The sequence below is a fragment of the Panulirus ornatus genome, chromosome 7, assembly GCF_036320965.1.
Source record: "Panulirus ornatus isolate Po-2019 chromosome 7, ASM3632096v1, whole genome shotgun sequence".
Classification (NCBI taxonomy): domain Eukaryota; kingdom Metazoa; phylum Arthropoda; class Malacostraca; order Decapoda; family Palinuridae; genus Panulirus; species Panulirus ornatus.
In genome coordinates this window covers 51,612,073-51,684,161 of record NC_092230.1, presented here as the reverse complement: position 1 = coordinate 51,684,161, position 72,089 = coordinate 51,612,073, and the positions used below count along the sequence as shown (strand labels likewise).

The 72,089-nt window shown below is 41.1% G+C and overlaps 2 protein-coding genes across 3 annotated transcripts in view; both read right to left on the bottom strand.

Moving 5' to 3' along the window:
- Positions 1–37,148: 37,148 nt before the first annotated feature.
- Positions 37,149–54,780, bottom strand: SmD2 (small ribonucleoprotein particle protein SmD2). The gene is made up of 3 exons (XM_071663817.1): positions 54,624–54,780; positions 48,100–48,257; positions 37,149–37,527 (listed from the first exon to the last, which is right to left on the bottom strand). The coding sequence occupies exons 1-3, from the start codon at positions 54,714–54,716 to the stop codon at positions 37,446–37,448; spliced, it is 333 nt and encodes a 110-aa protein (XP_071519918.1). The 5' UTR covers positions 54,717–54,780; the 3' UTR covers positions 37,149–37,445.
- A 1,398-nt stretch (positions 54,781–56,178) lies between these two features.
- Positions 56,179–72,089, bottom strand: part of LOC139749644 (uncharacterized) — a 16,125-nt gene continuing 214 nt past the window's right edge. Inside the window, exons 1-2 of one of the 2 annotated variants that reach the window (XM_071663816.1) lie at positions 69,847–72,089; positions 56,179–58,626 (exon numbers count right to left, since the gene is read on the bottom strand). The exon at positions 69,847–72,089 is cut by the window's right edge and continues 56 nt beyond it. In XM_071663816.1, coding sequence (XP_071519917.1) covers positions 70,281–71,837 — 1,557 coding nt within the window. In that variant the 5' untranslated portion in view covers positions 71,838–72,089 and the 3' untranslated portion in view covers positions 56,179–58,626; positions 69,847–70,280. The remainder of the gene's footprint in view (positions 58,627–69,846) is intronic. The other variant, XR_011713009.1, reaches the window with a different exon arrangement.

The following is a 72,089-nucleotide window of genomic DNA, read 5'->3' as shown; positions in this document are numbered from 1 at the left end:
ACAGTAGGGTTGAGGGTCAATTCAATTGGGAGGTGAGTTTGAATGGAGAAAAACTGGAGGAAGTGAAGTGTTTTAGATATCTGGGATTGGATCTGGCAGCGGATGGAAACATGGAAGCGGAAGTGGATCATAGGGTGGGGGAGGGGGCGAAAATTCTGGGAGCCTTGAAGAATGTGTGGAAGTCGAGAACATTATCTCGGAAAGCAAAAATGGGTATGTTTGAAGGAATAGTGGTTCCAACAATGTTGTATGGTTGCGAGGCGTGGACTATGGATAGAGTTGTGCGCAGGAGGATGGATGTGCTGGAAATGAGATGTTTGAGGACAATGTGTGGTGTGAGGTGGTTTGATCGAGTAAGTAACGTAAGGGTAAGAGAGATGTGTGGAAATAAAAGAGCGTGGTTGAGAGAGCAGAAGAGGGTGTTTTGAAATGGTTTGGTCACATGGAGAGAATGAGTGAGGAAAGATTGACCAAGAGGATATATGTGTCGGAGGTGGAGGGAACGAGGAGAAGAGGGAGACCAAATTGGAAGTGGAAAGATGGAGTGAAAAAGATTTTGTGTGATCGGGGCCTGAACATGCAAGAGGGTGAAAGGAGGGCAAAGAATAGAGTGAATTGGAGCGATGTGGTATACCGGGGTTGACGTGCTGTCAGTGGGTTGAATCAAGGCATGTGTATGGGGGTGGGTTGGGCCATTTCTTTCGTCTGTTTCCTTGCGCTACCTCGCAAACGCGGGAGACAGCGACAAAGCAAAAAAAAAGAAAAAAAAATGTACGGGCGCATACCACACACACCGAGCCAACCAGCCAGCATGCCACCTCCTCACTCTCGCTTTCGATGACGCTCGGCCGACCCACCTCCCTCCCTTCCTTACACACGTTGGTGGTGGTGGTGAACATCAGTGAACCATTGTCGATCGTCCCACATTGCATCCGTGGAATCTGACATCACTCACTAGATTGGCGGTTGTTTTAATAACATTGTCGTACGTGAGCGAGGGAGCAGGCCGGTGGCGGCGGAGGAGGAGGAGGAGGGCGGCAAACCCCCAACCCCCCACCCAAGCGCCTCCCTTTCCCCCACCGCCCGCGCGCTCTCACATTCCGTACCACACACACCCAGCCAGCCTCCTCCTACGCCGGCATTGAAAGTGAGGGCGAGAGGGAGGTCCAGTTACGGTGGCGAAATACACAACTCATCTTAATCCATTTGTCTAGTATGCAGGGGCTTTTGCCATCGATTGGCGTGACAAATCCCCTAACCTTTTTCCGGGTTAAACCTTAGTGGATCGCAGTGATGAGACTGCTCTGCCTCTCACGGCACCCAGGCTGATACGCAAGTCGTATGCAAACAGTTCGGTACAGCACATCAGGTTTTGGTTGATCCGTATTTGGGATGGGATAAAGTAGCAACTGTAGCTCTCAACTCTACCCAATTTCCTCCCTTTGCTGCTGCTGGGGCATTGGTGTACAACACTAAGACCTACGATTCGCACGCGCACGGTCAAGCGACATAATGCATGTACTAGCCGAGGCAGAAGCTCTGGTCTAATCATCACCGTCTAATCATCATCATAATTGCCTGGAGCGGGTGCCACCACAACATCCCGCACCTTTTTAAAACAAGGAGAAAATCCCATCTTGTGGAATTCTCAGGAAATGTGCTGCATTGAAGCGTCGGGGGAAGGTAGGCAACTCTCACAATAGGAAAAAGCCATAAACGGCAAGGCGTCGTCACCCCCGTGCCGCAGCGGGGGCCATGACGGTTCCATACGGAGAAGAATGTCTTCGAAAAGACAGACCAAGGATATCATTAGACTGGGTCTAATGGAATTGAAGAAGGATACTACTAATGCAGCTGCCGCTGATGTTGTTGCTGCGGCGGCGGCATTGGGGTCGAACACTAATACTACGATTCGCACGCGCATGGCCGAGCGACAGGATGCATGTACTTGCCGAGGCAGAAACTTAGACGACGGTACAGGGAGACCTAACAAACCAACAACAAAAAGGAGAATCAAGCTCCTACGACCAAGGAACTCCACAGGCATTCGTACAAGTATGACAAGACTCATGGTTTTCGTGCCTAACCTATGCTAACCCAACCGCCCAAGGCGCATCCCACACACAAACCGAGCCAGCCAGCCAGCCACCTCCTCCTCACTCTCGCTTTCGATGACGCGCGGCCGACCATCCCTTGCTCACACACGGTGATGGTGGTGAACATCAGTGAACCATTATCGATTGACAAGGAAATGTACAAGTCGATGGCATGTACATTTACTTACGTTTTATGTATGTTATCGACTTGTACATTCACTTACGTTTTATCTTTATGTCATCGACTTGTACAAGTTGATGGGTAATAAATAAAAGGCAAATGTACGATTTGCTGGCATATGAATGAAACGTAAGTAAATGTATAAGTCGATGGCATATATATAAAACGTAAGTATATGTACAAGTCGATGGCATACATATAAAACATAAGTAATTGTACAAGTCGATATATATAGAGTAACGTATCCCAACACCTTAAACCCTAAAAAATTCATAACGTGTTTCTTATCCCTAACAAGTTCCCCATTTTCTGCAATGACAAATTTTTACCATTTTCTGTGATTATCATGTCAAGCCTAACGTAGCCTAACCTGTCGATGGCATATAAATAAAACGTAAATAAATGTACAAGTCGATGACATATAAACAAAACGTAATGTTCGAGTCGCTGGCAAATAAATAAAACATAATTAATTGTGTAAGTCGATTGCATATAAATAAAACGTAAGTATATATACAAGTCGATGGCATATATATAAAAGATATTTTTTTTTTTTTTTGCTTTGTCGCTGTCTCCCGCGTTTGCGAGGTAGCGCAAGGAAACAGACGAAAGAAATGGCCCAACCCACCCCCATACACATGTATATACATACGTCCACACACGCAAATATACATACCTACACAGCTTTCCATGGTTTACCCCAGACGCTTCACATGCCCTGATTCAATCCACTGACAGCACATCAACCCCGGTATACCACATCGCTCCAATTCACTCTATTCCTTGCCCTCCTTTCACCCTCCTGCATGTTCAGGCCCCGATCACACAAAATCTTTTTCACTCCATCTTTCCACCTCCAATTTGGTCTCCCTCTTCTCCTCGTTCCCTCCACCTCCGACATATATATCCTCTTGGTCAATCTTTCCTCACTCATTCTCTCCATGTGCCCAAACCATTTCAAAACACCCTCTTCTGCTCTCTCAACCACGCTCTTTTTATTTCCACACATCTCTCTTACCCTTACGTTACTTACTCGATCAAACCACCTCACACCACACATTGTCCTCAAACATCTTATTTCCAGCACATCCATCCTCCTGCGCACAACTCTATCCATAGCCCACGCCTCGCAACCATACAAAATTGTTGGAACCACTATTCCTTCAAGCATACCCATTTTTGCTTTCCGAGATAATGTTCTCGACTTCCACACATTCTTCAAGGCTCCCAGAATTTTCGCCCCCTCCCCCACCCTATGATCCACTTCCGCTTCCATGGTTCCATCCGCTGCCAGATCCACTCCCAGATATCTAAAACACTTCACTTCCTCCAGTTTTTCTCCATTCAAACTCACCTCCCAATTGACTTGACCCTCAACCCTACTGTACCTAATAACCTTGCTCTTATTCACATTTACTCTTAACTTTCTTCTTTCACACACTTTACCAAACTCAGTCACCAGCTTCTGCAGTTTCTCACACGAATCAGCCACCAGCGCTGTATCATCAGCGAACAACAACTGACTCACTTCCCAAGCTCTCTCATCCCCAACAGACTTCATACTTGCCCCTCTTTCCAAAACTCTTGCATTCACCTCCCTAACAACCCCATCCATAAACAAATTAAACAACCATGGAGACATCACACACCCTGCCGTATCCCAACTTCTTACACCTAAAAAATCCAATATGTGTTTGTAGAAAATGGTAAAATTTTTAGGGGTAACAAAGACCAATTTTTACCATTTTCTATTATTATCATTTCAAGCTTAACGTAACCTAAAATATGGTTGGCATATAAATAAAATGTAAGTAAATATACGAGTCGCTGGCATAAAAATGAAACGTAAGTAAATATATAATCTAATGGCATATAAATAAAACGTAAATAAATGTACAAGTCGATCGCTTATAAGTCAAACGTAAACAATGTACAAGTGAATGGTATATAAATAAAACGAAAGTAAATGTACAAGTCTATATATATAGAGTAACGTATTCCAACTTCTTAAACCACCCAAAAATTCATAACGTGTTTGTAGAAAATGGTAAACTTTTTCTGGCGTAACAATGACTAATTTTTACCATTTTCTGTGATTAACGTAACCTAACACGTCAATGGCACGTAAATTAAACTTAAGTAAATGTACATTTTCTTACGTTTTATTTATATGCCAGCGACTCGTACAAGTCGATGGCTCATAGATAGAAAGCAAGTTAATATACAATTCGATGGCATATAAATAAACCTTAAGTACATGTATAAGTTGATGGCATATAAATATAACGTAAGTAAATGTAGAAGACGATAGCTTATAAATAGATAGTAAGTAAATGCACATGTCGATGGCATATAAATAAAACGAAAGTAAATGTACAAGTCGATGTCATATAAAACGTAAGTAAATGTAGAGTCGCTGGCATATAAATGAAACGTACGTAAATATACAAGTCGATGGCATACAAATAAAACGAAAGTAAATTTACGAATCGATGGCATATAAATAAAACGTAAGTATATGTACGAGTCGCTGGAATATAAACAAAAGGTAAGAAAATGTACATATACTTACGTTTTATTTATATGCCATCGAGTTATACAAGTCAATGGCTTATATATGAAATGTAAGTAAATGTACGAGTCGATGGCATATAAATAAAACGTAAGTAAATGTACAAGGCAATGTATGTAGAGTAACGTATCCCAACTTCTTAAACCCTAAAGAATTCCTAACATTTGTTTCTTACCCCTAAAAATTTTACCATTTTCTACAATGACTAATTTTTACCATTTTCTGTGATTATCATTTCAAGCCTAACGTAACCTAACCTGTCGATGGCATATAAATAAAATGTAAGTAAAATTACAATTCGTTGTCATATAAATAAATCGTAAGTAAATGTACAGGTCGATGGCTGATAAATAGATTTTAAGTAAATGTACATGTCGACGGTATGTTAATAAAATGTAAGTAAATGTAAAAGTCGATATATATATATATATATATATATATATATATATATAGAGAGAGAGAGAGAGAGAGAGAGAGAGAGAGAGAGAGAGAGAGAGAAACGTATCCAAACTTCTTAAACACTAAAAAATTCCTAACATGTGTTTGTTAACCCTTAAAAGTTTACCATTGTATACACTGAATAACTTACCATTGTTTCTTATCACTAAAAATTTTAGCATTTTTAACAAATACTATTTTCTACCATTTTCTGTGATTATCAATTCAAACATAACGTAACCTAACCTGTCGATGGCATGTAAATAAAACGTATGTACAAGACATATGTATAGAGTAACGTTTTCCAACTTCTTAAACACTAGATAATTCATAACGTGTTTGTAGAAAATGGTAAACTTTTTAGGTGTAACAATGAATAATTTCTACCAGTTTATGTGATTATTATTTCAAGCCTAACATATCCTGACCTGTCGATGGCAAATAAATCAAACATAAGTAAATGTGCAAGTCGATGGTATAAAAATAAAACGTAAGTGAATGTATAATTCGATGGCATATAAAAAAAACCTAAGTAAATTAACAAGACGATTGTTTATAGATAAAACGTAAGTAAACGTACAAGTCGATGGCAAATAAATCAAACGTAAATAAATGTAAAAGTCAATATATATATATATATATATATATATATATATATAGAGAGAGAGAGAGAGAGAGAGAGAGAGAGAGAGAGAGAGAGAGAGAGAGAGAGAGAGAGAGAGAGAAACGTATCCCAACTTTTTAAACCCTAAAAAATTCATAACATGTATCTGTTACCCCTAAAATGTTTACCATTTTCTACAAGGACTAAGTTTACCATTTTCTATGATTATCATTTCAAGCCTTACGTAACCTAACCTGTCGATGACATATAAGTAGAACGTAAGTAGATGTACAAGTCGATGACGTATATAAAACATATGTATATGTAAAAGTCGATGGCATATAAGTAGAACTTAAGTAAATGTACAAGTCGAAATATATAGAGTAACGTATCCCAAACATAGCACATGACATCAAAACCCTCGAGTTATTGTCAAGTTCTATCAGAGACACTGGGCGTGTATTTTGCAACCGTATCGCCAAATCCCTTACCTTATAAGAACACTCAAATCGTTGCACGGTAATTACAAAGTAGACCCAGTCACTTTTACCCAGATCAAATCATACACTTACTGGTAACTATTACGTTCAACGACGTCTAATTTCTCCTAAAATCCCTTTAAGTTGCCCCAGGTACCTCGGACATTAGTTTTCAATTTCTGACATTCCTGATAACACTATTAAATGTATTACCGCGCTCTTCACACCACAAGACAACTAAAGGCAAGCTAAAGAAGTTTGTCGCACCCAGACTTAAGGTAAAAAAGTTCTTCGCAGCCAGACATTTTAATTAAAGAGTTGAACATATGACGTTGGACATCACAGGAGCTTTTCACCAGGAGTCGTTCAAAGTGGTGGAACCATCTGATGAGTTGTCAATGCTTATTGCCAAAGCAAAGAAGGCTCACTTTATTGAAGACTTGAAATCATTCTTGTAGAGTCATGCAAATATTGTGCTTAGCGGCGCAGAGCCACAAAAAGTTACCCAAGATTTCACTTTTTGGTAACACATTGAAGCGTTGCGTTGATGAACTTTTAGACATTACAAAACGAATAATGATACAGATAATCCCACTGTTTTGGAACACAGTACGATGAAACCACTGATGCTGATCAAAGCTTTCAACTGCTTGTTTATCCTCGATTAGAGGATGGAGTTGCGAAATACGAAATGATTTTCTCGAAAGCAGTAGAGACCACATGAAAAGCTTCCGGTATCAATGAAAGTCTTTTTTTCAAGAGAATTACATTTCATGGGAAACGATTGTCGGAGTCTCCAATGACTGTGCACTAACGATGCTTATGTCTCGCTCGGATTCATAGAATTGTTCAAAGAAATGAATGGATCCGTAACTGGGACTTTTGCATCATCAACAGAGGAGCACTTGCTGCCAAGACTCTATAGAAAACATAAGTAATTCAACTTCCTAGATGACCTACACAATTTGTTGAATTTGGCAATAAAAGTTGTTTATTTTGTAAAGAGCTCTTTATATTCTTTGCATCTCTGCACAGATGTTGGACCTCATCACAAAGCTCTCCCGTTTCCACATGGATGTCATCTGACCTTCAAAATGATATATGCAGGGTCGGCTCTATGAACGCAAGAGAGAGAGCAATTCTTTTCAATAAAACCATAAACAAGTAGAACTGTAAGACGCATTTACAGGAGAAAAGTTTTAGTTTTCACGAGCGTACCTTGTGCACATTTCTGGGTATCAACAACCTCAATCTACAGCTACAAGTTAGAAACGCAATTACCATAGCGTATTATGCAATCAAAAGTTTCAAGGAGATAACGGCTTCGGAAACATCTGGACCTTTTCATAGTCTCAAGAAACTCCAAACAAATTTCAATGACTTCCTCACGCTTCAAACAAAAATGCATATAGGTTTTTTTTTAAATCCATTTTACTGAGCAAAGAAGTTACGATTTTAGGTTTTTTTTTTTTTTTTCCTTACAACACACAACAACCTACCAACGTTAAAGACTCCTGAACTTGTTGCTTCCCTTCCCAACAACCACTCACTCCCCACTAAAAATCTTACCAATCATCCTGACATCCCCGCTTCCCTAAGCTCTATCACAAATCCAACGTCCCTGGCCACCACCAGCACTACTGCAAAGCTTTCCTCAATTTCCCTAAAATTCTACATTTTTTACCACGACTCCCATCACCTCCCAGACCATCACTTATTCCAGGTTCCCACATATCAATTCCTCTCCTCCTTCCTCCCCCACACTGAACCTGGTCTTCCTGGAGGACCTCCAGAATCAGACCGTTAACTCATACGATAACTTCTCCATCAATACACTTTCCAACATTGAAATTCAATACCTCGACGAAGACACTTCCCCGTCAAACCCTACACCGTCCTCGACCCATGACCAGACAACTCGTCAAAAATAATCACGATCGAATGAAATTGGGTTATCTAGGCAAACTTAAATCATTTGATTTTTTCCAAAAATAAAATACCTAAAATATTGCAATCCAACGTGTTCGGCTACTACAATAACCACCGCCTGACCGCTACTCTCCTTGAACACGTAAAAGCAGACCAGACATTGTCTTCAGCAGTGGGGCAGCAATTACCTTCAATTTCTATCTCCCAGGTCTCTATGGGGTTCCGATTACATTCCCTTCTACCTTCAACTCTCATCTAATAACCTCATTATCATTACAAGAAGTCCCATTGGGACACTTTCAGAAACTCACTAATCACACATACGCGAAAAATTGCCATTATCAATCCGTCACATTCACAGACACAGAGATAGGGCACATACATCAGCAAATCATATGCAGCTGTCAACAGTCTCCAAATCACACTCTCCCCAAGATACTACTCCTTCCCTGCTACCAAAACCAAGTCTTCTCTGGTGCTACCGTCGATGATTTGACCAAAACTGACACCGATTAGGCCTAACACACTGGGATCTCACTACCCTAAGCAGCCACATAATGAACAACCTCAGAGCAACCACATAATGAACAGCCTTAGACAGAGCCTAAGAATTCAGTTATCACCACAGCAGAGAAAAAAAAACACAATCTCAAGACTTGTAGAAGCAAATCCATTAATTCAAAAGTACACCCAAAACAGACGTCAACAGGCTAAAAAATAGCACTTAACATCAAAACCTTCAAGACTCTCAACATCTTTTAGAAACACTGGAAGGGTATTTATCAACCACATCCCCAACACTCAGATCGTTGCACAGCACATACAAAGTAGACCCAGCCACTTTGACCCAGTCAAGTCATACACTTATCCTTCCTCACAGAAGACCACTTATTCCCAACTATTACGTTTAACGATGTCAAATTTCTCCTACTTAAAAATCCCTTTAACTAGCCCAGGTTGTCTCGAGCATTGGTTATCAATTCCTCACACATATTCCTGACAACAATATCAAAGTCATTACCGCGAAATTCAAACCACAAAGCAACCAAAGGCCAGCTAAAGAAGTTCTTTGGAGCCAGACAGAATTGAAACATGACTGTGGACACCACGGGAGCTTTTCACCAGGAATCGTTCAAAGTGGTGGAAGCATCTTACGAGTTGTCACTGCTTATTGCCAAAGCAAAGGCGGCTCACTATTGAAGAGATTAATGAAATCATGCTAGAGACCTACAAATATTGTGCTTGGCGCAGATCCACAAAAAGTTATCCAAGATGTCACTTTCTGGTAACACTGAAGCGTCGCGTTGATGAACTTCTAGATGACAAAGTACAAATTATACAAATGAGAATCCCAGCGCTTTGGAACAGTACAACAAAACCACTGATGCTGACCAAAGCTTTCAACTGCTTGTTTATCCTACATTAGAGGATGAAGGAGTTGTGAAAGAATCTTTCTCTGGAAAGCACTGGAGACCACGTGAAAAGCTTCTAGTATCTTTGAAAGTTCCCCAAGAAAATTATCTTCCATGGGAAACGTATGTAGGAGTGTCCAATGACTGTGCCCTAACAATGCTTGTCTCTCGTTGGGGATTCATAGAATTGGTCAAAGAAAAGAATGGAGCCATAACTGGGACTCTTGCCTCATCCACAGATGAGCACTTGCTGGTAAAACCCTTTAAGAAAACATGTAATTCATCTTTCAAGATGACCTACGCAATTCATTGAATTGGTTAATAGAAGTTGATTATTTTGTGAAGATCTTTATATTCTGGCCTCTTTGCAGCTCTCTGCACAGAGTTAGTTGCTGATCATAAAATTCTCCTGCTTCCACATGGAAGCCCGCTGGCCTTGAAAAGGAATAGTGTCGAGTCGGCTCTATGAACGTGGCAAATATGAAGAGCAACTCTTCCCAATAAAGCCAGAAACAAGATCTGTATGACGCATTTACAAGCGAAAAGATTTAGTTTTCACTAGCGTACCTTGTACATATTTCCCGGACCATCAACAAACTCGATTTACAATTACAAGAAAGGCAATCATTGTGCATTATGATGTAATCAGAGGTCTCAAGGAGGAGAAAACTCGGTTTTGGAAACGGCAGAACATTTTCATAGTCTCATCTCAAGGAACTCCATACTGACAGGAAAGATCATGATCAGTATGGTCTGGACACAAAGAAAAAATCTATCCCATCTGGATTCCGTTGCCGAGGAATCTATGCGCCATTTTCCATATCTTTGTGTTGGAAATTGGCGTGGTATCCATTTAACATTGATGTGGGCTAGTTAACGAATCCTGTGCAAGAAGCAGCCATCGAATTTATGCGCGACGCGAGTGCAAATGATAAGTTTGAAACCATGAGTATGGAAGAGCTCTGGGTCAAATAACTCCCAGTCTACCCAAAACTTGGCGAGGGAGCACTTCGTTTCAGGATTTTCTCTTCTATTTATCTCTGCCAAGTTGGCTTTTCAACTCTCATTGTACTGGACACAAAACAGCGTAATCTAACGAATCCTAGAAAACTACTTGCGTAGTGCTCTTTTATCCCGGAAACCTACAGTTTCTGAAAGAATGGCAGCAGCATCCACCTCGCTGAATGCACAAGATTCAAATCATCCTTTAATTCCAGTATGGTAATAGTTGAATATTAGATTCGACAGTTTTAATTCGTTTGCATATGATTTGTTTGTTCTAATGGGTTTACAAGATTTAACGTGTTTTTGGTTTCTATGATATTGGGTGTAATTTGGCTTTGGCTCACCTAAGTGTTGGCCAAAATGAATACTTATACACTTGATACATGTTATGTTTTGACATTATTTCTATCTAATTTGTCTTCATCCATGCTCACGAGATACAAGGCTACATAAATGACGAACTAGCTGATCCTCAATACTAAAACACAACACAAAATGTCAAATTCTTCAAAAGAAATGGGGGGGGGGGGGTTTGAGCGAGCATTTCGTGAAAGCCAACAGGCGAGAGTCATGTAAGCTTGAGAAACACTGATCCAAGTGTATCAGACGATAAAACTAAACTTATCCAAGAAAAAAAAATCGCCAAGGAAACCTGCAACGAAAACTTCGTTCATTTACTGTAACAACTGCCCGGCAGCGATGACCGAACTCTGAAAATCTTCACTATTTGTTAATGGACCGAATACATAAACGCCTATCGGTAGAGCATTAGGAGAAAATAATATTTATCAGAGTCAGTCATGCAAACCAACAATACAGAACTTACTAACACTTATGCCTATTACGTCCTGCTTTGTAAATCTAACTTCTGAAATGCAGATATGTTAAGGATGAGCAGAGATAATGCACTAATTCAAGTTACGATGAACAAGGAACATTATGATCCGAGTTACCCAACGTGAACTTGCCGTAGCCCGGGAGGATGGTACCACCTGCTACATTACTACGCAATCCTCCACTATATATAAGAGTCAAGTGGCAGATTACCTCTAGGACGACTACTAGTATCATCCTAATACCCAAACAACCAACTACCCTTCATATCTACGAGATGTTATGCTAAACCTTTTGAGAGTATGGTCCTCTGTCGTCATTTAGAGAACGAGAGATCCATTCTACAATGAACCTTTAACCATCCAAGACACCATAAAAATTAATGTAAACACTAGATAATAGTAAAAACTGTTACATCTAGCTGGATATCATGGCGGCTATATAAACAATATACCATCACAAGGACTTTTCCGAGGTTAGTTAAAAGAAAAAAGATATGACAGAAAGGAAAATAACTACTATAATGTAAACCATCGGGTGGATGTCCTATCTATGGTAAACCCGCAGTCGGATATCTGGCAGTCTTTGTATCACAGTCACGACGAGTTACCGATTCAATCAATTCCTCCTCCATGTTGCATCATTCACAATAAGTTTGTTAGTGGTTCCTTCGTTATGGGTAGGAAATTGTTACAATAGGTTTGGTTAGGTTTGATAATCGTTAATATTCTTACTAACGGTAATCTTTAGGTAACGCTTGGCTAACGTTAGACTTCGTAACGTTGACTAAATTGTGTTTGGTCTTGTTATGGGTCGTTAGACTTCGTAATGTTAAGTTAGGCTGGGATTGATTACGTTTCGAGTTACGTTAGGTTAAGGTAGGACGGTGGTGTGTCAGTTTATATATTTGTAATCCAGTATTCCCCTCTTTCTAAAGCCCAACCACCCCACCCACTGTGTGGAACTCAAAGGTCTTGTACACTTTTTATTTTACGTCATTTCCGTATTTAAACAAGACGAACTGCTCCGGATTATAATACTGCGTTGTTTCTCCCAGAAATAACGATGACAATAATAGTTAAAAAAAAAAAATAGCATAAACGAAGTTCCTACATACAATTTCAACAAGACATCAAAAATGAAAAATAAAGAAACAACGCGACTCAAATACTTAATACGTCCTGCGCTTTATGACAACTGAAGCAGCCCTGTGGCGCTTCCCTCATGCAGTGTTGTGGCAGCGAGGAGGTAATGGAACAGCAAAGCAGGATTTTGTTACTGTACATGAAAACCGATGTGTTGTGTTCAATGATTTGCTATATCTTATCGCGCTTACTGTTACTTTCACTTTCAGAACGAAAAAGGCTTCCAAGCTCTTATATCAATGGACAGGACAATTTCTGCTGTGTAAATGGAGTTTTTACGCCTAAATCACAAACAAGACAAATATCACACCAAGTGAAAATCTTCTAATTGTATTTTGGTGTGAAGATGGGAGACCAAGATGGGCATCGCACGTTGTTAGGTTACATTATCTGTGAATAACCATGAATATAATGCGTTCATGGATAACTGCATTATTTTTCTTTGGTCGTTACATAAATCTATATATTAGAAAATGGTAACGTTTCCAGTCAACTTATGCACTGCGTAAAATAATGACGTCCTACATGACTTTGAAAGCCAGATCTGAATGCAGCAAGTCTGGATCGATCAGAAATTTTTTAGAAAAAAATTAGCGTAAATACCCAAATGACCAAACAACCAGCTACAGAAAGACTAGTGGAGGAAATCAACACCGAAACACTAAAATCAAGTAAAAATATAATCAAATAAAAACTCCATGGATAAGCGGAAAAAAATAAACGTTTCCCAGAATACATCAAGGATCTCACCTGGACGTGGGCGAAATTCTAGCATGATGAATCAACAGAAATGTTCGAGTATTACGGACGACCCTCACACGAAAATATTATACACAAAACATACCTGAAAAATGAGAGAAAAATATATCAGAATTAAGAAAAATATATAATTTCTTGTTTAGTTGTATTGTAAAGGTTCAAGAAAAACCTGTGAAACTTTATAAGGAAACTAAGTTATCATAATGGCGTTAATGTTAACCTACTTGCTGAAATAGGCATCTTCAAAATTATGAAACTAGATAATCCCATACACATATAACCCTTAAATACCTTTTGGATGTGGTGGTACAAAGACACGGGTAACATTCCATTATACGACCGAACGTTAACAATTCTTACTTAAAAACCGTATCATATTCGTCCAACTCCGAGTGGCACGTATGAACGATCATTATAGTAATATTCCTCACACCATATAAACTCAGAACTTATCTAAATATTTACCACAGTGTACATGACATTTACGTAGATAGTTCGAGCCCAACGTGTCCACACATCACTGACCTGCTACATCCTGCGACGAACACGAGTCCTGGTAGTGGCAGATGTAATACCAGCACAAACATTACTCTCACTTAGGCTGTTGTCTGTACATATTCTCTGCACACTTCTACACGATCAGGTGTTTCACACAGCATCCCAGTTTGAATATACTTCTCGACAAACACAGATATCAACACACACCGCGACCCGCTCGTCCAGCTGACGTTAACCCTACTTCTATCTGGAGCACCGGCAGCGGTGGTGGCATTATGGGAGACTTCAGCTGCACCAATCATCGGCCACAATGCTTTGTTTTAGATTTTCTGGGCGACAACGACTGCTCTTAACTACCTCTTATCGTCAAGGTACAATTACACGGTAGTAGGTCAAACTTTTCTTTTTATTCATAAATGAGATAAACTAAAGAGCACAATTAACAAACGACAGTTCTCCAGGACTCAGGTAAATAAGACAATCTTCCATCAGTACAATATTGGTGACGCCTGAACTAGCCCGCCCACCGACTGGTGCTTCGATACGGAGGATGAACCAATACCAAGACCTTACAATAACGTATCTCTTATTTGTACACTTCATTATTGGCGAATCCATATGTATTATTACAGCATCACATGCAGTTGTGAAATTAAGAGAAACTGAACTTTGTTGTTTTTACGAGGTTATATATTCCTTGTAGTAGTATATTCTGACGTTAGCCATTTTTTTTTTTTTTTTTTTTTGCCAATGTCCAGCTGTGAAACCCGGCCTGACAGTGTCGGGTTCGCACCGTCAACATTCCAACAACGACGAGTCATTAACCCAGGTGCAATCCGTGCTTCGGGTTCACTGCTGGACCCAGCTAATAATTTTGCTTAAGGTTTATCCAAGATGCCATTATGAACCTTACTTCAGGTTCACTAATGAACCTTGCAGCGAACTTTACTTCAGGTTCACCCAAGATCCCACCATGAACCTTTAGATTCACTAAAGAAGCTTGCTTCGAACTTTGTTTTAGGTTCACCCTAGATCGTGCCATGAACCTCGTTTCAGATGCACTGAATAATAACAAAGAATTTCTAAGTAAAGTCAAGACTCATGAGCCCTGTATCTGATCCTCATAGTTCCTCATATTCCCTGTCCTTAAGAAAGGACCAGACACCTGGACCATGACAGATCACAAGCAGCAGAGACGATACCCCTCAAGGTGATGCTCAGACAACAAGGAGCGACATAACTACGAACACAGTAATGACAAGTAATCACGTTACCAAGGTTACTGAGAGGAATGGAAAGCTGGTGTGGTGTGGGCACTATGAACAGACATACCGCACTCTACTACCACACTCAGCACTGACATGGAGAGTGTCCAGGGGAATATCTATCAGAAGTAACCGAAAAAGATAAGAGAGCGAGACACATTCGCATGGGAAACTGCAGAAGTTGGTGTCAGAGTTTGGGAGAGTGTATGAAAGGAGAAACGTGAGAGTAAATGTGGATAAAAGCATGGTTATTCAGGTTTAGCAGTACAAAGAGACAGGTTACCTGAAGTGCGAGTTTCAATTGGAAAAAAAGAAGAAAGTGGGGTGTTTTAGATACCTGGGACAGCGAATGGAACCTTGGAGGTGGAGATGAGTCACAAGGTGGGTGAGTGGGTGAATGTTCTGGGAACACCGAGCAAAGTGTGGAAAGCGAAGCGACCTTTGGAAAGGTGAAAATGGGTATCCTTGAAGGTATAGTAGCTCCCAATGCCTAAAAGCAGATGATAGGAAAGCTATAAAGGACCTTTAATGCTAACTGGAACCTCAGAGTACGATATTGCTGCGTAATGAATGTAGGTGGCGTTGGCGTTCGTCTGCACGTATACAAAGTACACGTTTCAGAAATACAGTTTTGCCATGACCATAACTCGTCTTTCATAATTCTACTCTGTAACCCGAAAAAATAACTTTATAACTTGTGAAACACCATCATGTACATACATATATACATTTCATTCAGGATATATACCAATGAACTGATCCGCAAAAAGGGACGACAGTTGTATATTTTTCAAAAATAATCAGACGAAATAGCTTTTTCTCATGTACACCTCAATCTGAAAGCAAGAAAACATGGTCGGAAGTTCTCACTGCTGTGTTGTGAGCAGAATATCCACACACACACACACACACACACACACACACTCAATATATGAAAGAAAACGATCGGTTAGCGCTATTGTTTGCTCTTAACGTACGCTTATTGACCAATAACCCAGGAGTAACAATCTAGTATAGGCCTAACCGGTAGCTGTGAATATGTGATACCATGGGAATTTTCGTTTATTCGTATTTGTTAACCTCTTAATTGGGAAGAATTCCCGATTGCGGTAATTGTTTCTGCAGGTGATTCGTGTGGCAGTATGCTGTCTGTGCCTTATATTATGAATGCGAGAGCAGAAAAGTTGCACAGAAGCTACAGGGTCTGCAGTCATCATTTTTTATCAAAGAAATTACGTGACTGGACAGACATCCTCCAAACTGAAACACGACGCTTCCTGGTTTGTTGGGCGTTCAGTAAGTGCATGCTTTTGAATTCTACAGTGTAGGTCTATGCCTGCAGTGCTTACTGTAATGCTATATCAAACATCAAAGCCAATCTTTATTATCCATAATTCATGTGGTATGCAGGTGGTTATTGAAATCCTATTTATGTAGTGGTGATTGGTAAGGTCTGTGTGCTTAACATGCTGTTAATTGCAGTACAATGTGTGTGTGTGACTTGTTGATTTCATTATTCATGATATATCAAATAATTGGGAAAAATTTGGAGAGAAATGAAATTAGGAGAAGACAGAGAAAAATATCCAATACAGAGATTGCGGATGAGGGACAAGTAATCATAATCATATGACTGATCAACAACATACAGGATAATACACGCAGAAAAGACAGTAGTGATCAAAATATGTTACATAACAAGGTTAAAAAAATGCATAAACTGCTCAGATAAATGATAAAGCAGACTGGAAGAAAAGCAAATAAGTTAGATTTCCAATACGTCAACTGAATGATGGGAACTATAAAAGCCTGTACTCCTGTCATTGACCATATATATACTGGGAGAAGATATCAAGGAGAAACTTGGCACCTACCTAACACCAGGATAAGTGAAACAATATACTGCCGTTAATATGTATTAATGATTAATACTTGTTGCCCAAGAAGAATAAGGATATGCGTAACGACCATAGTGGGCAGGAGAGGTGGCCACACGTTGCCAATACGTACTTTGGTTATCCATTTTTCTATTGGTTGCACCAGTCACTTTCCTATCATCGTTTGTATAGTCATTGGTAGCGCCAACGATGCTGCATGCGAACACACGAAAGAGGGTGGATGTTTGGAAATGAAATGTTTCAGGACAACTTGTGGTGTGAGAAGCGTTGATACGGTAAGAAAGAGGTGTGGTACTAGAGGAGTGTGGTTGAGAGTGCTGAAGAGGGTGTGCTGAAAGACTTTGGATATGTAGAGAGAATAAGCGAGGAAAGGTTGACATACAGGATATATGAGGCAAAAGTGGAGAGGACAAGAGAAGGGAGATCAAAGTGATGATGTAAGGTTGGAGCGAAAAAAGATTTTGAGTGAGCGGAGCCAGAATATGGAGGATGGTGAAAAGGCGTTCACAGGATAGTGCATGGGAAATATGTGGTATACAAGTGACGACGTGGTGTCCATGGACTGAACTAAGGCATATGAAGCAGGAGGAGAAACCGCGTAAAGGTCTGTGGGGCGTGGCTGTGGACATGGGGCCATGGTTTCGGTGCATTACGCACGAAAGTTTAAAGATGTATGTGAGGGAATGAGGTCTTTTCTTCATCATTCCTGGCACAATCTCCCTATCGCGGAGCACCAGTAAACAAGTCTGAAAGATAAGCAAGAGAGAGAAATATAACAGACACAGAAAAGGCACCAGTCTTTCAAAACTTTCCTGGTGTCAGGTTTAAAACGGAGACGAGCATGTCGTAACTACACGAGTACCACCAGTGTGTGCACAGGCTACACTTATTGCAGTGAGTGAGTACGGTTATTCAAGTGAAGTTACAAGTCTGTCTATTTAAAGAACACTAATATCTTATTTCTTATTTAACACAAAGGAGTGGGAAGTGTTTATGTGCAGCTCATGACAATTTTTGGACAAGTTCACCAATGGCCATCAGAATTATACATAAAAAGTTTCATTTTAATCTATAAATAACTGTAAGAGGAACTGACTACACCAAACAGATAGATACTGCGCAACGTAATATAGCTGGAAAGAGTATCATGGAAGTTTCTGCAAGTCCTTTCTAATGCCACTATAACTTCACATGCATGTTTGATATACATATGATGCACTTAACAAAATTTCAGCTGAACCCTAGTAAGAATACCTGTGTGGGAAGGCGGGTACACATAACAGGTACCGTACTTACTAACACGGGTAAACGCGTAAATAAAATCATTATATATCTCCGTTTATGATTTCCATGTCACAAATCAGTATAGTTTCATTTTATTCAACTGACAATCGTAATCGTAAGCGAGAGCGTTGATTATACAAATTATAACACCCTCACTCGGGAGGAACACAGACAGACAGGTGTAATAAAGCAATGTACCCTCTAATTACTTCGTAGCGGGCGCATGATAACATGAGAAAACAATCATCCACCAGTACTGAATAATAAGCCAGTCAGATGAGCTTGACGTGCTTACCACAACGTCACAGTGGCCCAGGGCGCGACCAACACACCAACCAGTATCTCTGGGAGACGTACGAGATTAATCATGTTCTCAGATACAAGAGTTTGTGTGTTATTTAATACAAGAATGATGGCGTCCCCTTGATTAACGATAGTGTCTGAGAGAAAGTCGCCAAAGTGAATATCTCCTGGAAAGCTAGGATGTTTCCTGAGTTTCATACCAGAAAAAAAAAATTACATCAGGATAATTTTTCAGCACGTTACGATTTGAAAGGGGACAAACCTGCATAAACAATATTGGAGGAAAACTATTGACTGAAAATATAAAGCTAGTAAACGGAACCATGCAGAATAAATGCCAGGACAATAATAAAATCCCGAATTAAGCACATCTCTCCCAATTTGTTAATGTGTCTATGTCGAATTAAGTAGACCAGCGAGGTGACTATTACAGATTACATCACAGCCTTGCGCGTCGGCATGACTGTCTTGGGAATAAAATATGAGGCGGGTATATAATTACCAAAGGAAAATAACAAAGGACCTCATCTCAATCTCAGTAGGACCGGCGTTATTCATGCCAGTGAGATGCATCACCCTAGGGGAATGGAGACGTAATCGCTCCCACAGTTTTGCATCCTTCAGTAATGTTTTGATGCAAGACATGAAAATTATCGTACTTTTGTAAAGTGCTTCAAAACATATAAAATGATGCGAGTATGCTTCGAATTACGCCTAATATACCATTAATACGTGTTTCTGGTGCCACACGGATTTTCAACGCTCGCAAACACATCTGTATACATTAATACATGCATGCATATTGACAGGTAAACAAACACAAATATCATTCACAGTAAAAAAAAAAAAAAAAACACTGATAAACAAGAACACAAATACAGGCACACAAATATGAACGCAATCTGATAAACATACTACCTAAAAACTCACATACACATGACATTATATTTGAGATCACAAACCCAAAAATACGTCCAAGATATCTGAAGAATTAGTACCTTAATAAGAGGATGATTACACCGTGGCTCCTTACCCTGGACATGGTCGTCTTCACAAGCCTTCAGCACGACCAGCCAATACCTCGGCATTGCCACCCTGGCCTGCAATTTATAGGTCACTTGCTCTCGAAATAATTTCGTGTATCTACCACAAAACTAAGTCACTTATACTCTCTAACACTTGATATAACTCATGTACACACACACACACACACACACACACACACACACATATATATATATCATCATTTTGCTTTGTCGCTGTCTCCCGCGTTTGCGAGGTAGCGCAAGGAAACAGACGAAAGAAATGGCCCAACCCACCCCCATACACATGTATATACATACATGTCCACACACGCAAATATACATACCTATACATCTCAATGTACACATATATATACACACACAGACACATACATATATACCCATGCACACAATTCACACTGTCTGCCTTTATTCATTCCCATCGCCACCTCGCCACACATAGAATAACATCCCCATCCCCCCTCATGTGTGCGAGGTAGCGCTAGGAAAAGACAACAAAGGCCACATTCGTTCACACTCAGTCTCTAACTGTCATGCAATAATGCCCGAAACAACAGCTCCCTTTCCACATCCAGGCCCCACACAACTTTCCATGGTTTACTCCAGACGCTTCACATACCCTGATTCAATCCATTGACAGCACGTCGACCCCGGTACACCACATCGATCCAATTCACTCTATTCCTTGCCCGCATTTCACCCTCCTGCATGTTCAGGCCCCGATCACTCAAAATCTTTTTCACTCCATCTTTCCACCTCCAATTTGGTCTCCCACTTCTCGTTCCCTCCACCTCCGACACATATATCCTCTTGGTCAATCTTTCCTCACTCATTCTCTCCATGTGCCCAAACCATTTCAAAACACCCTCTTCCGCTCTCTCGACCACGCTCTTTTTATTTCCACACCTCTCTCTTACCCTTACATTACTTAATCGATCAAACCACCTCACACCACACATTGTCCTCAAACATCTCATTTCCAGCACATCCACCCTCCTCCTCACAACTCTATCCATAGCCCACGCCTCGCAACCATACAACATTGTTGGAACCACTATTCCTTCAAACATACCCATTTTTGCTTTCCGAGATAATGTTCTCGACTTCCACACATTCTTCAAGGCTCCCAGGATTTTCGCCCCCTCCCCCACCCTATGATCCACTTCCGCTTCCATGGTTCCATCCGCTGCCAGATCCACTCCCAGATATCTAAAACACTTTACTTCCTCCAGTTTTTCTCTATTCAAACTTACCTCCCAATTGACTTGACCCTCAACCCTACTGTACCTAATAACCTTGCTCTTATTCACATTTACTCTTAACTTTCTTCTTTCACACACTTTACCAATCTCAGTCACCAGCTTCTGCAGTTTCTCACATGAATCAGCCACCAGCGTTGTATCATCAGCGAACAACAACTGACTCACTTCCCAAGCTCTCTCATCCTCAACAGACTTCATACTTGCCCCTCTTTCCAAAACTCTTGCATTTACCTCCCTAACAACCCCATCCATAAACAAATTAAACAACCATGGAACCATCACACACCCCTTCCGCAAACCTACAATCACTGAGAACCAATCACTTTCCTCTCTTCCTACACGTACACATGCCTTACATCCTCGATAAAAACTTTTCACTGCTTCTAACAACTTGCCTCCCACACCATATATTCTTAATACCTTCCACAGAGCATCTCTATCAACTCTATCATATGCCTTCTCCAGATCCATAAATGCTACATACGAATCCATTTGCTTTTCTAAGTATTTCTCACATACATTCTTCAAAGCAAACACCTGATCCACACATCCTGTACCACTTCTGAAACCACACTGCTTTTCCCCAATCTGATGCTCTGTACATGCCTTCACCCTCTCAATCAATACCCTCCCATATAATTTCCCAGGAATACTCAACAAACTTATACCTCTGTAATTTGAGCACTCACTCTTATCCCCTTTGCCTTTGTACAATGGCACTAAGCACGCATTCCGCCAATCCTCAGGCACCTCACCATGAGTCATACATACATTAAATAACCTTACCAACCAGTCAATAATACAGTCACCCCCTTTTTTAATAAATTCCACTGCAATACCATCCAAACCTGCTGCCTTGCCGGCTTTCATCTTCCACAAAGCTTTTACTACCTCTTCTCTGTTTACCAAATCATTCTCCCTAACCCTCTCACTTTGCACACCACCTCGACCAAGACACCCTATATCTGCCACTCTATCATCAATAACATTCAACAAACCCTCAAAATACTCACTCCATCTCCTTCTCACAACCCCACTACTTGTTATCACCTCCCCATTTGCGCCCTTCACTGAAGTTCCCATTTGCTCCCTTGTCTTACGCACTTTATTTACCTCCTTCCAGAACATCTTTTAATTCTCCCTAAAATTTAATGATACTCTCTCACCCCAACTCTCATTTGCCCTCTTTTTCACCTCTTGCACCTTTCTCTTGACCTCCTGTCTCTTTCTTTTATACATCTCCCACTCAATTGCATTTTTTCCCTGCAAAAATCATCCAAATGCCTCTCTCTTCTCTTTCACTAATAATCTTACTTCTTCATCCCACCACTCACTACCCTTTCTAATCAACCCACCTCCCACTCTTCTCATGCCACAAGCATCTTTTGCGCAATCCATCACTGATTCCCTAAATACATCCCATTCCTCCCCCACTCTCCTTACTTCCATTGTTCTCACCTTTTTCCATTCTGTACTCAGTCTCTCCTAGTACTTCCTCAGACAAGTCTCCTTCCCAAGCTCACTTACTCTTACCACCCTCTTCACCCTAACATTCACTCTTCTGTTCTGAAAACCCATACAAATCTTCACCTTAGCCTCCCCAAGATAATGATCAGACATCCCTCCAGTTGCACCTCTCAGCACATTAACATCCAAAAGTCTCTCTTTCGCACGCCTGTCAATTAACACGTAATCCAATAACGCTCTCTGGCCATCTCTCCTACTTACATACGTATACTTATGTATATCTCGCTTTTTAAACCAGGTATTCCCAATCACCAGTCCTTTTTCAGCACATAAATCTACAAGCTCTTTACCATTTCCATTTACAACACTGAACACCCCATGTATACCAATTATTCCCTCAACTACCACATTACTCACCTTTGCATTCAAATCACCCATCACTATAACCCGGTCTCGTGCATGAAAACCACTAGCACACTCATTCAGCTGCTCCCAAAACACTTGCCTCTCATGATCTTTCTTCTCATGCCCAGGTGCATATGCACCAATAAATACCCATCTCTCTCCATCAACTTTCAGTTTTACCCATATTAATCGAGAATTTACTTTCTTACATTCTATCACATACTCCCACAACTCCTGTTTCAGGAGTACTGCTACTCCTTCCCTTGCTCTTGTCCTCTCACTAACCCCTGACTTTACTCCCAAGACATTCCCAAACCACTCTTCCCCTTTACCCTTGAGCTTCGTTTCACTCAGAGCCAAAACATCCAGGTTCCTTTCCTCAAACATACTACCTATCTCTCCTTTTTTCACATCTTGGTTACATCCACACACATTTAGACACCCCAGTCTGAGCCTTCGAGGAGGATGAGCACTCCCCGCGTGACTCCTTCTGTTTCCCATTTTAGAAAGTTAAAAAATACAAGGAGGGGAGGATTTCTGGCCCCCCGCTCCCATCCCCTCTAGTCGCCTTCTACGACACGCGAGGAATGCGTGGGAAGTATTCTTTCACCCCTATCCCCAGGGATAATATATATATATATATATATATATATATATATATATATATATATATATATATATATATATATATATATATAAAAGAGACAGGAGGTCAAGAGAAAGGTGCAAGAGGTGAAAAAAAAGGGCAAATGAGAGTTGGGGTGAGAGAGTATCATTAAATTTTAGGGAGAATAAAAAGATGTTCTGGAAGGAGGTAAATAAAGTGCGTAAGACAAGGGAGCAAATGGGAACTTCAGTGAAGGGCGCAAATGGGGAGGTGATAACAAGTAGTGGTGATGTGAGAAGGAGATGGAGTGAGTATTTTGAAGGTTTGTTGAATGTGTTTGATGATAGAGTGGCAGATATAGGGTGTTTTGGTCGAGGTGGTGTGCAAAGTGAGAGGGTTAGGGAAAATGATTTGGTAAACAGAGAAGAGGTAGTGAAAGCTTTGCGGAAGATGAAAGCCGGCAAGGCAGCAGGTTTGGATGGTATTGCAGTGGAATTTATTAAAAAACGGGGTGACTGTATTGTTGACTGGTTGGTAAGGTTATTTAATGTATGTATGACTCATGGTGAGGTGCCTGAGGATTGGCGGAATGCGTGCATAGTGCCATTGTACAAAGGCAAAGGGGATAAGAGTGAGTGCTCAAATTACAGAGGTATAAGTTTGTTGAGTATTCCTGGTAAATTATATGGGAGGGTATTGATTGAGAGGGTGAAGGCATGTACAGAGCATCAGATTGGGGAAGAGCAGTGTGGTTTCAGAAGTGGTACAGGATGTGTGGATCAGGTGTTTGCTTTGAAGAATGTATGTGAGAAATACTTAGAAAAGCAAATGGATTTGTATGTAGCATTTATGGATCTGGAGAAGGCATATGATAGAGTTGATAGAGATGCTCTGTGGAAGGTATTAAGAATATATGGTGTGGGAGGAAAGTTGTTAGAAGCAGTGAAAAGTTTTTATCGAGGATGTAAGGCATGTGTACGTGTAGGAAGAGAGGAAAGTGATTGGTTCTCAGTGAATGTAGGTTTGCGGCAGGGGTGTGTGATGTCTCCATGGTTGTTTAATTTGTTTATGGATGGGGTTGTTAGGGAGGTAAATGCAAGAGTTTTGGAAAGAGGGGCAAGTATGAAGTCTGTTGGGGATGAGAGAGCTTGGGAAGTGAGTCAGTTGTTGTTCGCTGATGATACAGCGCTGGTGGCTGATTCATGTGAAAAACTGCAGAAGCTGGTGACTGAGTTTGGAAAAGTGTGTGGAAGAAGAAAGTTAAGAGTAAATGTGAATAAGAGCAAGGTTATTAGGTACAGTAGGGTTGAGGGTCAAGTCAATTGGGAGGTGAGTTTGAATGGAGAAAAACTGGAGGAAGTGAAGTGTTTTAGATATCTGGGAGTGGATCTGGCAGCGGATGGAACCATGGAAGCGGAAGTGGATCATAGGGTGGGGGAGGGGGCGAAAATCCTGGGGGCCTTGAAGACTTCAAATGTGTGGAAGTCGAGAACATTATCTCGGAAAGCAAAAATGGGTATGTTTGAAGGAATAGTGGTTCCAACAATGTTGTATGGTTGCGAGGCGTGGGCTATGGATAGAGTTGTGCGCAGGAGGATGGATGTGCTGGAAATGAGATGTTTGAGTACAATGTGTGGTGTGAGGTGGTTTGATCGAGTGAGTAACGTAAGGGTAAGAGAGATGTGTGGAAATAAAAAGAGCATGGTAGAGAGAGCAGAAGAGGGTGTTTTGAAGTGGTTTGGGCACATGGAGAGGATGAGTGAGGAAAGATTGACCAAGAGGATATATGTGTCGGAGGTGGAGGGAACAAGGAGAAGAGGGAGACCAAATTGGAGGTGGAAAGATGGAGTGAAAAAGATTTTGTGTGATCGGGGCCTGAACATGCAGGAGGGTGAAAGGAGGGCAAGGAATAGAGAGAATTGGAGCGATGTGGTATACCGGGGTTGACGTGCTGTCAGTGGATTGAAGCAAGGCATGTGAAGCGTCTGGGGTAAACCATGGAAAGCTGTGTAGGTATGTATATTTGTGTGTGTGGACGTATGTATATACATGTGTATGGGGGGGGGTTGGGCCATTTCTTTCGTCTGTTTCCTTGTGCTACCTCGCAAACGCGGGAGACAGCGACAAAGTATAATAAAAAAATATAAATATAAATATATATATATATATATATATATATATATATATATATATATATATATATATATATATACATACACAAACATACGCACATATACACACACACACACATATACATATATAAACATATGAAAAATGTAAGAAACAATTTAGAAAACTGAAACTTCTAGCTTGAAATGAAATGAAAAAATGAATGTCACATAATGGCTCAACCTCTGGCTATGGAAAAGGGAAAGGTAAAATTTATTTACACAAACGTCAATAGCAGTTCTCATCAGTTTAACCACTGTATCAATAAGCTTCATTGTCTAAGCTACATTTTTTCCAATTTCACTATTATCTTGTCAAAGCACCATGTATGAAATAATAACATGAAATAATATATATATATATATATATATATATATATATATATATATATATATATATATATATATATATATATATGGATTTGTATGTAGCATTTATGGATCTGGAGAAGGCATATGATAGAGTTGATAGAGATGCTCTGTGGAAGGTATTAAGAATATATGGTGTGGGAGGAAAGTTGTTAGAAGCAGTGAAAAGTTTTTATCGAGGATGTAAGGCATGTGTACGTGTAAGAAGAGAGGAAAGTGATTGGTTCTCAGTGAATGTAGGTTTGCGGCAGGGGTGTGTGATGTCTCCATGGTTGTTTAATTTGTTTATGGATGGGGTTGTTAGGGAGGTAAATGCAAGAGTTTTGGAAAGAGGGGCAAGTATGAAGTCTGTTGGGGATGAGAGAGCTTGGGAAGTGAGTCAGTTGTTGTTCGCTGATGATACAGCGCTGGTGGCTGATTCATGTGAGAAACTGCAGAAGCTGGTGACTGAGTTTGGAAAAGTGTGTGGAAGAAGAAAGTTAAGAGTAAATGTGAATAAGAGCAAGGTTATTAGGTACAGTAGGGTTGAGGGTCAAGTCAATTGGGAGGTGAGTTTGAATGGAGAAAAATTGGAGGAAGTGAAGTGTTTTAGATATCTGGGAGTGGATCTGGCAGCGGATGGAAACATGGAAGCGGAAGTGGATCATAGGGTGGGGGAGGGGGCGAAAATCCTGGGGGCCTTGAAGACTTCAAATGTGTGGAAGTCGAGAACATTATCTCGGAAAGCAAAAATGGGTATGTTTGAAGGAATAGTGGTTCCAACAATGTTGTATGGTTGCGAGGCGTGGGCTATGGATAGAGTTGTGCGCAGGAGGATGGATGTGCTGGAAATGAGATGTTTGAGGACAATGTGTGGTGTGAGGTGGTTTGATCGAGTGAGTAATGTAAGGGTAAGAGAGATGTGTGGAAATAAAAAGAGCGTGGTTGAGAGAGCAGAAGAGGGTGTTTTGAAGTGGTTTGTGCACATGGAGAGGATGAGTGAGGAAAGATTGACCAAGAGGATATATGTGTCGGAGGTGGAGGGAACAAGGAGAAGAGGGAGACCAAATTGGAGGTGGAAAGATGGAGTGAAAAAGATTTTGTGATCGGGGCCTGAACATGCAGGAGGGTGAAAGGAGGGCAAGGAACAGAGTGAATTGGAGCGATGTGGTATACCGGGGTTGACGTGCTGTCAGTGGATTGAAGCAAGGCATGTGAAGCGTCTGGGGTAAACCATGGAAAGCTGTGTAGGTATGTATATTTGCGTGTGTGGACGTATGTATATGCATGTGTAGGGGGGGGGCTTCAAAACACCCTCTTCTGCTCTCTCAACCACGCTCTTTTTATTTCCACACATCTCTCTTACCCTTACGTTACTCACTCGATCAAACCACCTCACACCACACATTGTCCTCAAACATCTCATTTCCAGCACATCCATCCTCAACCCTACTGTACCTAATAACCTTGCTCTTATTCACATTTACTCTTAACTTTCTTCTTCCACACACTTTACCAAACTCAGTCACCAGCTTCTGCAGTTTCTCACATGAATCAGCCACCAGCGCTGTATCATCAGCGAACAACAACTGACTCACTTCCCAAGCTCTCTCATCCCCAACAGACTTCATACTTGCCCCTCTTTCCAAAACTCTTGCATTTACCTCCCTAACAACCCCATCCATAAACAAATTAAACAACCATGGAGACATCACACACCCCTGCCGCAAACCTACATTCACTGAGAACCAATCACTTTCCTCTCTTCCTACACGTACACATGCCTTACATCCACATCCTCGATAAAAACTTTTCACTGCTTCTAACAACTTTCCTCCCACACCATATATTCTTAATACCTTCCACAGAGCATCTCTATCAACTCTATCATATGCCTTCTCCAGATCCATAAATGCTCATATATATATATATATATATATATATATATATATATATATATATATAACATACAATGCTCCATCAGCCATATCCGAACCTGGGACCCCTTGTGCAAGAGGCAGGCATGCTAACCGCTAGGCTAAGGAACTGTATTATAGGAAACAACTATTCGAAATACTAAGTACTCGAATACCCTTCGTCTCACTATGGTGAGCAACGGGGTCTATCGGTTGTTTCTGAACAGAACACATAGCCAGCTGAGAGCGTTTTACCGAACCTGACTGTACAACGTGGAGTTATATGAATACGAATAAAGTGTATATGAACGCGCACCTTCATATATATATATATATATATATATATATATATATATATATATATATATATATATATCCCCCATTTTAGAAAGTTAAAAAATACAACTCGCAAACGCAGGAGACAGCAAAAAAAAAAATATACATATATATATATATATATATATATATATATATATATATATATATATATATATATGTAAGGCATGTGTACGTGTAGGAAGAGAGGAAAGTGATTGGTTCTCAGTGAATGTAGGTTTGCGGCAGGGGTGTGTGATGTCTCCATGGTTGTTTAATTTGTTAATGATTGGGGTTGTTAGGGAGGTGAATGCAAGAGTTTTGGAAAGAGGGGCAAGTATGAAGTCTGTTGGGGATGAGAGAGCTTGGGAAGTGAGTCAGTTGTTGTTCGCTGATGATACAGCGCTGGTGGCTGATTCATGTGAGAAACTGCAGAAGCTGGTGACTGAGTTTGGTAAAGTGTGTGAAAGAAGAAAGTTAAGAGTAAATGTGAATAAGAGCAAGGCTATTAGGTACAGTAGGGTTGAGGGTCAAGTCAATTGGGAGGTGAGTTTGAATGGAGAAAAACTGGAGGAAGTGAAGTGTTTTAGATATCTGGGAGTGGATCTGGCAGCGGATGGAACCATGGAAGCGGAAGTGGATCATAGGGTGGGGAAGGGGGCGAAAATTCTGGGAGCCTTGAAGAATGTGTGGAAGTTGAGAACATTATCTCGGAAAGCAAAAATGGGTATGTTTGAAGGAATAGTGGTTCCAACAATGTTGTATGGCTGCGAGGCGTGGGCTATGGATAGAGTTGTGCGCAGGAGGATGGATGTGCTGGAAATGAGATGTTTGAGGACAATGTGTGGTGTGAGGTGGTTTGATCGAGTAAGTAACATAAGGGTAAGAGAGATGTGTGGAAATAAAAAGGGCGTGGTTGAGAGAGCAGAAGAGGGTGTTTTGAAATGGTTTGGTCACATGGAGAGAATGAGTGAGGAAAGATTGACCAAGAGGATATATGTGTCGGAGGTGGAGGGAACGAGGAGAAGAGGGAGACCAAATTGGAGGTGGAAAGATGGAGTGAAAAAGATTTTGTGTGATCGGGGCCTGAACATGCAGGAGGGTGAAAGGAGGGCAAAGAATAGAGTGAATTGGAGCGATGTGGTATACCGTGGTTGACATGCTGTCAGTGGATTGAATCAGGACATGTGAAGCGTCTGGGGTAAACCATGGAAAGCTGTGTAGGTATGTATATTTGCGTGTGAGGACGTATGTATATACATGTGTATGGGGGTGGGTTGGGCCATTTCTTTCGTCTGTTTCCTTGCGCTACCTCGCAAATGCGGGAGACAGCGACAAAGCAAGAAAAAAAAAAATATATATATATATATATATATATATATATATATATATATATATATATACATATACACAGGCATGTACATATATACAAATGTACATAATTCATACTTGCTGCCTTTATTGATTCCGTCGCTAACCCGCCACACATGAAATAACCCCCCCCCAACCACCACCCCCACCGCATTCGCGCAAGGTAGCAGTAGGAAAAGACAACAAAGGCCACATTCATTCACACTCAGTCTCTGACTGTCATGTATAATGCACCAAACCACAGCTCCCTTTCCACATCCATGCCCACAAAAAATTTTCCATGGTATACTCCAGACGCTTCACATGTCCAGGTTCAATCCATTGTCAGCATGTCGACTCCGGTATACCACATCGTTCCAATTCACTCTATTCCTTGCATGCCTTATTCTGCTCGCCTTTCATCCTCCTGCATGTTCAGGCCCTGATCGCTCAAAATCTTTTTCACTCCATCCTTCCACCTCCAATTTGGTCTCCCACTTCTCGTTCCCTCCACCTCTGATACGTATATCCTCTTTGTCAATCTTTCCTGACTCATTCTCTCCATATGACCAAACCATTTCGTTACACCCTCTTCTGCTCTCTCAACCACACTCTACTCATTACCACACATCTCTCTCACCCTTTCATTACTTACTCGATCAAACCACGTCACACCACATAGTATCCTCAAACATCTGATTTCCAACACATCCACCCTATTCCACAAAAACCTATCTATAGCCCACGCCTCGCAACCATTTAACATTGGCAGCAGTGTACATCACATTATTCCATCGCAGTTTGTTAAGTGTATTGGGCATTGTCTGCTGTGTTTTGCTTCTTACTAGTGTAGCTGGTACTGAATAGTGTGTATCCTTATAAGCAGCACTGTCTGCCATGTTATTCCATCACAGTTAGTGAGTGTTGCAGGCATTGTCTGCTGTTATCCAATCGCAATCAGCTGAAGTGTAGGTGGCATTGTCTGCTGTGTTATCCTTAAATTACAAGCATTAGCTGCTGTATTACCCTATAACCAACTGCAGTGTAGCTGCCATTATCTGCTGTGTTCCCCTATCACAATTAGTGAAAATGTATCTGGCAATATCTGCTGTGTTATCATTACAAGCATCATTTACTGTGTTATCCCATAATTTGTGGAAGTGTATTTGGAATTGTTTGCTGTTATCCTTACAAGTATCATAGCAAGCACTGTCTGCTGTGCTATCCTTATATTACAAGCATTCCCTGCAGTGATTTGCTATTACAGTTAGTGGAAGAATGTAGCTGGCAGTCTGCTGTGCTATCCTTTTATCAAAAGCATTTCTGCTGTTATCACAATTTGTGGAAGAGTAGAGGTGGAACTGTCTGCTGTTATTCTTACAATCATTATCTGCTATGTTATCCTATCACAGTTTGTGGGTGCAGGTGGTATTATCTGCTGTTATTCTTACATAACAAGCATCATCTAATGTGTTATCCTTTCAGTTTGTGGAAGAGTGTAGGTGGCATTGTCTGCTGTTATTCTTATACTACAAGCATTATCTGCTGTTTTATCCTATCACAATTAGTGGTAGAGTGCAGCGGGCACTGTCTGCTGTTATTCTTACAAGAATTATCTGCTGTGTTATCACAATTAGTGGAGTGTAGCTGGCAATGTCTGGTGTATCAGCTGGCACTGTCTGCTGTTATTCTTACATGTTATCTACTGTGTTATCCTATCACAATTAGTGGAATGTAGCTGGCATTGTCTGGTGTATCATCCCTATCACAAATTGGAGTAATTCATACCCTAATTTGAATGTCAATCTTCAATACATACAGATTGTAAGTAGGAAAAAGAAATAAAATTATTTTCATAATTTATTACAAAATTCTAACAAAAAGTGGATAATATTCTATCCAATACTTCATCACAAGAACCACAAAAAAATATCAAGGATTACCACAAAATGGTTTTATTCAGTCTATCCTTCATAAGAGAGAGAGAGAGAGAGAGAGAGAAGAGAGAGGAGAGAGAGAGAGAGAGAGAGAGAGAGAAACATAAAAAGGCTTCTTAAGTGTTGATGATGGCTCTGGGCACACAATCATCAATGTATAATAAAAATCTAATACACTACTCCACAACATCAATTTCCAAATTATGCACTCTGCTGACTGCCAAGCGGATTCTTCACTACGATGATCACAGAGTCCCCTCGTAAAAACATTTTCTGAATATACCTGAAGAAAAAATCAAAACAATCCATTACAAAAATATCATAGGTATTAAGACTGCCTGCTTGAGATTACATACAAAAATATCATGGGTATTAAGACTCTGCCTACTTGAGATTACACCAAAACTGAAAAATCACCTTTGGTGAAGCTGTATAACAAAGTACAATTTCTTCAAAAAAAAAAAAAAAAAAAAAGTTTGCGGCAGGGGTGTGTGATGTCTCCATGGTTGTTTAATTTGTTTATGGATGGGGTTGTTAGGGAGGTAAATGCAAGAGTTTTGGAAAGAGGGGCAAGTATGAAGTCTGTTGGGGATGAGAGAGCTTGGGAAGTGAGTCAGTTGTTGTTCGCTGATGATACAGCGCTGGTGGCTGATTCATGTGAGAAACTGCAGAAGCTGGTGACTGAGTTTGGAAAAGTGTGTGGAAGAAGAAAGTTAAGAGTAAATGTGAATAAGAGCAAGGTTATTAGGTACAGTAGGGTTGAGGGTCAAGTCAATTGGGAGGTGAGTTTGAATGGAGAAAAATTGGAGGAAGTGAAGTGTTTTAGATATCTGGGAGTGGATCTGGCAGCGGATGGAAACATGGAAGCGGAAGTGGATCATAGGGTGGGGGAGGGGGCGAAAATCCTGGGGGCCTTGAAGACTTCAAATGTGTGGAAGTCGAGAACATTATCTCGGAAAGCAAAAATGGGTATGTTTGAAGGAATAGTGGTTCCAACAATGTTGTATGGTTGCGAGGCGTGGGCTATGGATAGAGTTGTGCGCAGGAGGATGGATGTGCTGGAAATGAGATGTTTGAGGACAATGTGTGGTGTGAGGTGGTTTGATCGAGTGAGTAATGTAAGGGTAAGAGAGATGTGTGGAAATAAAAAGAGCGTGGTTGAGAGAGCAGAAGAGGGTGTTTTGAAGTGGTTTGTGCACATGGAGAGGATGAGTGAGGAAAGATTGACCAAGAGGATATATGTGTCGGAGGTGGAGGGAACAAGGAGAAGAGGGAGACCAAATTGGAGGTGGAAAGATGGAGTGAAAAAGATTTTGTGTGATCGGGGCCTGAACATGCAGGAGGGTGAAAGGAGGGCAAGGAACAGAGTGAATTGGAGCGATGTGGTATACCGGGGTTGACGTGCTGTCAGTGGATTGAAGCAAGGCATGTGAAGCGTCTGGGGTAAACCATGGAAAGCTGTGTAGGTATGTATATTTGCGTGTGTGGACGTATGTATATGCATGTGTAGGGGGGGGGCTTCAAAACACCCTCTTCTGCTCTCTCAACCACGCTCTTTTTATTTCCACACATCTCTCTTACCCTTACGTTACTCACTCGATCAAACCACCTCACACCACACATTGTCCTCAAACATCTCATTTCCAGCACATCCATCCTCAACCCTACTGTACCTAATAACCTTGCTCTTATTCACATTTACTCTTAACTTTCTTCTTCCACACACTTTACCAAACTCAGTCACCAGCTTCTGCAGTTTCTCACATGAATCAGCCACCAGCGCTGTATCATCAGCGAACAACAACTGACTCACTTCCCAAGCTCTCTCATCCCCAACAGACTTCATACTTGCCCCTCTTTCCAAAACTCTTGCATTTACCTCCCTAACAACCCCATCCATAAACAAATTAAACAACCATGGAGACATCACACACCCCTGCCGCAAACCTACATTCACTGAGAACCAATCACTTTCCTCTCTTCCTACACGTACACATGCCTTACATCCACATCCTCGATAAAAACTTTTCACTGCTTCTAACAACTTTCCTCCCACACCATATATTCTTAATACCTTCCACAGAGCATCTCTATCAACTCTATCATATGCCTTCTCCAGATCCATAAATGCTCATATATATATATATATATATATATATATATATATATATATATATATAACATACAATGCTCCATCAGCCATATCCGAACCTGGGACCCCTTGTGCAAGAGGCAGGCATGCTAACCGCTAGGCTAAGGAACTGTATTATAGGAAACAACTATTCGAAATACTAAGTACTCGAATACCCTTCGTCTCACTATGGTGAGCAACGGGGTCTATCGGTTGTTTCTGAACAGAACACATAGCCAGCTGAGAGCGTTTTACCGAACCTGACTGTACAACGTGGAGTTATATGAATACGAATAAAGTGTATATGAACGCGCACCTTCATATATATATATATATATATATATATATATATATATATATATATATATATATATATCCCCCATTTTAGAAAGTTAAAAAATACAACTCGCAAACGCAGGAGACAGCAAAAAAAAAAATATACATATATATATATATATATATATATATATATATATATATATATATATATATATATGTAAGGCATGTGTACGTGTAGGAAGAGAGGAAAGTGATTGGTTCTCAGTGAATGTAGGTTTGCGGCAGGGGTGTGTGATGTCTCCATGGTTGTTTAATTTGTTAATGATGGGGTTGTTAGGGAGGTGAATGCAAGAGTTTTGGAAAGAGGGGCAAGTATGAAGTCTGTTGGGGATGAGAGAGCTTGGGAAGTGAGTCAGTTGTTGTTCGCTGATGATACAGCGCTGGTGGCTGATTCATGTGAGAAACTGCAGAAGCTGGTGACTGAGTTTGGTAAAGTGTGTGAAAGAAGAAAGTTAAGAGTAAATGTGAATAAGAGCAAGGCTATTAGGTACAGTAGGGTTGAGGGTCAAGTCAATTGGGAGGTGAGTTTGAATGGAGAAAAACTGGAGGAAGTGAAGTGTTTTAGATATCTGGGAGTGGATCTGGCAGCGGATGGAACCATGGAAGCGGAAGTGGATCATAGGGTGGGGAAGGGGGCGAAAATTCTGGGAGCCTTGAAGAATGTGTGGAAGTTGAGAACATTATCTCGGAAAGCAAAAATGGGTATGTTTGAAGGAATAGTGGTTCCAACAATGTTGTATGGCTGCGAGGCGTGGGCTATGGATAGAGTTGTGCGCAGGAGGATGGATGTGCTGGAAATGAGATGTTTGAGGACAATGTGTGGTGTGAGGTGGTTTGATCGAGTAAGTAACATAAGGGTAAGAGAGATGTGTGGAAATAAAAAGGGCGTGGTTGAGAGAGCAGAAGAGGGTGTTTTGAAATGGTTTGGTCACATGGAGAGAATGAGTGAGGAAAGATTGACCAAGAGGATATATGTGTCGGAGGTGGAGGGAACGAGGAGAAGAGGGAGACCAAATTGGAGGTGGAAAGATGGAGTGAAAAAGATTTTGTGTGATCGGGGCCTGAACATGCAGGAGGGTGAAAGGAGGGCAAAGAATAGAGTGAATTGGAGCGATGTGGTATACCGTGGTTGACATGCTGTCAGTGGATTGAATCAGGACATGTGAAGCGTCTGGAGTAAACCATGGAAAGCTGTGTAGGTATGTATATTTGCGTGTGAGGACGTATGTATATACATGTGTATGGGGGTGGGTTGGGCCATTTCTTTCGTCTGTTTCCTTGCGCTACCTCGCAAATGCGGGAGACAGCGACAAAGCAAGAAAAAAAAAAATATATATATATATATATATATATATATATATATATATATACACAGGCATGTACATATATACAAATGTACATAATTCATACTTGCTGCCTTTATTGATTCCGTCGCTAACCCGCCACACATGAAATAACCCCCCCCCAACCACCACCCCCACCGCATTCGCGCAAGGTAGCAGTAGGAAAAGACAACAAAGGCCACATTCATTCACACTCAGTCTCTGACTGTCATGTATAATGCACCAAACCACAGCTCCCTTTCCACATCCATGCCCACAAAAAATTTTCCATGGTATACTCCAGACGCTTCACATGTCCAGGTTCAATCCATTGTCAGCATGTCGACTCCGGTATACCACATCGTTCCAATTCACTCTATTCCTTGCATGCCTTATTCTGCTCGCCTTTCATCCTCCTGCATGTTCAGGCCCTGATCGCTCAAAATCTTTTTCACTCCATCCTTCCACCTCCAATTTGGTCTCCCACTTCTCGTTCCCTCCACCTCTGATACGTATATCCTCTTTGTCAATCTTTCCTGACTCATTCTCTCCATATGACCAAACCATTTCGTTACACCCTCTTCTGCTCTCTCAACCACACTCTACTCATTACCACACATCTCTCTCACCCTTTCATTACTTACTCGATCAAACCACGTCACACCACATAGTATCCTCAAACATCTGATTTCCAACACATCCACCCTATTCCACAAAAACCTATCTATAGCCCACGCCTCGCAACCATTTAACATTGGCAGCAGTGTACATCACATTATTCCATCGCAGTTTGTTAAGTGTATTGGGCATTGTCTGCTGTGTTTTGCTTCTTACTAGTGTAGCTGGTACTGAATAGTGTGTATCCTTATAAGCAGCACTGTCTGCCATGTTATTCCATCACAGTTAGTGAGTGTTGCAGGCATTGTCTGCTGTTATCCAATCGCAATCAGCTGAAGTGTAGGTGGCATTGTCTGCTGTGTTATCCTTAAATTACAAGCATTAGCTGCTGTATTACCCTATAACCAACTGCAGTGTAGCTGCCATTATCTGCTGTGTTCCCCTATCACAATTAGTGAAAATGTATCTGGCAATATCTGCTGTGTTATCATTACAAGCATCATTTACTGTGTTATCCCATAATTTGTGGAAGTGTATTTGGAATTGTTTGCTGTTATCCTTACAAGTATCATAGCAAGCACTGTCTGCTGTGCTATCCTTATATTACAAGCATTCCCTGCAGTGATTTGCTATTACAGTTAGTGGAAGAATGTAGCTGGCAGTCTGCTGTGCTATCCTTTTATCAAAAGCATTTCTGCTGTTATCACAATTTGTGGAAGAGTAGAGGTGGAACTGTCTGCTGTTATTCTTACAATCATTATCTGCTATGTTATCCTATCACAGTTTGTGGGTGCAGGTGGTATTATCTGCTGTTATTCTTACATAACAAGCATCATCTAATGTGTTATCCTTTCAGTTTGTGGAAGAGTGTAGGTGGCATTGTCTGCTGTTATTCTTATACTACAAGCATTATCTGCTGTTTTATCCTATCACAATTAGTGGTAGAGTGCAGCGGGCACTGTCTGCTGTTATTCTTACAAGAATTATCTGCTGTGTTATCACAATTAGTGGAGTGTAGCTGGCAATGTCTGGTGTATCAGCTGGCACTGTCTGCTGTTATTCTTACATGTTATCTACTGTGTTATCCTATCACAATTAGTGGAATGTAGCTGGCATTGTCTGGTGTATCATCCCTATCACAAATTGGAGTAATTCATACCCTAATTTGAATGTCAATCTTCAATACATACAGATTGTAAGTAGGAAAAAGAAATAAAATTATTTTCATAATTTATTACAAAATTCTAACAAAAAGTGGATAATATTCTATCCAATACTTCATCACAAGAACCACAAAAAAATATCAAGGATTACCACAAAATGGTTTTATTCAGTCTATCCTTCATAAGAGAGAGAGAGAGAGAGAGAGAGAGAGAGAGAGAGAGAGAGAGAGAGAGAGAGAGAGAGAGAGAGAAACATAAAAAGGCTTCTTAAGTGTTGATGATGGCTCTGGGCACACAATCATCAATGTATAATAAAAATCTAATACACTACTCCACAACATCAATTTCCAAATTATGCACTCTGCTGACTGCCAAGCGGATTCTTCACTACGATGATCACAGAGTCCCCTCGTAAAAACATTTTCTGAATATACCTGAAGAAAAAATCAAAACAATCCATTACAAAAATATCATAGGTATTAAGACTGCCTGCTTGAGATTACATACAAAAATATCATGGGTATTAAGACTCTGCCTACTTGAGATTACACCAAAACTGAAAAATCACCTTTGGTGAAGCTGTATAACAAAGTACAATTTCTTCAAAAAAAAAAAAAAAAAAAAAAATCATTCCAAAAGAGTCAGTATTTTCCTGTTACCAGAAGTAGCATAGCCTTGGGCTGCAGGAGCCTTTAGAAAGGTCCTAGGTAACATCAGAACTTTTCATAGAAATTGGTTTTGGGGTAATTAAAAATAAAATACATCATATGAAAGGCTTTACAACTAAACGGTGTGTGAGGAAAGCTACCAGAAGCACTGAAACATTTTAACCTGAAGTGCAAGGTGTGTTTGTGTGTGTGTGCAAACAGGCCGATGGGAGGGTGAGTGGTTTCAGTTGGAGGCGAGTCTACTGCAGGGGTGTGTAATGTTGCCATGGGTGTTGAATTTGTTTATGGTGGACGAGATAAATGCAAGGGTAAATGCAAGGGTCTTGGAGAACAGCACAATTATGCAGTCTTCAATGAGCGAGAGAGGCCAGTCAAATAAGTCAGTTGTTGTTTGCTGGTGACCCCGCACTGGTGGAAGATTCGAGTGAGAAACTGTATGAATTGGTGTCCGAATTTGGGAGTATGTGTATGTGTAAAAGGAGGTAGTTGAGAGTGAATGTGAATAAAAGCAAGGATATCATTAGGTTTAGCTGGGCAATGGGACAGGTTAGGCAAGTTGTGAGTTTGTATTTGAGAAAATTAAGTGCTACCTGGGAATTGACATGGTACTGAATGGAACCATGGATGCAGTATCAAATCATAGGAGGAGGGTTCCCGAAGCAATGGAATGTGTAAAACAAGAGGTCATTACCTAGGAAGGTTGAAATAGGAATATTTGAAGGTATAGTCATCCCAATGGAGTATGGATGTCAAGCATGGGTTATAGAAGAGGATATGCAAAGCAGGGTAAAGTGTTGGAAATATAATGTTTGAGGATAGAATGTGGTTTGAACTGGTCAGATCGAGTAATAAATGGGTACAAGAGAGGTGCTGTAGTAAGAAATGTGGTTGAAAAAGCTGAAAAAAGTGTGTTGAAATGTTTTGAACATATGGAGGCGAAGGTGAAGACTTGTATGGGTTTTCAGAAAAGAAGAGAGAATGTTGGGGGGAAGAGGGTGGTGAGAGTAAGTGAGCTTGGGAAGGAGACTTGTGTGAGGAAGTACCAGGAGAGACTGAGTACAGAATGGAAAAAGGTGAGAAGAAAGGAGGTAAGGGGAGTGGGGGACGAATGGGATGTATTTAGGGAAGCAGTGATGGCTTGCGCAAAAGATGCTTGTGGCATGAGAAGCGTGGGAGGTGGGTTGATTAGAAAGGGTAGCGAGTGGTGGGATGAAGCAAGATTATTAGTGAAAGAGAAGAGAGAGGCATTTGGACGATTTTTGCAGGGAAAAAATGCAAATGAGTGGGAGATAAAAGAAAGAGACAGGAGGTCAAGAGAAAGGTGCAAGAGGTGAAAAAGAGGGCAAATGAGAGTTGGGGTGAGAGAGTATCATTAAATCTTAGGGAGAATAAAAAGATGTTCTGAAAGGAGGTAAATAAAGTGTGTAAGACAAGGGAGCAAATGGAAACTTCAGTGAAGGGGGCTAATGGGGAGGTGATAACAAGTAGTGGTGATGTGAGAAGGAGATGGAGTGAGTATTTTGAAGGTTTGTTGAATGTGTTTGATGATAGAGTGGCAGATATTGGGTGTTTTGGTCGAGGTGGCGTGCAAAGTGAGAGGGTTAGGGAGAATGATTTGGTAAACAGAGAAGAGGTAGTAAAAGCTTTGTGGAAGATGAAAGCCGGCAAGGCAGCGGGTTTGGATGGTATTGCAGTGGAATTTATTAAAAAAGGGGGTGACTGTATTGTTGACTGGTTGGTAAGGTTATTCAATGTATGTATGATTCATGGTAAGGTGCCTGAGGATTGGCAGAATTCGTGCACAGTGCCATTGTACAACGGCAAAGGGGATAAGAGTGAGTGCTCAAATTACAGAGGTATAAGTTTGTTGAGTATTCCTGGTAAATTATATGGGAGGGTATTGATTGAGAGGGTGAAGGCATGTACAGAGCATCAGATTGGGGAGGAGCAGTGTGGTTTCAGAAGTGGTAGAGGATGTGTGGATCAGGTGTTTGCTTTGAAGAATATATGTGAGAAATACTTAGAAAAGCAAATGGATTTGTATGTAGCATTTATGGATCTGGAGAAGGCATATGATAGAGTTGATAGAGATGCTCTGTGGAAGGTATTAAGAATATATGGTGTGGGAGGCAAGTTGTTAGAAGCAGTGAAAAGTTTTTATCGAGGATGTAAGGCACGTGTACGTGTAGGAAGAGAGGAAAGTGATTGGTTCTCAGTGAATGTAGGTTTGTGGCAGGGGTGTGTGATGTCTCCATGGTTGTTTAATTTGTTTATGGATGGGGTTGTTAGGGAGGTGAATGCAAGAGTTTTGGAAAGAGGGGCAAGTATGAAGTCTGTTGGGGATGAGAAAGCTTGGGAAGTGAGTCAGTTGTTGTTCACTGATGATACAGCGCTGGTGGCTGATTCATGTGAGAAACTGCAGAAGCTGGTGACTGAGTTTGGTAAAGTGTGTGAAATAAGAAAGTTAAGAGTAAATGTGAATAAGAGCAAGGTTATTAGGTACAGTAGGGTTGAGGGTCAAGTCAATTGGGAGGTAAGTTTGAATGGAGAAAAACTGGAGGAAGTAAAGTGTTTTAGATAACTGGAAGTGGATAACTGGAAGTGGAACCATGGAAGTGGAACTGAATCATAGGGTGGGGGAGGGGGCAAAAATCCTGGGAGCCTTGAAGATTGTGTGGAAGTCGAGAACATTATCTCGGAAAGCAAAAATGGCTATGTTTGAAGGAATAGTGGTTCCAATAATGTTGTATGGTTGTGAGGCGTGGGCTATAGATAGAGTTGTGCGCAGGAGGGTGGATGTGCTGGAAATGAGATGTTTGAGGACAATGTGTGGTGTGGGGTGGTTTGATCGTGTAAGTAATGTAAGGGTAAGAGAGATGTGTGGAAATAAAAAGAGCAGGGTTGAGAGAGCAGAAGAGGGTGTTTTGAAATGGTTTGGGCACATGGAGAGAATGAGTGAGGAAAGATTGACCAAGAGGATATATGTGTCGGAGGTGGAGGGAACGAGGAAAAGTGGGAGACCAAATTGGAGGTGGAAAGATGGAGTGAAAAAGATTTTGAGTGATCGGGGCCTGAACATGCAGGAGGGTGAAAGGCGGGCAAGAAATGGAGTGAATTGGATCGATGTGGTATACCGGGGTCAACGTGCTGTCAATGGATTGAATCAGGGCATGTGAAGTGTCTGTGGTAAACCATGGAAAGTTCTGTGGGGCCTGGATGTGGAAAGGGAGCTGTGGTTTCGGGCATTATTGCATGACAGCTAGAGACTGAATGTGAACGAATGGGGCCTTTGTTGTCTTTTCCTAGCGCTATCCTCAGGCACCTCACCATGAATCATACATACATTAAATAACCTTACCAACCAGTCAACAATACAGTCACCCCCTTTTTTAATAGATTCCACTGCAATACCATCCAAACCTGCTGCCTTGCCGGCTTTCATCTTCCGCAAAGCTTTTACTACCTCTTCTCTGTTTACCAAATCAATTTCCCTAACCCTCTCACTTTGCACACCACCTCCACCAAAACACCCTATATCTGCCACTCTATCATCAAACACATTCAACAAACCTTCAAAATACTCACTCCATCTCCTTCTCACATCACCACTATTCATATTCAATATTTTATTTATTATACTTAATCGCTGTTTCACGCATCAGCGAGGTAGTGCCAGGAAATGGAAAAAGAATGGCCCAACCACAAATATACACATATACGTCCCTACACACATATATACATATACATACACATATCAACATACACAGACATATACATATATACACATGTGCATATTCATATTTGCTTGCCTTCATCTATACCTGGCACTACCCTGTCCTACAGGAAACAACATCGCTACCCCCTGCTTCAGCGAGGTAGCGCCAGGAAAACGGACAAAAAGGCCACATTCATTCACACTCAGTCTCTGGCTGTCACGTGTAACGCACCAAAACCACAGCTCCCTATGCACATCCAAGCCCCACAGACCTTTCCACGGTTTACCCAAGACATTTCACATGTCCTGGTTCAGTCCACCGACAGCACATTGACCCCAGTATACCACATCGTTCCAATGCACTCTATTCCTTGCATGCCTCTCGCCCTCCTGTATGTTCAGGCCCTGACTATTCAAAATCTTTTCACTTAATCCTTCCATCTCCAATTTGATCTCTTGCTTCACCTTGTTCTCTTCACCTTTGACACATACATCACTCTTTGTCAATCTTTCCTCACTCATTCTCTCTATATGTCCAAACCATTTCAACACCCTCTTCTGCTCTCTCAACCATACTCTTTATACTTCCACACATCTCTCTTACCCTTTCATTGCTCACTCGATAAAACCACCTCACACCACATATTGTCCTCAAACATTTCATTTCCAACACATCCACACCAGTGCATACAACCCTATCTATAGCCCATGCCTCAAAGCCATATAACATTATTGGAACTACTATTCATTCAAACATACCCATTTTTGCTCCGAGATAACGTTCTCTCCTTCCACATTCTTCATTGCTCCCAGAGCCTTCGCCCCCTACCCCATCCTGTGACTCACTTCTACTTCCACGGTTTCATCCACTGCTAAGTCCGCTCCCAGATATCTAAAACACTTTGCTTCTCCAATTTTTCTCCATTCAAACTTACATCCCAATTTGCTTGTTCCTTAACCCTACTGTACATAATAACCTTCCTCTTATTCATATATACTCTCAACCTTCTCCTTTAACACACTTATCCAAACTCAGTCACCAACCTCCACAGTTTCTCACCCATATCAGCCATTGCAGCTGTATCATCAGCAAACAACTGACTGACTTCCCAGGCCCTCTCATCCACATCAGACTGCATACTCACCCTTCTCTCTAAAACTCTTGCTTTTACATCCATAACCATCCCATCCATAAACAAATCAAACCACCATGGGGACATCACACACCCCTGCCACAAACCAACATTCACAGGGAACCAATTACTTTCCTCTCTACCTACTCATAAACATGCCTTACATCCTGAACAAAAAATTTTCACTCCTTCTAGCAACTTACTTCCCACACCATTTACTCTTAATACCTTCCACAAAGCATCTCTATCAACTCTATCATATGCCTTCTCCAGATCCATAAATGCTACATACAAATCCATTTGCTTTTCTAAGTATTTCTCACATACATTCTTCAAAGCAAACACCTGATCCACACATCCTCTACCTACCACTTCTGAAACCACACTGCTCCTCCCCAATCTGATGCTCTGTACATGCCTTTACCCTCTCAATCAATACCCTCCCATATAATTTCTCAGGAATACTCAACAAACTTATGCATCTGTAGTTTGAAGACTCACCTTTGTCTCCTTTGCCTTTGTACAATGTCACTATGCATGCATTTTGCCAATCCTCAGGCACTTCACCATGATCCATACATACAATGAATATCCTCACCAACCAATCAACAACACACTCATCCCCATTTTTAACAAATTCCACTGCAATACCATCCAAACCTGAGGCCTTGTCGGATTTCATCTTCCACAAAGTCTTCACTATCTATCTATATCAAACCATTTTCCCTGACCCTCTCACTTCGCACACCACCACGACCAAAAAGCCCTATATTCTGCCTCTCTATCATCAAACACATTCAACAAACATTCAAAATACTCACTCCATCACTACCTGTTATTACCTCCCCACTTGCCCCCTTCACCGACGTTACCATATGTTCTCTCATCTTACACATTACCTCCTTCTAAAACATCTGTTTATCCTCTCTAAAGTTTAATGATACTTTCTCACCCCAACTCTTGTTTGCTCTCTTTTTCACCTCTTGCACCTTTCTCTTGACCTCCTGCTGCTTTCTTTCATACATCTCCCACTCATCTGCACTACTTCCCTGCAATTATCATTGAAACACCTCTCTTCTCTCTTTCACAAACAACCTTACTTCATCCCACCATTTGCTACCCTTTCTCATGTAACCACCTCCTACCTTTGTCATGCCACATACATCTTTTGCACAAGCCATCACCACTTACCTAAATACATCCCACTCCACACCCACTCCCCTCACATCATCTGTTCTCACCTTTTGCCATTCTACACTCAATCTTTCCTGATACTTCCTCCCACAAGTCTCCTTTCCACGCTCACTTGTTCTCACCATTCTCTTCTCCCCAACATTCTCTCTTCTTTTCCGGAAACCTCTACAAATCTTCACCTTCATCTCCACAAGATAGTGATCAAACATCCCTCCAGCTGCCCCTCTCAGCACACTGACATCCAAAAGTCTCTTTTACACACTTATCAATTAACGCATAACCAAATAATGCCTTTTGACCATCTCTCCTGCTCACATATGTACACTTATGAATCTCTCTCTTTTTAAACCAGGTATATCCAATCACCAGTCCTTTTTCAGCACATTTCACCATTTCCATTTACAACACTGAACATACAAAATCAAATAAACAAGTTATAAGCATAAGCTGAACAAGCGGTCTAGCTTAGCTTAGCCAATCAAGCAGCTGTGCACAGCTAGCTATAGGGCTACTTGCTGCATTATGTTCCTATCAGCAATGTTGCAAAATTTCCAGAAAAGTCAGGATTACTCCAGATTTTTGCCCGATAGATTTTAAGAGTTTTTCATCAAAAAATGTGGTGTGTGTTGCCCACGTGTGTGTCCAGTGTAGCTGTGTCTTGTACTCTCTTGGTCATCGATAGCTTCATAAAATTACAGAGCAGCCATACCAGAGTCTGACTGAGAAGTAAGGAAGTTAACAACAGTAGCATTACAATGTCATCAAGTGTGGTGTGGCATTATTTTGAAAATGTCCAAAGATGTTGCAAAGTAGGTGTGGCATCATTTTGAAAATGTGTCCAAAGATGTTGCAAAGTGTAAACTGTGAAAGCAAAACTATTCCAGAAAAGGAAGAACAACATCCGGTCTTAGAAGTCATCTGAGTAGTAAGCATCCAGAAGCTTATAAAGCTATGCTGAACAAAGAGGATAAGAACAAAGGAAAGCAAGAAAAAAGATCTCCAATGCCACTGGCAATAATAATACAACAAACTTTAGAAAGCTGCTTTGAGAAGAAAAGAGTATGGGATTCTATCTCCCCCCAAAACACATTGCATTACCGAGATGATAGTCATGGATGAACTGCCATTTTCACATGCAGAAGACATCAGTTTCATACAATTAGTGCAAGAGTCAGTGCCATTATATCCACCAAGCCATCACAAATACTACAGAGACCTTATTTGAGATGATATATATAATCTAGTTGAAAATAAAGTTTCTGATTCTTTCAAGACACTGAAAGAGTCTACCAAATTAACATTCACAACTGATGAGTGGTCAGATACTGAATCTGGTGTTTCTCTTTTCTCACTGAAAAGTCACTGCATTGACAAAGAATTCAAGCATCAAAATTACATTTTATGTTTACAGCCACTCTCTGAATGCCAGAACGGAGAATATTTGAGAAAAGTATTCAATCAAATGCTTGAAAAATGGAGCATTTCCTTAAACAATGTTCACTGTGTCAAGAAGGATGCCAGTTCTAATATCAAAAAAGCAATATTTCTTTCTGCCATCAACAACACAAACTGTACTTCCCATCAAGTGCATCTCACAGTCAAGTCTTCGCAAAAATCAGTTACAGACCTCCTCTCTTAATGCAGGTCTACAGCCACTCACTCTACCATAGCACAAGAAGAATTAAAGGTTATACAACTAGGGTGGGGGAGGGGGCGAAAATTCTGGGAGCCTTGAAGAATGTGTGGAAGTCGAGAACATTATCTCGGAAAGCAAAAATGAGTATGTTTGAAGGAATAGTGGTTCCAACAATGTTGTATGGTTGCGAGGCGTGGGCTATGGATACAGTTGTGCGCAGGAGGATGGATGTGCTAGAAATGAGATGTTTGAGGACAATGTGTGGTGTGAGGTGGTTTGATCGAGTAAGTAACGTAAGGGTAAGAGAGATGTGTGGAAATAAAAAGAGCGTGGTTGAGAGAGCAGAAGAGGGTGTTTTGAAATGGTTTGGGCACGTGGAGAGAATGAGTGAGGAAAGATTGACCAAGAGGATATATGTGTCGGAGGTGGAGGGAACGAGGAGAAGAGGGAGACCAAATTGGAGGTGGAAAGATGGAGTGAAAAAGATTTTGTGTGATCGGGGCCTGAACATGCAGGAGGGTGAAAGGAGGGCAAGGAATAGAGTGAATTGGAGCGATGTGGTATACCGGGGTTGACGTGCTGTCAGTGGATTGAATCGGGGCATGTGAAGCATCTGGGGTAAACCATGGAAAGCTGTGTAGGTATGTATATTTTGCGTGTGTGGACATATGTATATACATTTGTATTGGGGTGGGTTGGGCCATTTCTTTCGTCTGTTTCCTTGCGCTACCTCGCAAACGCGGGAGACAAAAAAAAAAAAAAAAAAAAAAAAAAAAAAAAAAAAAACTAGAATAAATGGTCCTCTGTTATCAGATACACAGTTTCACCCCATAGAACAGCATGCTGCAAATGATAGTTCGCATAAAAAAGAACTTAGGGAGTCATTTTGCTTTTATGAGAGAAAACTCTAAATCATGTCACTTACTCCTGAAGACGAGTACCTTCTGAAAAACTTGCATCCCTGTTTTCCAGCGACTGCAGGATGTTTCCAAGAAAATCAGAAGCATCTCATCATTGATATTTCAATACCTCTTGTAACCGCACTCAAAATGATGATCAAGTCACTCACCAATGAAAGCCCTGGCATAAAGAACTTCAGAGAAAAAATATTGGAAGACTTATCAAAGAGGTGTGATTCACTAAAAAGTAGTGTCATGTATACTGTGGCCACATTTTTTGACCCCATGATGAGGCAACATCTATTTCATCCCAAATTGTCACAGAGAAAGAGTGAATAATACCATCGCCCATTTGTCTTTAGAACTTTGGTCAAGTGCTGAAGAAGAAATAAAACCACGAAAAATAAAACTTTCAGATGCATCTCAAGTTTCTCAACCAACTATATGCAAAAATTTTGCTTCAACACTTAATGCAATCCTTTCATCAAGCAGTGATGATGAAAATGATAACCAGCTTTCACAGCAGAGTCAACAGACGTCAAAAATCATCAACATGCACCACAAACAGAAGCGCACTGCTGTTTCTGAAATCCCTCAACTTGGTGAAGAATGAATAAACATATCCTATTCTCTCTCGGTCAGCCCAGTCATTCTTGGCTTGCCTTCCATCAAGTGTTGCCAGTGAAGGACTCTTCAATGGGGCTGGTCTAATATATGAGGCAAAGAGGACAGGCTTTCTGCCGAGAGAGCTGAGAAGCTTTTAGTTCTTAAATATAACTTCCCAATAATCAAATACAACTAGTAATAGTAAGTCCTGATGTTAAAACATTTTTCATTTGTTCATGATATCATTCCAATGTAAAACAGCTACAATGTATAAACATTAACTGTAGTCGAAATCACATAGTAATACATCAAATTCCTCCTTCAATGGGTGGAGGGATGCATGTAAGAGTTGGGGCCTCTCCCTGCATCCTGGTAATACAGAAAATTGGTAGAAATTTATTCATTCAATTTTCTATGGCTGAAATCCTAACGACTGAAAAATTAATTTGTACAAAAATATATGAATAATTCACGTTTCTCTCATCAAACAGAATGTTCGTATTCATATTCGAGTATTGAAAATTCATATTCACATTCAACAACGTTGAAAAACATACATTCGAACCATCACTAGTCCAAACCATTTCAACACATCCTCTTCAACTCTCTCAACCACACTTACTTCCACATCTATCTCTTACTGTTTTATTACCCGTTTAAACCACCACACACCACATACTGTCCTCAAACATTTCATTTCCAACACCTACAACCTCCTCTGCACATCTTTATCTATTGCCCATAACTCACAAGAATTACAACCCATGGGGTTTTATTTTCCCTGTGTGCAAGTTATCAAATGTTTTGTAAAACTTTAAAACAGTAGTTAGTAACAGCATTTTAACACAGTGAGGTAGTGATACAAAATCAAGAGAGAAACTGAACTACTGAGGGTTTCCATGAGCAGCAGAACCCTCACAAGTCATGTTACACTGGATTTAAGACATTCAACTGTATAACCACATGAAATTCAAATATTTTGGGACACTGGATTTAAGACATTCAACTGTATAACCACATGAATTCAAATAATTTGTTACACTGGATTTAAGACATTCAACTGTATTACCACATGAAATTCAAATAGCTTATCAAACAAGTGGAAGTACTCAAAAGTACCTAAACATCCATTATATAACCAAATGCAAGACACACCTTTCACGGTTAACTGGCTTTGCTTTCTTTTGACCCTTTGCTGTTTTAGGTTGCTCCATCCAGATCTCTGTCACCTGCTCCAAAACCATGTTAAAGTGCCGGTCGAACGCCTTTACACGGCCAAGCAGTTTTTTATTGTTCCGGCAATTAATCAAAACCTGAAATGAAACATTTTACTCTCTAATCAGGGGTAAGTATTTTACCAACTTATTAAATTCCAAGTAGTGAATGTGAGCTAATGGAGCCAGTAAATCTTCTGTTCCAGGCGCTACTTCTCTAACACAAAAAATAATTTCTCATGACTGGATCAACCACTTAGGTTAACTAAGCACAAAGATCAAAGCTGCCACCTCTATGACCAAAAGCCCCATGTTTCTGTTCCTAACCATCAATATATATTTTCACTTGCACTTTCAATTTGTTTAACTCCTAAGATTTACTTCATAATAATAAAAAAAATCCTTATTTACATTCAAATTCAAGGGGGTAGATCAAGTGTAGGCACACCCTTAGCTCCTTTATACCTTAAGTTTTGTTCGATCATGAGAATAGGTTATATAACATTCTTCAAAATCATTGTCACACCACACCAATTTGTCAGGCAAGACGTGCCTCTTCATCCTCACTCAAAATGTGCCTTCAATAAACATGATAGAACTACCTTCCTGATATAGTTTCAAACTTATCAAAGATTATTTCTTTTAACTCATACATTTTGTATGGCCATTCCAATGATTATAATTTCAGTTGATAGCCTTCTTAACTTTCCATACCAGACCTTCCTTACATATATTACTTAATCTCTCAGTGACTACTTCATTATGTATATACTACACTACTACAATCATTCTCAGCAATGAACATTTTTTCTCATATCCATATAACTTTGCATACACATGTAAACTGGGTTTTCAACACATAATCAATACTAAAAGATTTTGAGAAGTCTATAAGGCACTGGAACTTAATAGTTACTCATTACATTAAAAGAGTAATACAAAATAATTAAACTGTGAAGCTACATACATAATCTTCTTATCATATTCATTATACTTTGTTGGTGTCTCCCGTGTTAGAGAGGTAGCACAAGGAAACAGACGAAAGAATGGCCCAATCCACCCACATACACATGTATATATATACTCCTATGAGTCCATGGGGAAAATGAAACACGATAGTTCCCAGGTGCACTTTCATGTAATAATCACATCATCAGGGGAGACACAAGAGAGAAATATGAGTCAGTTGATATACACTGAAGAGACGAAGCTAGGACGCCATTTAGTAAACATGTGATTGTCCAAAACATACAATGAGCATTCATAAACTTATCATTTTACAAATTTTATCAACAATAAAGTTATCTAATTTGTATAGACCATCACTAATATAAAGATTATAATTCTTTGTGTATTTAATAATAGAAGATTCAATGATATTTCTCTTGGTAATAGAGTTAGAGTTAATAACTGAGATGGCATTACTCCAGTCAATACAATGATCATAGTTTTTAATGTGATTAAACAAGGCATTTGATTCTTGTCCCGTTCTTATACTATATTTATGTTGCTTAAGTCTAACAGAAAGATCCTTACCAGTCTGACCAACATAAAATTTATCCTAATTTCCACAAGGCACTTTATAGATGCATCCAGAATTTTCTGGTGAATTCCTGATTAAGATATTCTTTATAGTATTATTGTTGCTAAAGGCAACATTTACATTAAAGGATTTAGCAACATGGGAAGTGAAATTATTATCAAAAGGGAGAACTAAAAGATTCTTAGCATCAATGGGAGGTTTGGGCTCAATTCAATAAAATGATTTCTTTGCTAACTTTGCAAACTCAGTCACCAGCTTCTGCAGTTTCTCACCCGAATCAGCCACCAGCGCTGTATCATCAGCGAACAACAACTGACTCACTTCCCAAGCCCTCTCATCCACAACAGACTGCATACTTGCCCCTCTCTCCAAAACTCTTGCATTCACCTCCCTAACAAACCCGTCCATAAACAAATTAAACAACCATGGAGACATCACGCACCCCTGCCGCAAACCGACATTCACTGGGAATCAATCACTTTCCTCTCTTCCTACTCCTACACATGCCTTACATCCTCGATAAAAACCTTTCACTGCTTCTGGCAACTTGCCTCCCACGCTATATACTCTTAATACCTTCCACAGAGCATCTCTATCAATTTTCACCCTCCTGTATGTTCAGGCCCCAATCGCTCAAAATCTTTTTCAATCCATCCTTCCACCTCCAATTTGGTCACCCACTTCTCCTCTTTCCCTCCACCTCTGACACATATATCCTCTTTGTCAATCTTTCCTCACTCATTCTCTCCATGTGAACAAACCATATCAATACACCTTCTTCTGCTCTCAACCACACTCTTTTTATTACCACACATCTCTCTTACCCTTTCATGCTCTGTACATGCCTTTACCCTCTCAATCAATACCCTCCCATTTAATTTTCCAGGAATACTCAACATGTATGCCTTCTCCAGATCCATAAATGCTACATAGAAATCCATTTGTTTTTATAAGTTTTTTCACATAGATTCTTCAAAGCAAACACCTGATCCACACATCCTCTACCACTTCTGAAACCACACTGCTCTTCCCCAATCTGATGCTCAATACATGCATTCATCATCTCAATCAATACCCTCCCATATAATTTTGGCTCCTTTAAAAATCCATATAAAACTTTAACACTATTATTATAACCTTATATACTTTCGCAGTCTTTAAAATATTCATCACTCTAATTACATTAACAGCATTACATAAAATTCTTCCAATACATTTATTCCATTATTTTTTTTTTTTTTTTTTTTGCTTTGTCGCTGTCTCCCGCGTTTGCGAGGTAACGCAAGGAAACAGACGAAAGAAATGGCCCAACCCACCCCAATACACATGTATATACATACGTCCACACACGCAAATATACATACCTATACAGCTTTCCATGGTTTACCCCAGACGCTTCACATGCCTTGATTCAATCCACTGACAGCACGTCAACCCCAGTATACCACATCGCTCCAATTCACTCTATTCCTTGCCCTCCTTTCACCCTCCTGCATGTTCAGGCCCCGATCACACAAAATCTTTTTCACTCCATCTTTCCACCTCCAATTTGGTCTCCCTCTTCTCCTCGTTCCCTCCATCTCCGACACATATATCCTCTTGGTCAATCTTTCCTCACTCATTCTCTCCATGTGACCAAACCATTTCAAAACACCCTCTTCTGCTCTCTCAACCACGCTCTTTTTATTTCCACACATCTCTCTTACCCTTACGTTACTTACTCGATCAAACCACCTCACACCACACATTGTCCTCAAACATCTCATTTCCAGCACATCCATCCTCCTGCCCACAACTCTATCCATAGTCCACGCCTCGCAACCATACAACATTGTTGGAACCACTATTCCTTCAAACATACCCATTTTTGCTTTCCGAGATAATGTTCTCGACTTCCACACATTCTTCAAGGCTCCCAGAATTTTCGCCCCCTCCCCCACCCTATGATCCACTTCCGCTTCCATGTTTCCATCCGCTGCCAGATCCACTCCCAGATATCTAAAACACTTCACTTCCTCCAGTTTTTCTCCATTCAAACTAACCTTTCAATTGACTTGACCCTCAACCCTACTGTACCTAATAACCTTGCTCTTATTCACATTTACTCTTAACTTTCTTCTTTCACACACTTTACCAAACTCAGTCACCAGCTTCTGCAGTTTCTCACATGAATCAGCCACCAGCGCTGTATCATCAGCGAACAACAACTGACTCACTTCCCAAGCTCTCTCATCCCTAACAGACTTCATACTTGCCCCTCTTTCCAAAACTCTTGCATTCACCTTCCTAACAACCCCATCCATAAACAAATTAAACAACCATGGAGACATCACACACCCCTGCCGCAAGCCTACATTCACTGAGAACCAATCACTTTCCTCTCTTCCTACACGTACACATGCCTTACATCCTCGATAAAAACTTTTCACTGCTTCTAACAACTTGCCTCCCACACCATATATTCTTAATACCTTCCACAGAGCATCTCTATCAACTCTATCATATGCCTTCTCCAGATCCATAAATGCTACATACAAATCCATTTGCTTTTCTAAGTATTTCTCACATACATTCTTCAAAGCAAACACCTGATCCACACATCCTCTACCACTTCTGAAACCACACTGCTCTTCCCCAATCTGATGCTCTGTACATGCCTTCACCCTCTCAATCAATACCCTCCCATATAATTTGCCAGGAATACTCAACAAACTTATACCTCTGTAATTTGAGCACTCACTCTTATCCCCTTTGCCTTTGTACAATGGCACTATGCACGCATTCCGCCAATCCTCAGGCACCTCATCATGAGTCATACATACATTAAATAACCTTACCAACCAGTCAACAATACAGTCACCCCCCTTTTTTAATAAATTCCACTGCAATACCATCCAAACCTGCTGCCTTGCCGGCTTTCATCTTCCGCAAAGCTTTTACTACCTCTTCTCAGTTTACCAAATCATTTTCCCTAACCCTCACACTTTGCACACCACCTCGACCAAAACACCCTATATCTGCCACTCTATCATCAAACACATTCAACAAACCTTCAAAATACTCACTCCATCTCCTTCTCACATCACCACTACTTGTTATCACCTCCCCATTTGCGCCCTTCACTGAAGTTCCCATTTGCTCCCTTGTCTTACGCACTTTATTTACCTCCTTCCAGAACATCTTTTTATTCTCCCTAAAATTTAATGATACTCTCTCACCCCAACTCTCATTTGCCCTTTTTTTTCACCTCTTGCACCTTTCTCTTGACCTCCTGTCTCTTTCTTTTATACGTCTCCCACTCAATTTCATTTTTTCCCTGCAAAAATCGTCCAAATGCCTCTCTCTTCTCTTTCACTAATACTCTTACTTCTTCATCCCACCACTCACTACCCTTTCTAATCAACCCACCTCCCACTCTTCTCATGCCACAAGCATCTTTTGCGCAATCCATCACTGATTCCCTAAATACATCCCATTCCTCCCCCACTCCCCTTACTTCCATTGTTCTCACCTTTTTCCATTCTGTACTCAGTCTCTCCTGGTACTTCCTCACACAAGTCTCCTTTCCAAGCTCACTTACTCTCACCACCCTCTTCACCCCAACATTCACTCTTCTGTTCTGAAAACCCATACAAATCTTCACCTTAGCCTCCACAAGATAATGATCAGACATCCCTCCAGTTGCACCTCTCAGCACATTAACATCCAAAAGTCTCTCTTTCGCGCGCCTGTCAACACGTAATCCAATAACGCTCTCTGGCCATCTCTCCTACTTACATAAGTATACTTATGTATATCTCGCTTTTTAAACCAGGTATTCCCAATCATCAATCCTTTTTCAGCACATAAATCTACAAGCTCTTCACCATTTCCATTTACAACACTGAACACCCCATGTATACCAATCATTCCCTCAACTGCCACATTACTCACCTTTGCATTCAAATCACCCAACACTATAACCCGGTCTCGTGCATCAAAACCACTAACACACTCATTCAGCTGCTCCCAAAACACTTGCCTCTCATGATCTTTCTTCTCATGCCCAGGTGCATATGCACCAATAATCACCCATCTCTCTCCATCAACTTTCAGTTTTACCCATATTAATCGAGAATTTACTTTCTTACATTCTATCACATACTTCCACAACTCCTGTTTCAGGAGTATTGCTACTCCTTCCCTTGCTCTTGTCCTCTCACTAACCCCTGACTTTACTCCCACGACATTCCCAAACCACTCTTCCCCTTTACCCTTGAGCTTCGTTTCACTCAGAGCCAAAACATCCAGGTTCCTTTCCTCAAACATACTACCTATCTCTCCTTTTTCACATCTTGGTTACATCCACACACATTCAGGCACCCCAATCTGAGCGTTCGAGGAGGATGAGCACTCCCCGCGTGACTCCTTCTTCTGTTTCCCATTTTAGAAAGTTAAAAAAATACAAGGAGGGGAGGATTTCTGGCCCCCCGCTCCATTGTTATTATGATAAATATTAGATGCTAGGACTCCAATATTTCTGCTATTCCATTAGTAATGGTCATAATGCAGCTGCAAATGTTACATACCGGGACATGTCTCCTATTCCTTAGATGACCATGGGTCAATATCTTAAGACCAATCCCCAGTTGACAAAGAAAAAAAGTCTCAAAATGGGTGTTAACAGTGATCCAAGAGTAAGTTTGAATAGGGAAAACCTGGAAGATGTGGAGTGTACTGGCAGTGGCGGGTAGGTGATGGTAGTCAGGGAAAAGGGTGTCAAGAAAAGTAAAAACTTACGAAAACTATTTTCATTGAAAAAAAAAAAGACAAAAAGGAAGCTATAATATAATACACCTGAAAGGGAGTTCAAGTACAACTAAATGTAAGGACATATCTAATGAAATATTAGCATAGGGAATGCAGCCATTAAAAATACTCACTTGGGTATTATTCTGAACAGACTCATTCAAGATACGTAGTGGTCCTGTGGCAAATTCCTCTTTCTCGAGAGCTGTCAGCTCCTCTGGGGTCATGTCACTGCGACGCTTCTGAGCAGTACTGTAAAAAACATTATTGTTTGTACCAGTATATATATTATTTTTTTTCTTATACTTTGTTGCTGTCACCCGCGTTAGTGAGGTAGAGCAAGGAAACAGACGAAAGAATGGCCCAACTCACCCACATACACATGTATATCCATACACGCCCACACACAAATATACATACCTATACATTTCAACATTTACGTACATATACATATATACACATGCGCATACTTTCCATGGTTTACCCCAGACGCTTCACATGCCTTGATTCAATCCACTGACAGCACGTCAACCCCAGTATACCACATCGCTCCAATTCACTCTATTCCTTGCCCTCCTTTCACCCTCCTGCATGTTCAGGCCCCGATCACACAAAATCTTTTTCACTCCATCTTTCCACCTCCAATTTGGTCTCCCTCTTCTCCTCGTTCCCTCCATCTCCGACACATATATCCTCTTGGTCAATCTTTCCTCACTCATTCTCTCCATGTGACCAAACCATTTCAAAACACCCTCTTCTGCTCTCTCAACCACGCTCTTTTTATTTCCACACATCTCTCTTACCCTTACGTTACTTACTCGATCAAACCACCTCACACCACACATTGTCCTCAAACATCTCATTTCCAGCACATCCATCCTCCTGCCCACAACTCTATCCATAGTCCACGCCTCGCAACCATACAACATTGTTGGAACCACTATTCCTTCAAACATACCCATTTTTGCTTTCCGAGATAATGTTCTCGACTTCCACACATTCTTCAAGGCTCCCAGAATTTTCGCCCCCTCCCCCACCCTATGATCCACTTCCGCTTCCATGTTTCCATCCGCTGCCAGATCCACTCCCAGATATCTAAAACACTTCACTTCCTCCAGTTTTTCTCCATTCAAACTAACCTTTCAATTGACTTGACCCTCAACCCTACTGTACCTAATAACCTTGCTCTTATTCACATTTACTCTTAACTTTCTTCTTTCACACACTTTACCAAACTCAGTCACCAGCTTCTGCAGTTTCTCACATGAATCAGCCACCAGCGCTGTATCATCAGCGAACAACAACTGACTCACTTCCCAAGCTCTCTCATCCCTAACAGACTTCATACTTGCCCCTCTTTCCAAAACTCTTGCATTCACCTTCCTAACAACCCCATCCATAAACAAATTAAACAACCATGGAGACATCACACACCCCTGCCGCAAGCCTACATTCACTGAGAACCAATCACTTTCCTCTCTTCCTACACGTACACATGCCTTACATCCTCGATAAAAACTTTTCACTGCTTCTAACAACTTGCCTCCCACACCATATATTCTTAATACCTTCCACAGAGCATCTCTATCAACTCTATCATATGCCTTCTCCAGATCCATAAATGCTACATACAAATCCATTTGCTTTTCTAAGTATTTCTCACATACATTCTTCAAAGCAAACACCTGATCCACACATCCTCTACCACTTCTGAAACCACACTGCTCTTCCCCAATCTGATGCTCTGTACATGCCTTCACCCTCTCAATCAATACCCTCCCATATAATTTGCCAGGAATACTCAACAAACTTATACCTCTGTAATTTGAGCACTCACTCTTATCCCCTTTGCCTTTGTACAATGGCACTATGCACGCATTCCGCCAATCCTCAGGCACCTCATCATGAGTCATACATACATTAAATAACCTTACCAACCAGTCAACAATACAGTCACCCCCCTTTTTTAATAAATTCCACTGCAATACCATCCAAACCTGCTGCCTTGCCGGCTTTCATCTTCCGCAAAGCTTTTACTACCTCTTCTCAGTTTACCAAATCATTTTCCCTAACCCTCACACTTTGCACACCACCTCGACCAAAACACCCTATATCTGCCACTCTATCATCAAACACATTCAACAAACCTTCAAAATACTCACTCCATCTCCTTCTCACATCACCACTACTTGTTATCACCTCCCCATTTGCGCCCTTCACTGAAGTTCCCATTTGCTCCCTTGTCTTACGCACTTTATTTACCTCCTTCCAGAACATCTTTTTATTCTCCCTAAAATTTAATGATACTCTCTCACCCCAACTCTCATTTGCCCTTTTTTTTCACCTCTTGCACCTTTCTCTTGACCTCCTGTCTCTTTCTTTTATACGTCTCCCACTCAATTTCATTTTTTCCCTGCAAAAATCGTCCAAATGCCTCTCTCTTCTCTTTCACTAATACTCTTACTTCTTCATCCCACCACTCACTACCCTTTCTAATCAACCCACCTCCCACTCTTCTCATGCCACAAGCATCTTTTGCGCAATCCATCACTGATTCCCTAAATACATCCCATTCCTCCCCCACTCCCCTTACTTCCATTGTTCTCACCTTTTTCCATTCTGTACTCAGTCTCTCCTGGTACTTCCTCACACAAGTCTCCTTCCCAAGCTCACTTACTCTCACCACCCTCTTCACCCCAACATTCACTCTTCTGTTCTGAAAACCCATACAAATCTTCACCTTAGCCTCCACAAGATAATGATCAGACATCCCTCCAGTTGCACCTCTCAGCACATTAACATCCAAAAGTCTCTCTTTCGCGCGCCTGTCAACACGTAATCCAATAACGCTCTCTGGCCATCTCTCCTACTTACATAAGTATACTTATGTATATCTCGCTTTTTAAACCAGGTATTCCCAATCATCAATCCTTTTTCAGCACATAAATCTACAAGCTCTTCACCATTTCCATTTACAACACTGAACACCCCATGTATACCAATCATTCCCTCAACTGCCACATTACTCACCTTTGCATTCAAATCACCCAACACTATAACCCGGTCTCGTGCATCAAAACCACTAACACACTCATTCAGCTGCTCCCAAAACACTTGCCTCTCATGATCTTTCTTCTCATGCCCAGGTGCATATGCACCAATAATCACCCATCTCTCTCCATCAACTTTCAGTTTTACCCATATTAATCGAGAATTTACTTTCTTACATTCTATCACATACTTCCACAACTCCTGTTTCAGGAGTATTGCTACTCCTTCCCTTGCTCTTGTCCTCTCACTAACCCCTGACTTTACTCCCACGACATTCCCAAACCACTCTTCCCCTTTACCCTTGAGCTTCGTTTCACTCAGAGCCAAAACATCCAGGTTCCTTTCCTCAAACATACTACCTATCTCTCCTTTTTCACATCTTGGTTACATCCACACACATTCAGGCACCCCAATCTGAGCGTTCGAGGAGGATGAGCACTCCCCGCGTGACTCCTTCTTCTGTTTCCCATTTTAGAAAGTTAAAAAAATACAAGGAGGGGAGGATTTCTGGCCCCCCGCTCCATTGTTATTATGATAAATATTAGATGCTAGGACTCCAATATTTCTGCTATTCCATTAGTAATGGTCATAATGCAGCTGCAAATGTTACATACCGGGACATGTCTCCTATTCCTTAGATGACCATGGGTCAATATCTTAAGACCAATCCCCAGTTGACAAAGAAAAAAAGTCTCAAAATGGGTGTTAACAGTGATCCAAGAGTAAGTTTGAATAGGGAAAACCTGGAAGATGTGGAGTGTACTGGCAGTGGCGGGTAGGTGATGGTAGTCAGGGAAAAGGGTGTCAAGAAAAGTAAAAACTTACGAAAACTATTTTCATTGAAAAAAAAAAAGACAAAAAGGAAGCTATAATATAATACACCTGAAAGGGAGTTCAAGTACAACTAAATGTAAGGACATATCTAATGAAATATTAGCATAGGGAATGCAGCCATTAAAAATACTCACTTGGGTATTATTCTGAACAGACTCATTCAAGATACGTAGTGGTCCTGTGGCAAATTCCTCTTTCTCGAGAGCTGTCAGCTCCTCTGGGGTCATGTCACTGCGACGCTTCTGAGCAGTACTGTAAAAAACATTATTGTTTGTACCAGTATATATATTATTTTTTTTCTTATACTTTGTTGCTGTCACCCGCGTTAGTGAGGTAGAGCAAGGAAACAGACGAAAGAATGGCCCAACTCACCCACATACACATGTATATCCATACACGCCCACACACAAATATACATACCTATACATTTCAACATTTACGTACATATACATATATACACATGCGCATACATATACATATGTACACATGTACATACATATACATGTATAATTTCTTTTCTTTTTTTCAAACTATTCGCCATTTCCCGCATTAGCGAGGTAGCGTTAAGAACAGAGGACTGGGCCTTTGAGGGAATACCCTCACCTGGCCCAATTCTCTGTTCCTTCTTTTGGAAAAAAAACACAGCAACATATATACACATGTACATATTCATACTTGCTGCCTTCATCCATTCCCATCAACCCTGCCACACATGAAAAACAGCAACCCCCATCCCCCTGCATGTACACGAGGTAGCGCTAAGAAAAGACAACAAAGGCCACATTCGTTCACACTCAGTCTCTAGCTGTCTTGTGTAATGCACCCAAACCACAGCTCCCTTTCTACATCCAGGCCCCACAAAACTTTCCATGGTTTACCCCAGACGCTTCACATGCCCTGGTTCAATCTATTGACAGTATGTCGACCCCAGTATACCACATCATTCCAATTCACTCTATTCCTTGCACGCCTTTCACCCTCCGGTATGTTCAGGCCCCAATCACTCAAAATCTTTTTCACTCCATCCTTCCACCTCCAATTTGGTCTCCCACTTCTCCTCGTTCCCTCCACCTCTGACACATATATCCTTTTTGTCGATCTTTCCTCACTCATTCTCTCCATGTGACCAAACCATTTCAATAAATCATCTTCTGCTCTCTCAACCACACTCTTTTTATTAACACCCACCAACTTCTGCAGTTTCTCACCCGAATCAGCCACCAGCACTGTATCGTCAGTGAATAACAACTGACTGTTGACTGCATACTTGCCCCCTCACTCCAAAACTCTTGCATTCACCTCCCTAACAACCCCATCCATAAACAATTTAAACAACCATGGAGACATCATGCACCCCTGCCGCAAACCGACATTCACTGGAAACTGATCACTTTCCTCTCTTCCTACTCATACACATGCCTTACATCCTCAATAAAAACTTTTCACTGCTTCTAGCAACTTACCTCCCACACCATATACTCTTAATACCTTTCACAGAGCATGTCTGTCAACTCTATCATATGCCTTCTCCAGATCCATAAATGCTACATACAAATCCATCTGTTTTTCAAAGTATTTCTCACACTCCTTAAAGCAAACACCTGATCCACACATCAACGTTTACTAATTTACTATGTACGGATACAAATTGTCGAGCACCATGCTGACACTGTCTGACCATTAAGAACTTGTTATGAGGGTCTTTGTTGTTTGCAAATTCAATCTCATTCAGAAAGCTTACCTTTGCTTGGGCAACTATAGTACCTACTTTCCTCTTGGCAGTGTTAGCATTGCTTCACATTTTTTTTTTTTTTTGTTTAACAACAATAATATGTATAAAAGTTGTTTATCTGCCAGACAAAATGTTCCAGTAATGATATTGTGGGACTGTGACCATATGAAACAATCAATCATACAAACTTTTATAATTCTGCTGTTATGAAAAAATTTATGAAAAAATTATCAATTAAGCACAATGATTATAACAAGAAAAGATTTCTTTCATAAAACATAACATCTAGAAACAAAATTTTCAATGAAAGTAAAATAAACAATAAAACATGTACAGTAGCAACTCTCTTGACTGACCCTCAGGTCTTACTTATGCATCTTTAGCACACTATGCTCACACATCTATAAAACTTCAATAAACATTGGTATTAGACGATATAATGTTTTCCGCAGTCTCATGAGTAAAGTTTGACAATTGTGGTAATGCTGGAATCCTTTCATTCTGTATAGCTGATACCAAGAGTAGGATTTTGAGTGCAGCAACTCCTACTCCTCCAAACTGAAGTCCACAATTAACACATACATATATGTCAATGGATTGAACCAGGGCATGTGAAGCGTCTGGGGTAAACCATGGAAAGTTCTGTGGAGCCTGGATGTGGAAAGGGAGCTGTGGTTTCGGTGCATTATTACATGACAGCTAGAGACTGAGTGTGGACGAATGGGGCCTTTGTTGTCTTTCCTAGCACTACCTCGCATACATGAGGGAGGAGGGTGTTGTTATTCCATGTGTGGCGGGGTGGCGATGGGAATGAATTAAGGCAGACAGTATGAATTATGTACATGGGTATATATGTATATGTCTGTGTGTGTATAAATATGTGTACATTGAGATGTATAGGTATGTATATGTGCTGTGTGTGGACGTGTATGTATATACATGTGTATGGGGGCGGGTTGGACCATTTATTTCGTCTGTTTCCTTGCGCTACCTCGCTAACGCAGGAAACAGCGACAAAGCAAAATAAATAAATATAAATATTTATTTATTTATTTACTTTGCTTTGTCGCTGTCTCCCGCGTTTGCGAGGTAGCGCAAGGAAACAGACGAAAGAAATGGCCCAACCCGCCCCCATACACATGTATATACATACACGTCCACACACGCAAATATACATACCTATACATCTCAATGTACACATATATATACACACACAGACACATACATATATACCCATGCACACAATTCACACTGTCTGCCTTTATTCATTCCCATCGCCAACTCGCCACACATGGAATACCATCCCCCTCCCCCCTCATGTGTGCGAGGTGGCGCTAGGAAAAGACAACAAAGGCCCCATTCGTTCACACTCAGTCTCTAGCAGTCATGCAATAATGCCCGAAACCACAGCTCCCTTTCCACATCCAGGCCCCACACAACTTTCCATGGTTTACCCCAGACGCTTCACATGCCCTGATTCAATCCACTGACAGCACGTCAACCTCGGTATACCACATCGATCCAATTCACTCTATTCCTTGCCCGCCTTTCACCCTCCTGCATGTTCAGGCCCTAATGGTTTGAAACTAATGGTTTGAAAGGAAACAAAGTATAGATTTTGAAAAGCCCTGTAGAGTGAGAGAAGTGTACTACACTGTGTTATAGATATGGGGGGATGCTGGAAGAGCTGACAATTTATCTTGGGAAAGTTTGGTGGAATGGAAAGAAATATAAGAGAACAGCATGGGGTAAAAGTACCACTGGGTCCCTTAAGAGAATTATGAAGGATAGAGATGTTAGTATGACAGGAGAGAAAGTAGCTGGGGACAGCATAGTCCTCCCATCCCTGACCTATGCAGCTGAAGGAGAGAAATGGTGAAAGAACGCATGATGGAATAGTGTATGCGAGGGAGGTATCTATGGAGAGGGATAAGTAGAGACTCTTTTGCTGCTGATCGGTGCTATTGCCACTTTAGCCTATCTGGGGATTTTAAAGTGAACTGTAAAGTTTATGGTAAAAGATTTGGACACAAACTAAAATACTATGTCTTAGAATATGAAAAATTTGATCCATTTAGGGATAGACTCAACACACCCTGCAAGAAATATCACACCTTCTTGTTAGCAAGATATCTGAAATCTTAAGTTTGCATCCACATTTGGCATCTAGTAGATAAAACTTCCCATATAATACAGTTATGAATTGTAACATCCTATGTAATATCAACACACTAGGGTCAGACTAAAGACCCTTTGTAACTTCTGCAATCCTTTTGCACTACCACTCATAGGATGAGCATGTGGTGCATAATCGCAAATCAATCTTTTGCTGTGGCCATCCCCCTGATGGGAGTTCCTGTGGCATCAAAGATATTCTTAGATAAAATGGTCAGGGCTTTAAGTCAGAGGGAAATTGTGGAGTAAAAGCACATCAACAGTTCAGAGAGTAAGGAACCAATTGATACCACTTGACAAAATGTATGTTAAAACACTTTTAAACAGGATGGATGACAGTAGCACTTTTGATAATTCAAAGACATTTAGAAAATGACTGTTCTGCAGGAGGGCAACATCAAGCCTTTACCAATGCTTTGTTCAGATTCTTCAGAGCTTTACTTGGCTTACAAATTAATTTTCAAACCCAATGACAATACATTTCAAGACAATTTGCTTGTGGGATCTATACTATTGGTGTACTCCACAGAATGTCACACATGCACTGTAATGTTTGAATGCAAATTTGCAAATATGCAAGTTCATATGCCAATAATTATATAAGGACTGAATTACAGCATAAGGGATCTGTTTCACAAAGGCAGATTCTAACATCTCTAGAGACATATGAACTTACTATTTACCTCTTGAACCAAATGAAGCAAGGTGCCATCAAATGAAGGACATCTTTATGATGATATTTAACTATAAAGAGAACCCATAATCTGAGGTAAAACATGTTAATCCATCAAGATTTTATATCTAATGATATTTTACACCCCTCCCTAACATATGTCCAAGTTCCATTCTGACCGACCAGTCGGATCTCGAAATGGAGTCAAGTTGGACATATGTCAAAATGGCATGTAGAAATCGTATACCAGTACAACATTTTTATCATACCCAATTTCTATCATGAATATCTCATTCTTTTTTAACCAGCTTTATTATAGGATTCTGCAGTTTCTTTTTACCTTTTATTTAAAAATCTTTAGCTGTCATCATTCTTATTTTCTAATTTATATATTTTTTCCAGTCATATGTACAGATGGTGGGTGATTATTGGTGCATATGCACCTGGGCATGAGAAGAAAGATCATGAGAGGCAAGTGTTTTGGGAGCAGCTGAATGAGTGTGTTAGTGGTTTTGATGCACGAGACCGGGTTATAGTGATGGGTGATTTGAATGCAAAGGTGAGTAATGTGGCAGTTGAGGGAATAATTGGTATACATGGGGTGTTCAGTGTTGTAAATGGAAATGGTGAAGAGCTTGTAGATTTATGTGCTGAAAAAGGACTGATGATTGGGAATACCTGGTTTAAAAAGCGAGATATACATAAGTATACTTATGTAAGTAGGAGAGATGGCCAGAGAGCGTTATTGGATTACGTGTTAATTGACAGGCGTGCGAAAGAGAGACTTTTGGATGTTAATGTGCTGAGAGGTGCAACTGGAGGGATGTCTGATCATTATCTTGTGGAGGCTAAGGTGAAGATTTGTATGGGTTTTCAGAAAAGAAGAGTGAATGTTGGGGTGAAGAGGGTGGTGAGAGTAAGTGAGCTTGGGAAGGAGACCTGTGTGAGGAAGTACCAGGAGAGACTGAGTACAGAATGGAAAAAGGTGAGAACAATGGAAGTAAGGGGAGTGGGGGAGGAATGGGATGTATTTAGGGAATCAGTGATGGATTGCGCAAAAGATGCTTGTGGCATGAGAAGAGTGGGAGGTGGGTTGATTAGAAAGGGTAGTGAGTGGTGGGATGAAGAAGTAAGAGTATTAGTGAAAGAGAAGAGAGAGGCATTTGGACGATTTTTGCAGGGAAAAAATGCAATTGAGTGGGAGATGTATAAAAGAAAGAGACAGGAGGTCAAGAGAAAGGTGCAAGAGGTGAAAAAAAGGGCAAATGAGAGTTGGGGTGAGAGAGTATCATTAAATTTTAGGGAGAATAAAAAGATGTTCTGGAAGGAGGTAAATAAAGTGCGTAAGACAAGGGAGCAAATGGGAACTTCAGTGAAGGGCGCAAATGGGGAGGTGATAACAAGTAGTGGTGATGTGAGAAGGAGATGGAGTGAGTATTTTGAAGGTTTGTTGAATGTGTTTGATGATAGAGTGGCAGATATAGGGTGTTTTGGTCGAGGTGGTGTGCAAAGTGAGAGGGTTAGGGAAAATGATTTGGTAAACAGAGAAGAGGTAGTGAAAGCTTTGCGGAAGATGAAAGCCGGCAAGGCAGCAGGTTTGGATGGTATTGCAGTGGAATTTATTAAAAAAGGGGGTGACTGTATTGTTGACTGGTTGGTAAGGTTATTTAATGTATGTATGACTCATGGTGAGGTGCCTGAGGATTGGCGAAATGCGTGCATAGTGCCATTGTACAAAGGCAAAGGGGATAAGAGTGCCCAAATTACAGAGGTATAAGTTTGTTGAGTATTCCTGGGAAATTATATGGGAGGGTATTGATTGAGAGGGTGAAGGCATGTACAGAGCATCAGATTGGGGAAGAGCAGTGTGGTTTCAGAAGTGGTAGAGGATGCGTGGATAAGGTGTTTGCTTTGAAGAATGTATGTGAGAAATACTTAGAAAAGCAAATGGATTTGTATGTAGCATTTATGGATCTGGAGAAGGCATATGATAAGAGTTGATAGAGATGCTCTGTGGAAGGTATTAAGAATATATGGTGTGGGAGGCAAGTTGTTAGAAGCAGTGAAAAGTTTTTATCGAGGATGTAAGGCATATGTACGTGTAGGAAGAGAGGAAAGTGATTGGTTCTCAGTGAATGTAGGTTTGCGGCAGGGGTGTGTGATGTCTCCATGGTTGTTTAATTTGTTTATGGATGGGGTTGTTAGGGAGGTAAATGCAAGAGTCTTGGAAAGAGGGGCAAGTATGAAGTCTGTTGGGGATGAGAGAGCTTGGGAAGTGAGTCAGTTGTTGTTCGCTGATGATACAGCGCTGGTGGCTGATTCATGTGAGAAACTGCAGAAGCTGGTGACTGAGTTTGGTAAAGTGTGTGGAAGAAGAAAGTTAAGAGTAAATGTGAATAAGAGCAAGGTTATTAGGTACAGTAGGGTTGAGGGTCAAGTCAGTTGGAGGTGAGTTTGAATGGAGAAAAACTGGAGGAAGTGAAGTGTTTTAGATATCTGGGAGTGGATCTGGCAGCGGATGGAACCATGGAAGCGGAAGTGGATCATAGGGTGGGGGAGGGGGCGAAAATTCTGGGGGCCTTGAAGAATGTGTGGAAGTCGAGAACATTATCTCGGAAAGCAAAAATGGGTATGTTTGAAGGAATAGTGGTTCCAACAATGTTGTATGGTTGCGAGGCGTGGGCTATGGATACAGCTGTGCGCAGGAGGATGGATGTGCTGGAAATGAGATGTTTGAGGACAATGTGTGGTGTGAGGTGGTTTGATCGAGTGAGTAACGTAAGGGTAAGAGAGATGTGTGGAAATAAAAAGAGCGTGGTTGAGAGAGCAGAAGAGGGTGTTTTGAAGTGGTTTGGGCACATGGAGAGAATGAGTGAGGAAAGATTGACCAAGAGGATATATGTGTCGGAGGTGGAGGGAACGAGGAGAAGAGGGAGACCAAATTGGAGGTGGAAAGATGGAGTGAAAAAGATTTTGTGTGATTGGGGCCTGAACATGCAGGAGGGTGAAAGGAGGACAAGGAATAGAGTGAATTGGAGCGATGTGGTATACCGGGGTTGACGTGCTGTCAGTGGATTGAATCAAGGCATGTGAAGCGTCTGGGGTAAACCATGGAAAGCTGTGTAGGTATGTATATTTGCGTGTGTGGACGTATGTATATACATGTGTATGTGGGGGGGGTTGGGCCATTTCTTTCGTCTGTTTCCTTGCGCTACCTCGCAAACACGGGAGACAGTGACAAAGTATAATAATAAAAAAAAAAAAAATGTACAGATGGTCTGAAGTTGCATAGATCACAAGTAGGGGAGAACTTCTACACCACTTTCTTATCAAACCCCACTACTATCCCTCTCACTTAAAACCCTACCACTATTGACTTGTATAAAACTGAATGATGTTATAGGAAAGATGAAAAATCTCACTCTCAGGAAAGATGAAAATGTTACCCTTAAGTCATTGTTTTCAAAGGACTGCACAATTCCTTAAGGGCGGAGATCATGTACCAAGAACATGCGACACCTTTTCATGGACAAAAAACACTGTTGGTGCATGAATATCTTTGAATACATAAGGTTAAATTCATTCTTTAAACAACTTGGAAAAGTGAAATCAACAAGACTGAATAGTAAACTTAAGTGAAGAATTAAAGGCTTATTACATGGAGCACTGAAGATCGGATTATAAAACCAAATTGTTGGCGAGTACTCAACATTTAATTTCACATACTCTACTTGGGTATTTCACACTAGTTTTCAATAGGTTATAAACCACACTAGCAGGACTGACAAGTCTGTCATTTCCTGATACTTTTTATTGGCATTACTGTTTATGGCTGTTATGTTTGCACACATTTCATCACATGGTAAAGTCTTTCTGTGTATGGTTGTAATGTTTGCACGCGTCCAATCACCCGATAAAATTATTTTACTCAACAAAGTAGTGAAAATATTTAGGATACCCCTGAGGAAGAGAAGAATAAATTCTACCTTCACGCTCCCAGCACGTCATAGTAAGCTACTATAAGGAGCACGACCTGGGGCTGGAAACCCTTCCTTTCCAATATTTCTATTTCTAAAGATGGAACAGGAGCAAAAAAGGGAGCACTCATCCTCCTAGGGGGCTTAGGCTGGGGGTGTCTAAATGTGTGTGGTTGTAACCAAGATGAGATGAGAGGACAGACAGGTGGTATGTTTGAGGAGAAACCCAAATATTCAACTCTGAGAGAAACAAAGCTCAAGGATAAAAGGGAAGAAAGGGTTGGAAATGTCTTAGGAGTAAAGTCAGGGGTTGGTAAGAAGACAAGAGATAAGGAAGGAGTAGCCATTCTCCTGAGGAAGGAGTTGCGGGAGTATATAAAATGTATAAAAGAGAATAAGAAGTGAATTCTATACTTATGTGAGTAAAAAGATAGGGCTGCCTTGAGACAGGTGAGGGTGAATATCAGTGTTTATGCACCTTGCCATGAGAAGGAAGATCATGAGAGGCAAGTGTCTTGGGGACAGCTAAGAGGGTGGCAGCAGTTTTTTTTGTAAGAGACTGGGAATTAGTGATGGGTGATCTGAATGCAAGGTGAATACTGTGGCAGTTGAGGGTATAACGGAGGGGTTGGAGCATTTAATATCTTGAGTGGAAGGGGTGAACAGTTCGTGGAGGCACATGCTCAAAAAGGACTGGTGACTGGAAATGCCTGGTTTAAAAAGTCATGCACAAGTATACATAAATGAGTAGGAAAGGTCAGGGGGCATTATCTTTTATACATATCAATTGATACAAATATTAAAAAACAGTGGATGTAAATGTGCTGTCAATAAGAGTGGTGAAAGTGAGTGAGCTTGGAAAAACAGACGTGTGAAGAAATACCAGAAGATATTGAGTTTTGATCGGCAAAAAGTGAAAATAAATGAAGCAATGGGAATGTGTAAATGACAAAGCATATTTAAGGAAGCTGTGCTGACATGCACAAGAGATGCATGTGGCATGCAAAGAGTGGGAGGTGGGCAGATTAGAAAGGGTAGTACTGTGGAATGAAGTTGCTAGGGAGAGAAAAATGAGGCATTTGAGTAGTAGTTACAGGGAAGGAGTTCAAGCAATTCAGCGAACGTATAAGAGTAAGTGGGCAGAAAGTCAAGATGTAGGTCAAGGGGTTGAAAAAGGGGGCCAAGGAGAGTTGGAGTTAGTGAGCATTAACAAACTTTAGGGTGAATAACATATTCTGGAAAGAGGTTACTTCATGGACACCTCATAGAATCTTCAGGGGTCTTCATCCCCTACAGAACCCAGGCTGCTAGATTGGGTCACTGGTTGACCAAGCTGTCGGAAGCCGCAGTCCTCAGGCCCTCACAGCCTACATGGTCTGCTACACTTTGTAGGTACATATCCAATGCACTCTAACTTCTTTAATGTGCATCCCATGCTGTTTCTGATGGTAAATGGGAAGGTATTGGAGTCTTGGGCCCTAGATATTTCAGGTGCTGTCTCTTGAATATGGCACCTTCAGATTTCAGAGGTAATATTGTACAGCCATTCATGCCAAAAGGATGGTTTTTCTGAACGTAGGCAGTGTAGTTTCAGAAGTGGTCAAGGATGTATGGATGTGGTGTTTGCTTTAAAGTGTGAGAAATACAGAAATAAATTTTTCTGTATGTGGCATTTATGGATCTGGCCACAGTACATGACAGGGATGATAGAGATGTCCCATTGAAGGTCTTTTTCATCTATGGCAAGGAAGAAAAGTTACTAGAAGAAATAAGCAGTTTTTATCAAGGGTGTAAGGTGCGTGTACAAGTAGGAAGACAGGAGAGTGTATGGTTCCAAATGAAGATTAGTCTGTGGCAGGGATGTGTTATCTTGCCATGGGTGAATATTTTGTTTATGGATGGGAAAGAGATAAATGCAAGACTCTTGAAGAGAGGGGCAAGTATATAGTCTGCAGGGGCTGAGAGGGCCTGGGGAGTCAGTCAGCTGTGGTTTGCTGGTGGCAGATTCAAATGAGACAGTGCACTTGTTGGTGACTTGAGTCTGGTAATGAGTGAAAGAAGGAAGTTGTGAAACTGAATAATTAGGTACAGCAGGGTTGAAGGACAGGTTAGCTGAAATGCAAGTTTGTATAAAGAAAACCTGGAGGAAATGAAGTGTTTTACATACCTGGGAATGGAAATGGCAGTGAATGGCACATGGAAGCAAATGTGAGTCATACGGTGAGTGAGGGGGCAAAGGTGCTGGGAGATGTGAAGAAAGTGTGGAAAGAGAAAACATTAAATGGGAAGGCAAAAATGGGCATGCTTGAAGGTAAAGTAGTCCTAACAAAATCATTCAGATGCGAGGCATGGGCTACAGATAGGGTTGGCGGAAGAGGGCAGATGTGTTAGAAATAAAACGTGTCAGGACAACATGCAGTGCAAGGTGGTTTGGTCAAGTAGGTAATGAAAGGGAAGAGAGATGTAAGGTAATAAAAAATGTGTGGCTGAGAGAGCTGAAGAGGGTGTTCTGAAATGGTTGGGACATTTGGAAAGGAAGGTTGACAAACAGGATATATGTTTAAATGTGAACTGGAAGACCACATTAGAGTTGGGAGTCTGGAGTGAAAAAAGATTTTGAGCAACTGGGGCATGAACATGCAAGAGGGTGAAAGGTGTGCTTGGGATTGAGTGAACTAGAATGATGTGGTATGCAGGGGTTGATGTGATGTCAATGGACTGAAGCAAGGCATGTGAAGCGTCCAGGATAAACCATTTAAAAGGTTTGTGAGGCCTGGTTGTGGATAGAAAGCTGTGGTTCTGATGCATTATACATGACAGCAAGAAACTGGACTAGAGTGGACACAGCTGGCACTACCTTACTAATGCACTAAACAAAGTTCCAGTCTGGAAAAAATTGTTTCCACAACACTAACTTTTTCAAATAATACCCTGAGGTATACTTAATCAGATCCAAGTGACTTGCATATATTTTTCAACAGTTGTAATCAAGATGCTTCACTTTTATCTTATTCCTGGCACACAGAAAGGTCAGATACTGGCATAATAACACTGCTTTTTCCCTTTTTCCATTAATCTTTAGCAAGTTCATTTTTGTCCAATAAATTTAATGAAACATTGCTTATCTGAAACATTTTTGCCAGTGTAACTCAATTCAGAGATCATTTTCAACTGTTTAAAAGATTTCATTCACTGTGGGCTATTCTCATCACCAGCTTCCTCAGTTAACTTACTGTAAATCTTGTCATAAGTATTTAGAAACTTCTGAAATTTTCTATTTTTGAATGTATATTATCAATATTCTTTCTTCCTAACAACTACAGTAAGAGTCAACTTAAGAAAGGACGTTCTACATACATTTCATATACATTATTTCTTTCAAACAAAGACTAAATTTGCCATACATGGTTGGCAGATCATCGTTTGCATCAATAATAAAAACTGGTGCAGGCAGGGGGAACTTTTCTTCGATCATCCATTCTTCATGTCGGTAATGAAGATCTTCAAAATAACTAAGTGGTATTTCTTGCTCCTCAACCCTGGCCCGGCTTTTGGCCCTAGCATAGACTAGACTGGGGTCTGTCCTGAGATATACAATAAGATCAACTGCACAGTCAAAAGCCCCCACTAGAGTCTTGTACCACTCATGGTACACGTCGTACTCCGCCTTGCACATCTTGTTGTCAAGGTACATATTCTCCACAAAACAAAATCGTGCACTATGTAAGGAGCGTTCCATGGCCTTCACCGGCGACATGGATGGTAAGATGTGACTCTCTACCATTGTCAACTGGACATAACTCTGGAAGACATACGACCATCGGCCAGGATCTTTGTACATAAGATCAAGAAGGTTATGGCCTTTCAGATCACGCCATCCATCAATATGCTCCGGCACAACCTCAATATCACTAAATTTTGATAGGTAGTCCAGGAATGTCGACTTTCCACTACTGATGTTACCTTCAACACACACTACTACTGGCCGCCCATCACCCCTACCAGACATCCCTCCAGGTGTCTGGCCATAGGTAGTATCAAACTCAGGTCTTGAACAAGTCACTCCAGCTGACCACCATGGGCTGGTGTCAAGCGCAGGTCTTGGCCAGGTCACTCCAGCTGACCACCATGGGCTGGTGCCACACTCAGATCTTGGCCAGGTCAATCCAGCTGACCACCATGGGGTGGTGACACACTCAGGTCTTGGCCAGGTCAATCCAGCTGACCACCATGGGCAGGTGCCATACTCAGGTCTTGGCCAGGTCAATCCAGCTGACCACCATGGGCTGGTGCCATACTCAGGTCTTGGCCAGGTCACTACTAATGACCACAATGGGCTGGTGCCACGCTCAGGTCTTGGCCAGGTCACTACTAATGACCACCATGGACTGGTGCCACGCTCAGGTCTTGGCCAGGTCACTACTAATGACCACCATGGGCTGGTGCCACGCTCAGGTCTTGGCCAGGTCACTACTAATGACCACCATGGGCTGGTGCCACGCTCAGGTCTTGGCCAGGTCACTACTAATGACCACCATGGGCTGGTGCCACGCTCAGGTCTTGGCCAGGTCAACCCAGCTGACCACCATGGGGTGGTGCCATGCTCAGGTATTGGCCATGTCACTCCTGCTGACCTCCACGGGCTGGCGCCATGCTCAGGTCTCGGCCAGGTCACTAATAATGACCACCTTGGGCTGGTGCCACGCTCAGGTCTTGGCCAGGTCAATCCAGCTGACCACCATGGGGTGATGCCACGCTCAGGTCTTGGCCAGGTCAATTTAGCAGACCACCATGGGCTGGTGCCACACTCAGGTCTTGACCACCACTTCAGTTCCGTCTGCCTAAGGTCCACTGGGTCAACGTTACGGGACCGCTTGATGACAACTCGACGGATATAACGCCACATACTTCTGGCTCAAGCTAAGTCAGCAGCTCGTACACTTTGTTACAAGCTGACTTTACAAGAGTGTACACCATGAACGCCGCAGTGTCCTCTTCTCTGGCCAGGATGACCCTTTATACGCATGACAAACCCAATATCTAGATAGCAAACATGTTATCAAACTCTATAGAGGAGAAAAAATCAGATGCCGCAAATCATGTAATGCAGTCTGCGACGTCAACAATGCCGATAAAGTTAATATACACGTACCGGGGA

Bases quoted from the DNA above. Each gene is read 5' to 3' on its own strand.
- SmD2 (XM_071663817.1), bottom strand. From the start codon at position 54,716: ATGACCCCAGAGGAGCTGACAGCTCTCGAGAAAGAGGAATTTGCCACA. The intron at 48,258-54,623 runs GTGAGTATTTTT...GTTTCATTTCAG, and splicing joins CTGTTCAGAATAATACCCAA to GTTTTGATTAATTGCCGGAA. The intron at 37,528-48,099 runs GTGTGTCTTGCA...TTTTTTCTTCAG, and splicing joins AAGCCAGTTAACCGTGAAAG to GTATATTCAGAAAATGTTTT.